Below are 53,956 nucleotides of genomic sequence, written 5' to 3'. Positions count from 1 at the left end.
ACACAATAATATATATATATATATATATATATATATATATATATATAGCAACATTTATTCACAATAGTTATCTGTCAATCAAGCAAAACACATCCAAACGACTTTAGTAATCCTTTGGTTTAGTAAATTGTTTTTAAGGCATCATGATCTATGTGCCCCATTCCTGCAGAAGGTGGAAATTCTTCATGACTGCCTGGGGGTGTGATATGTTTATGACAATGCACTACTGTATATGCCGAATATTTTGCGAGGTTCTTGTTTTCGCGAATTTTGCAAGGTTTTTATCTTCACAAATTTCGTGAGTCGGGTGCTATTCGCGAAATTAAAGACACGCGAAAATAATGGCTGATCCCGATATGAATGTGACGCACGCGTATACATTTCTCCATTCAATACGGTACTGAGTCCACGGTTGCGAATTTATCCACTCGCGAAATCGTCAGGAAGTCCCAATTTGTGAAAATTTAGACTCGCTGAATATATGGCGTATACAGTATTTAACTTTCTGTCCTTTTTGCCAGACAAAACCAATATCTTAAGAAGTTTAAATCAAGCATAGTGTTGATCTGTTTGATGCCTGTATAATATGTGTATGCAGTTGTAGGCCTAATTATGTATGTAATATATGTGTGTATACAATCTATCAGCTTATATCAGCTTAACGAGAATTCTATTATGTCACAGTGATGCACTCATCTAGCGCAGTGGCGCCGTCAGATAGCTGTAAAGGTGCTTGACGTAGAGGTCGCTTCTTTCAAGAGCATTCTCAGAATTCTCAGAGTTCCTTTATACATGTACTTTACTGCGACTCTAGACTAGTATTCAGTCGCCGTTTACCTCCAAAGATCGTACACTCTACGATCTTTGTTACCACTGATCTCTGTAGAGACCAGTGAGTTTGACGCGAATGCACTTGAGATGTTATACAATAACAGTAATACACGTCTACACTTTGTGCGGTGCAGAATAACAATCTCGCCACAGTCGGTTCTACGGATGCCGGGCTTGGTTGAGAAAAGGTTGATGTCCTTATACATTGCAGTAGATTTTTGTATTCTGACGGTGATTAAAACCTTGTCGCATTGCAAGTAAGTGATAGACCTGCTTAACGCTCCTACCCCGTGCCATCGTTATCGTAACTTAGAAGTCACCGACTAAAAATTGGATAACGACAGACATGACACTCTTTTTATTCAAGGGAAACACTGTGGCTGTTTTATTTACACGTGAATTGACGTGTTTTTATGTCATGGGTGAATGTACTCGCACATGTTCCTGAACGTGTGTCTGCAATGTTGCTATGTGAACATATCTCGGGAGTCGGGACAAGCTTTCTGGCTATCCAGGAACCTTTTACACATGTGTGTGTAAAATTTGAACAAGTTTTATTACCATCCAATCTAATGCAGATGGCGACGTTAGCGGTACAAGCTGTACAGCTGTGACAACTTAGTTGTTGTAGATATTGTATCATCAGTATGGAACAATTTTCATGGTCTCTATTTGAAGTGGGGGGGGGGGGGTGGTTATTACATTACCCAAGCGGAAAATGTAACACTTATTTGATACATTATTTACGCGAGTACTGGGGTCATGTGGAGTTCATTCATTTTGTTACATGCCACTCTCAGAATCAACAGCCGTCCTTCAGAACGAACAAGATGAAGAGAAACGAAACGAAAAGAACATTTTCAATGCATTTCATACTCAGGGGTTGATGAGCTCCACACTATACCTGTTTTCATGTATAAAATCTTAAGTGTCCTTTTGATACGGGACGTTTGGGGTTACGAACAGGGTCTGAAGTTGTCGGGACTGCTTTCAAGAGTCAGGTTGACGTCCAATATTGCCACAAAATCTAACGTGAGGGATCGGAATCGTTTTACCCGTTGGCCGGATATGTTTATCGAGTTTTAATTTATAGTGTTATCATTTCCACGTGGTATACAGTTTCCGTTTCAGGCCCTGTAAAAAAAAGAAGAATAATAATAAAGTGGAAATGCGCCCTTTTCATGCAAAAGTGAAGTTTTTAAGACGATTCGATATCGAAACCAAGATGACTCCACATCTATTGAAGACAGTGCTGTGTTTTCGCACTGGTTGTTTCATCGTGACCTATATACTGACATCATTTTCACTAAATTCTACAACTGTGGTGATGTAAGGCAGGGGCGAATCCAGGAATTCCGGAAAGGGGCGCAAAATGAAAAAATAAATAAATAAAGGGCAGGGCGGTCCATTCAAGTTTCTTTTTATTTCTTTTATTTTAACAAAAATAAGGGGGCGAACCCAGTGCACCCCCCTCCCCCGGATCCGCCACTATAGTAAGGTACTACTCAGTACACACCATAGAATGGGTAATGTTACACTCCAATTTTGCAACCAAGACAAAAAAGAAGAAGAAGAATCAATTTGCTCATTGAGACGAGATGAGATTTGTCAATATTGATTCTTTCTGTACTTTTTCTTGATAATGACACGTAGATTCCATCTGCGTCACTTTGATTTCAAAATAAATGTTCAACACACTAACACAAAGAGGGCGCAATCGAGCATGTCACAAGAAAAGTATCCTAAGTGACAAAGAGAGAAGATTTATATTCCAGCAAACACATAACGTTTTCAGAACGTTTTCTAAACGTTTTTTTGAGGTTCCGTACGTCTTCGTATAAAATGGACGTTTTTAAAACGTATATACGTCAAAGTTAGCATTTACCGCAAAGCACAGGTTTTTTGGAAAACGTTTTAAAAACGTCAATGGACATTACAAAACGTTTTCATTATGTCTGCTCTTTCGACTTCGTCTTTAATGAACGTTTAAAAAACGTTTTTATTTGGTCCGCTACGTGTTCGTCATTGGTTTCTTTATCATTAATATTCATGACTATTTATGAATATTCAAATAAGAAAATATAAGATTTGAAAACTAGTGGAAATAGATAAAAGACATTGAAATCTAAAGATTTATGCTGGGTTCAAACTTTCTGTGTTAAAAACAGACTTACCTACGTTATTGTTCAGTTATTCACAATTTCAAATTGTGTTATGAAGAGGTATTTCAATATGTTAATAGGCCTAATTAAGATGTGTGATTTAATTCTAGTAACCATGTCTTCATGCATTACAACATTTTGCTGGTATATAAAAGAATGTGATATAGATTCATCAATTGGGAATAGGATGTAGTATAGGTATAGGTGGTGGGACATTAGGAACAGGTTAGGATAGGATTACATAGGATTAGGGTATTAATCCCAGATTATATGCCCGTATAATCTCATAACTATAATGTTTTAAAATACCCAATAAAAAATAAACATTAGACGTTCTAAAAAGGTTTTCTGGACGTTCTAGACGGATGTGAAAGGTTCCCTAAACGTTCTGGAACGGGTCGTAAGACTTTTTTTAGACGTTCTTAAAACATTTTTTGAACGGTCAAACCGGTTTTCAAAGGTTTTCTGAACGTCCGCAGAACGTCCACAGAACGTTTTGAATATTCTTAAAAGGTTTTACGGACGTCTATAAAGTCTAAAAGGTTTTCTGTCCTTAAAAATGCCGAAAGTTTTCTATTGGTTTTTAAACATTTAAAAAAAAAACACGTTTTTATAACGTCCATTTGAAACGTTTTAAGTACGTCGAAAACCTTCCACAAAAAGACGTTCTGAGAATGTTTTGACAAAACGTCCAAATAACGAACTTGGAACGTTTCAAGAACGTTCAGAAAACGTCCAAATGTTAGCTGGGATATATAGGAGAAAACATTAGAGAAGATGGAGAGAAGAAAAATGGAAAAATACAAAGAGTCTATAGAGTCTTTATAAGGTCCATTAAGATAAAGGGCCTAATTACATTTGTTTTGAAAAATATGGGGAGGCTGGATTTTCCAAAGAGCTTGCAATAGTCCAAACATTCACATACAGTATTACAGTCGTGCACAAGATCGATACGTTACTGCAACAAGCATGCAAGAAAGGTTACAGTTCGTTATTCCGAAGGTTCTTTAGTCCGAAGGTTCGTTATTCCGAAGGTTCGTTAATCCGAAAAGGTGATAAGGTTTGTTATTCCGAAGGTTCATTGATCCGAAAATGAAATAAGGTTTGTTATTCCGAAGGTTCGTTAATTCGAAAATAGAACAAAGCTCGTTATTCCGAAGGTTCGTTACTGACCCTATTTCATTGTCGGATCAACGAACCTTCGGAATAGCGAACCCTATTTCCTTTTCGGATTAACGAGCCTTCGGAATAACGAACCCTATTTCATTTTCGGATAAACGAGCCTTCGGAATAGCGAACCCTATTTCATTTTCAGATTAACGAACCTTCGGAATAACGAACCTTCGGAATAACGAACAGCACCCGCAAGGAATATGGGTGATGTTCGTTATTTCGAAGGTTCGTTAATTCGAAAATGAAATAAGTTTCGTTATTCCGAAGGTTTGTCATTTTCAAGCACACACCTATTCCCTGTACCTATAATAGATATTATAGTTTAACCGAAGGGGGGGGGGGGTCGTTAATCCGAACATTAACTTTCTGTCGTTATTCCGAAGGTTCGTTATTACGAAAATGGGGAAAACAAGTTTGTCATTCCAAAGATTCCTGAATCCGAAAAGGAAAGAAGATACGTACTAACAAACCCTCTGAATTACGAACTTTATTTTGTTATAGAATTAACGAACCCTTGTAATAACGACCCCCCCCCCCTTGTTTGTTTGTTTTTTTCTTTTCTTTTCTTTTCGGATCAACGGACCTTCGGAACAACGAACCTTGTTTCATTTTTGGACTAACGAACCTTTGGAATAACGAACCTTATTACATTTTCGTATTTACGAACCCTCGAAATAACGAACCTTCGGAATAACGATCTGTAGCCAGAAATATTGGTTTTCAGAAGACCCAATAGGAAACCATGAATAGGAGGTAGGCATATCCCAGAACTTCTCCAACCAAAGAAGATTATACAAAAGTTGGGAACAACGAATGCCATAATTCCGTTGAACTTCCAATGTTGTGCCACAAGTCAGACAGAAGCATTGCCACCAACATATACTCCAACCATGGCCGATGCGTTACAGCTGTAACGATTGGCCGACCAGAGTGAACATCATTCTTTGCAGTGCCCTATACATGACCTTCTATATCACGTATTAATCTACTCTAACCATTTCCGCCCCATCTCACATCTCTCCATCATACCTGTATTCGGGGTCAGTCATTTATTTTGTTTGGTTGTTCGGTTTTTTGTGTTGTTGTTTTTTTTTCTGGCCCTTATTTTATACTCTTTTGTAAAGAGAGTCACTGGATCGGATGAACTACTATAGAACCTCGTAAAGCTGTCATTTCTTCTTCCTCTTCTTCTTCTTCTTCTGCCTCATAGGATCTCCTCCTTCTCGTCCTTCTTCTCTCACTAGGCCTTGGAAGAGAAATATCAACATCAATGACTGCAGAGCTCCTTTCCTTTATTCTTGTCAGCTGAATTTTGGCGGCCAGACTTCCCCTGTAACAGTCTCTCTTTGGACGTAAGAATATACACTCGTGAATGATTGAAGATCCCACCTAACGTCAATTTTGTTTTTCGTGTCGGTCGTTTCCTTTACATAATTATCTGAAATTGTACATCAACGCTTCGTGTTGTCAAAGCTTGCGTAACTTCAATACAGCTTCACGAGAGATCATGCACCCAAATGGATGATTGGAAAATACATGATTCAACTTTATCAGAGTCGTACAACTATCTCTTACGTCACTGGCGCCATCTTAATTGAAACCTGTCGCCATCTTCTTTCCATTTTATATAACTTGCCTTCTTTGTCTTCTCCTACTTTTTCTTCTTCTTCTTCTTTTTCTTCTTCTTCATCTCGGTCACCCACCTTTACCATCAGATGGGTCCACCCATAAAGAGGTTTTAAAACCTAAAACTTTTATAGAATGAGATGATGGATGAATTTCATTAGTATTGCAGTGCTTTCATTTTTTTTCGAATAGTCCTGTCCTACAATAGTTGTATCTAAGTTCTTTAATCATTCTTCAATAGTTCTTAATCGTCGGGTGCTTCTTTACACAGATAACTTCTTTCCAAGGGACTGTTTTCCTGAAGAAAAAAAAAACTTTTGTGAAGACATAGATTTTTCTTAAACCTCTTCACCTTTTCCTCCTCTTCTTTCCTCTTTCCCCTCCTTTTCTGTTTCTTCACGAATTTTCTATTTTCATTGTCACTTTACTGTTACGATTATCATGAGTCCGTCAGACCCCAGCACAAACTCCACCCGTTTTTTAAAACAATTTGAGTCTATTTTTTTTTAACTTAAATAAGATATTCCGAATATGCTTTCGTTCTTCATGTATTATACACTTTCTACATTTTCCGAAGTTTAGAAGAATTGTACGTTTGGTTGAGATAGGAGATTAAGATTTGAACTTTTTGCAAGATAGCAAACTTTAGAAACAACTTATGAAATGTTAAAGGGCGTACAATTTTAAAAGGCATACAAATTTTATTTGATGAAAATTGGTTTTGAAATAGCCGAGATATCCAAAACCAACGTAAAACAAAGTGGTCCTATAACATGATTAAGGTGGGACCCACTTTGTGGGACCTCTTTGTGTATGGATGTCTCGGCCATTTCAAAACCAATTTTTATTAAAATAATAAACTTTGAATTCCTCTTAGAATTGTATCGTCAAAAAAAGAGTACAAAAGACGACATGACAAAATGGTACATTCAGTGGGAGCTTTACATGAAACATGAAATGCCATATGAGAGCAATATTAATGGTAGAGCAGGCCCGAACAACAGAAAGTTTCTGAAATTGACCAAGCTAAAATTCTGTGGGATTCCGATATGCAAACTGACAATATCATCCAGCATAATCAACGTCCGGATACCATCGTCGTAGAAAGGGCTCGACAAAATGTGCACGATCGTCGATGCTGCGGTACCGGGAGACAACAGAGTAGCAGAGATGAAGGAAAAGATAGAAAAGTACTAGGACCTGGCCAGAAAACTTCGTCGCCTGTGGAATATGAAAACGATAAGGTGATCCCTATTGTCACTGGAGCACTCGGAACAACGTCAAGGCAGCTACGACGTTACTTGGACGATGTGTGTGTGCCTGACAGAATGTAAACGTTCCAAAAAGAAGCACGGACGACGAGAATCCTGAGAAAAGTACTAGAAGTCTAAGGTTCCAGGATGAAACAAGAGATATATTGTGATGATAGAGATAATAATAATAATGATGATAATAATGATAATAATAATAATAATAATAATAATAATGAAAATGATAATGATGAGCATAGGCGCCGGAAGGGGGGGGGGGCAAAACGCATTTTTGCCCCCCAAAAAAGCCCCTCCCCCCCAAAAAAAAAATAAAAAAATAAAAAAATAAGAAAATAAATAAAAATAGGTAAAATAAGATAGATATGTATATAAATGAATAAACGCGAAAAAAACATAGCTACAAACGGCAGTTTTTGGACTGTAAAATGTCAACATTTCCAAGCTCGCTCGCTCCGCTCGCTCGCATTCAATCGCTATGCTATTCTCCTGATGTTGCTGCCAGTAATTGCCAGCAGTTGCGCCTGGGCCGCCAACCCCCCCCCCCCCTTAATTTCCAAAGCGAAAAAAATATATATTAGCTACAAACGGCAGTTTGGGGACTGTAAAATGTCAAAATCAATCGTCAAATTTATTCGTTATGCCATTTTCCTAACGTTGGAGCCAGTAATTGCCAGCAGTTGAGCCCGGTGCGCCTCCCCTTAATTTCCAAAGCGAAAAACATAGCTACAACGACAGTTTTTGGACTGTAGAATGTCAAAATTTTCAAGCTCGCTCACTTCGCTTGCTCGCATTGAATCATTGTGCCATTCTCCTAATGTTGCTGCCAGTAATTGCCAGCAGTTGCGCTCGATGCGCCCCCATTAATTTCTAAAGCGAAAGATATAGCTACAAACGCCAGTTTTGGGACTGTAGAATGTCAAAATTTTCAAGCTCGCTCGCATTGAATGGTTATGCCATTCTCCTAATGTTGCCGCCAGTAATTGCCAGCAGTTGCGCCCGATGCCCCCCCCCCTTAATTTCCAAAGCGAAAGATATAGCTACAAACGGCAGTTTTTGGACTGTAAAATGTCAAAATTTTCAAGCTCTCTCGCTCCGCTCGCTCGCATTTTATTGTTATGCAATTCTCCTGATGTTGCTGACAGTATATAATTTGCCGTTTCACACCGTCATTCCATAAGGATGTAAGGAAAACTTACAATGTTGCTCAATGACTGCGTTGTTGAATGTATCACATTCCGTAATGTATTGTAGTCCCATTATTGCGCACGCACACACGCACAAGCATACACACCGTCAAAATTACTTTTCCACAAGGTGCCCACCCGCAATGTTTCGACCCACCGTACGCCACTTTACATATATATATATATATATATATATATATATATATATATACAGTCAAACCTGTCTATAGCGGCCACCCAAGGGATGCGGAAAAAGTGGCCGTTATAGACAGGTGGCCGCTATAGACAGGTAATCCAACTTTGTGTGCATTGCCTACATGTACGTGTACATGCATCGTCGTTGTATACGTCTATAAATACTTACATGTACATGTATGTGTGTATATGACTGTATATATATATATATATATACACACACACACACACACACACATATACATATATACATATATATATATATGTATATATATATATATATATATATATATATATATATAGATGTGTGTGTGTGTGCGTGTGTGTGTGTGTGTATGTGTATATTGTGTAACATATGTATGGTCTATCGTGAGCCCCCTGCAATATTTGCCCCCCCCCCCCCCCAATCCAAAACTGCTTCCGGCGCGCCTGATGATGAGAATAATAATGACAATATTATTTGAAATAATCTTGCATTCGCAAAGGGAAAATGTCGTAACAGTTCCGGATTTGCTCATTTACTATTATGATCTCTGTATTAGTCACTAGTTTCATGCGAAAAACTAAAAAGACAAAAGGAGGGGAATTTCTCGAATCAAACTGAGGGCCACGCCATGTGGTTTAGGATCCCAAAAGACGTTTTCCATGTCATTCACCTACCTTTTTCGAGTGTCGATAAAATCCGGCACTATTCCATTCAGAGCACTGTAATATTTTGTCACCGGCATGATTTACTACTCTCTGAATTGTATCGGAAATTTAGATTGGGCAAATTGGTTTGGAGCTTCATCAGACATTTACAGCGAATTGTCGTGGTCTCCGTTCCCTTCAAGATGGATCGAGTGAAATCATGTACTTAACATCAAAAAACCACAAATTTGTCAAAACACCCTTGGTCCATAAATCAACGAAGGCTCTCTATTGTTGGACATCCATTGTACTTTATAGGTTAGGCGTATTTTGTGGGGATTCCTGCTCTTCCCTATATAAAGGAAGTACCGGAAAACATCAGGTGTGATATGAAAAATGATAAACTGACTCATCATTAATTTTATCAACGCTTACAACAACATCTGTATAGAGTGACGCCTGGAACGAAGATCTTTGGGTCATTGTATTCAAGAATGGGTGTCTGACAACTCGATCGAGGAATAAGCGGGTGGAAACATTCTCTTCACATCCACTGATTTATAAGACGAATGACGAAATCATTACATTTGCGTTTCCTACCTCACGTACCCCCGTGTCTAAAAAACAAAGTTTTTCAAATCGTTCTTCGGAATCTCGGAGCCTGGTGATATTGTAGTGGTTGGAAGGAGTGGAAGAGATCACACTTTAGCTAGAAATATGCGGGATGACATCAGATTCGGATGTATCTTCTGATTGAAGTGAATCACCTACGCGTTTTTGTTGACAGCGGTATAAAGGTGTGTCCTTGCATGGTTTTAAGCTGTGATATCAAAACGTGAGAGTACGTGCCTGATGTGTAAAACAACTCATCAGAAAAAATTAGTTTTAAATGAACTTCAGTGACACAATTGAATCAGAATCAGAATCAGTGATTCTAAATAAATTAATCAGGGTAACTTTTCAGAGTGTTTTAATCTAATATCTTTGTATGTTGTACAAAATAAACATACTAAAATACCGCGTTAAGTAGAATAATGTCTTTATAGCATCCCTACTTCTTAAACACCTGTAACTTCATCTCATTGAATTGTCTTATGAAAGTTCTCTTTTAAGGCTCATTTTCACGGAATTGTATGAGGCTAAAAGTAGCTCCATGGCTAAGTCGTAGCATTCGCAAAAGTGTAATCGTCTCAAAAGCTTTAAAGTGAAACTCCAGGGTTCACTTGCAAATAAGTTCATAGGGTAAAGTCATACAATGTATAGGAGAGTCAAAGGTTCTAGAGATTGGACGAAGAGTAAAAAAGAGAATAGAATATCAAGATTTCATCTTATCTATATATATTAATGATGTCAGTTACAATCGCAATTGTGCAAATTAGATGATTTGATCTCCTCGCGATTATCTCATCTAACATGCGTTTGTGAATGTGACTGCTATCTCATGAAAACGTGAGAAGCTCTGAAGTTTCATAAACATTTTTTTCTTATACTTGTCCAAATGTATTCTACTTTTCTTCCTTCCCTTGCTTGTTTAACATAACTACCGGAAGTCCATATAAAGATTTATGGGTCAGGGTGTACTCCTATATTAGATAAACATCAGGACTGAAACAAAAAATGGTCCTCGCGGTATTTGGAGATACAATCGAAGATAGATGACTGGAGTTACCACATACATCTTTATGTGCCAAACCATACTTGCTAATTTACGCCGTATATTTCAGAGCTCCTTTCTCCTCATTGTAAATTCAGGACAACAGCAATTATCATTGACTTCAGTTTGTTAGTAAAGAAAAAACAGAGCTACGGGAAGGGGAAGGAGTATAATTGCCGGATGTGGCAAGGGTAATATTTTAAAAACATCGAGACAAAAGGACATTAAGCGGGACCTAAATACTCTCTTCTTTCCCCCCTCTGAACCTTCTATTGTATTATTGCTTCCTTAGAAGCCACAAAATGTTTGTTATTATCACCGAACTAGTTGAAAGACGGCATTGGAAATCTTTTTTCCCGCCAGCATTGTAGTTCCATATGCATCACCTTATGCTATAGGCAGTACGGGTAAATGGTGGAGTAACAAAAGATGGCACAATATGGTACATAGGTGGAATCTATACAAAATGTGCGTGTGTTGGAAAGAATTTGAATAACTATAGAATTCCGGCCTCTTCTCTGTTACATTATCTATACCAGCGAGACATGATTAAGAAGGAGATAATGTAGCCAGGAGGATTAGGGCAGTTTACTTTGATACCATAGGGTACATATTTACACACACACATACACGCACACACACGGACACACACACACACACACATATATATATATATATATACAAATATATATACACAGCAAAAAAAAAAAGAATGTAAACACTTTTTCAGAGTTAAAGGGGCATTCCGGACGATTTTCATAATTTCACATCATGTAGTTCATAAATCAACCGCTCCATGTATAGATCCATGGAATTTATTGTGGTCCTTGAGCAGAGAAACCAATAAATTGAAAATCTTAAACAAATTACACTGAACAGTAATGATGACATCAGAGCCTCATATATTTCAGAAATGTAGCAGTGTAATCCATTACAATACCGCTTGCTCAACAAGTCCACCTGTGAAAAATCCATGCATACCTTTTTCTTTTGTTCTGCTTCCTTGAGCCCCAACTCATGCATTCTTATGGTGAGGCTGTCATGTCATCATCCTTGTTCATTGCAATTCATAATAAATTTTGAAAACATTCTCAATACTTATCCCAATCACTATAAATTCTGAAACTCTGTACTCGGTTTGACTAATTTATAGTTGTTCAAATGTAAAAGTATGAAAATCATCCGGAGGTCCCCTTTAATATTTCTCATTGAATATTTGGCTAAAAGTTAATGTATCATATAACATATGAAAGGTAATTTAATTGGCCGTCAACCTGGTAGGTCAATAAAAAGTAAACATTACGCATGAGTGAACACCTTTGTTTTTCTCTCCAAAAGCACAAAAGTAAAAATTGCAAAAATGAACAAGATGTCATTCATGCGGAGGTCCTCTTCCATGTAACAACAAGAACAAAAGACAAAATTAACACAATAAAAAAAATGACTTAAGTTGCAGCAATAAATCTATGATCTCTATAATATCTTTGAAGCCCAAAAGATCAATAAAGGCTAAAATAATTGAGGAAAATGAAGAATCTTCTGTTAAATCGAAATTCAAATGAAATGAGAAAAGAAGCAATATAAAAAAAATGGTAGGAATTTCAAATGATTTCTCAAATTAGGAAAATATTGTAAATGGTATATAGGTCTTAAATCTGTCTCATGAATTCTTAAATTACTAACTTAAAAGAATGAAATACATATTCTCTTCATTTAATCATCTTTATGCTCTTACTCCCTATGTCATTTGAAGTTTGAGTTGACAGAAATTCATATTTCCCCCCTTTAGTTTCCCACGTTGATTTTGCTTGAGGTTAAAAAGAGATAAAGAGAACGAAAACTTAATTTTTTTTTCTACTTCATTACTGTCTCATTGTGTTAAACTGGTCTTTTGTTATCATTTATATCTTGAAGGGCATTTCCAATTGAAAGGCAACATGTCAATTTTTGCAACTTTTACTTTTGTGCCTTGGGGGACAAAAACGAATGTGTTCACTCACGCGTAAAATTTTCGTTTGTTTTGACCCACTTGGTTGATAGCGAATTAAATTACCTTCAATATGGTGTATAATACATTGATTTTCATCAAAATCTTCTATGAAAAATATGAACTCGAAAAAGTGTTTACTTTCTTTTTTTGCTGAGTGTATTCTATACAGTATATACATAAATAGGCATACAAATCACAGATTTTAAGTTATTCGATTTTTCACATTCATTTAATAGATTTTAGGTGACGATGTTATTTCATACCTCTCGAGCATCCAATATTCTATTGTACACTGTAAAAAATGCGACATGCGACATGTTTATGAACTAAACACAGTGTTAAAAATCTAAACACTTTGTTTAACATCTAAACACCCGGTGTGTATAGCACGTGTAAAGTATTGAGAGTTAAAGTGTTTAGCTTGGAGTGTTTAGTTGGAGTGTTTATTCTGGCTATGTCCATATATATGAAGAAGTGTTGGAAATGGTGTGTAAATTGCAATTTCTAGTTTCCTTTTATCACGAGAAAGTGGAAACTGTTACGACATCAAGATGCACTATGAAATAATTCATGTTTTAGGCCTTTCATGGAAATGCCTAATCAATAAGGAAAAAGGATAACCTAAAAATATGTAATACAACTGTAATAAATTTATATTTTGGTTTCGCATATACAGTTCTATATTCTAACTGCTAGAAAAAAATGGGAGTTGCCTTTGTTAATAATTTCGTTCATGGTTTAGGGCATTACCCAAATGTTTGTTGGTTAGGCCTAAACACTTCTACTGTCAGGGTAAACAGACGCGTTTACATTTAGAACGCCTCGTAAACACGTTCTAAACACCGCACGTGTTTAACATAAACACTGTGCTACTCAGTACTCTACAAGTCAGCAGCGCATGTGACATGACGGCCGCGGCCACAACGCACGCAGTGGTGCCCTGTGCGTGCGCTTCTAGCGCACACTCGTGCTATGCATAATTATGACCATAATCAATGCACAATTGGCGGGAAAGGAGATGTGCGCGTACGTCCTGTACGGATGGATCTATCTGATTGGCTGGCTGACGCTGCCCTAGCAGCGTGATGTGCGTAGGCCTACAGTACGTGCGCATTCGTTCGAGGCTGGCTTGGTATCGTCCACTACACTGTCCTTACGACTCGATCGACTGCGCTGCTGCAGTGCACTGACTGACTGTACTGTCGTACGTACTAATACTGCACTCACTAGAGCGGATCCAGCTAAGATGGCGTCGAAGCGATAAAGTTCTAGCCTGGCCGGCCTGCATGAAATCGGTAAGTCTACTAAGTCTGCTAAGTCGGTGAATAACAAGATTTATTGCAAAATTGCCCTCATTTAATGTAAAACTGTAGTAGGCGTAGAAATAGGCTACGCCCTGAAAGATTTTGCTCGTTTGTCTTAGTTTTCTATTTCTAAATCTAACGTTAGAACGGGGAACGCTCTAACTGTAACGTGTTAGTGTTGTTAACGTTACAATATTCCTACACTCTACAGATTACCGGTACCGTAGTTATGGGTAAACTCGGCCTAGCGGGTAAACTCACTGTATCTTTAATTTTACGAAGTTATGAAGTATCTTTCATGTGAATGACGATGGGTTAGTGACTATATTTTGAGTGAAATTCAGTTTTATTCCCTGTAAATTCTTCATAACTCAACAGGTGGTGAAAATTGAATGTAAAGCCCATTAGGATGTCTTGGAAAGGGATGCAGATGGCACCAAAGTGGGTGACGATGATGTCCTGATGACTGTTTAAATTCTGCAAGACATTACCTCTGCTGGCAGAGAACGAGGAATGGTGCAGTCAGCAGAGTAAATCAACTGGGGATAGTACATCACTGTATACTACCCATGTGGAAAGTGGAAATCAAGTAAGTACATGTACGCAAAATTGCAGAGCCAAATCAATGAATAATATATACATGTACTTAAAGGGCATGTAAATGAGTTTCTACAAAATGCAGATTTCAGATGCTTTAAGTTCTTCTGTTTGTTTGTTTATTTGTTTTGCTTTTGTTTTTTTTTTTTGTTTTTTTTTTTTTTTTGGGGGGGGGGGGGGGGGAGGGGGGGATTACCTACTCCAGACTCCCGAATCCAATCCATTAGCTAAAATGAATATGAAAAATTGATTTATTGCAAATATTGTTGAAAGTGTAAATTACAGATGTGAAAATCTTCACCCAAGAGACAAATGATACAGTAATGGTCGTAACTCTGCTTGATAATTCAACAAAGACTTGAATTATTTCCAGAAAATTCATCAAAGTAAGTAAACACTGACGCGAGACACTATTAAAGTGCTAATGTGATGAAGGGATTCTGTCATTCCTTTTAACTTGAACTTGCTTATGGATTCAGTCAACTTCTTTGCTATCCATTCATTTTCAGAATCTATGGGAGCAGTTAAGTCCATTATATTGGAAAGCCAACTGATTTGTTTTCCTTGTGTAATCATTTCTTTTTACCAGCACCAGTACGTCATGGAAGAATTGATCAGGGATCACGCCAAACCTGTCTGGATTAGAATGAAAGATGCATGCGCTTACTTCTATACAACCCATCTAAAAGTGCAAACATCTGAGGATTACAAGGACATCGCAAGATATACTGATATACAGTATATCTATAGGCCTACATGCCATATGAAGGAAATGAACCATGGATAATAATTTTGAATGTTACTAATTTTTTTCCCGCTAGCCATGTGATGTCTCACATCGTCATGATGCACTACAGACCTATTAGGAGGCATCCCACCTGTTAGAGCAACCTTTCTATGGTTTTTTTTTTTTTTTTGTCTTCAATGACAGTGTGCATCTAAACCTGTATACTAGAATAAAGTAAATCATATGGGGGATGATAGGGTTTTGTATGCGATGGGGCTTCAGTTCTCCGTGTGTGTATTACATAATGACGAACCTCTAAAGAAATATGAAGGTAGGGGGCCTGGATATAATTCGAAGAGGAATTCAATGCTTATTTGATGAAAATTGGTTTTGAAATGGCAGGGATATCCAAAACAAAGCGATTCTATTGTCCTCTGTGCTTACGATAATGGTCACCTGCATTCTTATTGCTCATAGATATGTGTAATTGTCTTTTTTAACAGCTGGTACGTAAAATTGTAATTTTATCTAACATGTAAAGACACTTGCTCGAAATCGTTTTGCACTATTAAGAAAAACAATTTTATTCACTTCATTTTATTCATCAACCAATGTCCTTGTAATTCACTGTTAAGGTATTACTCAAGAACTTTGTTCGATTGGCTTTCTGTTATATTCTAGTGCAAAAAGGAATAGAAATCAAAACAAATCGAATCAAAATATCAGCCATTTCATTTTTTCCCCTCAAGTGCTTCCAATCAATCAGCAGATATTTGACGCAAATAAGAGGCCAGTAGTTACATTTGTTTGGAATTCTTTGCAATTTTCTTGTAGACCTGATAGGAAATGCAGTATTCGGTAGTTAATATTTTCTTTCTGAGATATTCTTGAAATCGGTCACATTGAGAGAGGTATTAGAAATGTATTACAACATGTATGGAGAATAGGGAGGAGTCTTGCAACTGACTGACAAATTGACAAGGGAGGAGTCTTGCTGATCACATCGCGTGTTCATGACAGCCTTGCATACCCTCCCGCCTCCAGTTGCAATGCATTATTTTTTCTTTGTTCATATCCTCTTGTCTTTACCAAAAACTCTGCTGTGTCGAGATTGAAAGTAGCCCTCCATACCATGATTATGTGGAGTATGATGAGACTGATTAGATTCTAAGAGACTATTCATGTATACCCATTGAGTTTGACTTCTTTCTCCAAGGTTCTAGCAAGGTAGAAGTTTTTTCTCACTCACCCCTTGAAATCCACTAACATTCTGATATTTCTCTCAAAATAGCAAAAGTGAAAAATCCATACAGTACTGTTAGCCTACATGTACTTTCAGTGATCGTCGCAGTGAAAAGAACAATATCATGTATGTATTTAAGTTCCATTATTGGTACTGATCAGGGATTGCAGATGTTCACCACAGGCTAAATACAGTGAAAACATTTATTTATTTATTTATTTATTTATTTTTGGTCTCCTTATGATGGAGTGCATCATCTACACTCCCTGATCAGTACCAATACGACCATAGTGTTGTGCATGGTATAATTTGCCGTGAGTTAATCTGGTTCGGGTACACCCCAAAGCACTTTGCCAATAATTGATGCAATCTTCAAGGTCGGCATGGATTTGTTCACAGACTGCAGTTATGTTCCTGGAGGTGTTACATACATGTCAAGCTTCCGAAGTGTTGAGTTGCAATTCACAATCAACAAGTTTATTAGTTTGTTTTACAATACTATTAAGAATTAGTTCTGAATATAGTAGAAAGACGGCAATTCTTGAAAGTAGGCCAAGAATTACATGTGACTGAAAATCAATTGTTAAATGCAATATTTTTTTTCCCTCCAAAATGAGTTGTGTGCCATTTCCTGCATATACAAACTTTGCTGTGTGTATCGGAGAGAATTTCATTTCCGTCTTCGTGTACAGGCCAGTGACTCCCAGGTATCTTGCATTTAACTCAGTATTGTGTCGTATAGCAAAACATGGCAATATTTAAAGGGGAAATCCAGTCCAAATACAAGTTAGTCTGATAAGAAAGAGTAAAATATTAAGAGTTCATTGGTAAAATTTTGATTGAAATCGGATGTAAAATAAGGAAGTTATGACATTTTGAAGTTTCGCTAATTTTTGAAGAAACAGTTCTTGAATGGTTGATATGAATATGCAAATGGCAACGTGGGCATGTCATTCCCTCACAACTTACTTAAATTCAAGTTTTTCATTCAAACGCAATTATTCCCGAGGCTCAAGTCCTGATATATCTAACTGATTACTTTTCTGAAGTTATTCAACCAGCAATACCATAATATTTCACATTTCATTAACATAAACATTGCATTTCATCATTTTTGTACACGATCAACGGAAAATTGTGAGGTTATGGCATGGTCAACTCACTCATTTGCATATTCATATCCACTTTTAAATGCTTTGAAGAAATTAGCAAAACTTCAAAATTTTATAACTTCCTTATTTTTCGTCCAATTTCATTAAAATTTTTACTGTTAAACTTGTAAGATTTTGCTCTTTTTTATCAGACTATCTTATTTATTGGACTCGATTTCCCCTTTAAAGGATTTCAACTTATTATTCATCAGATATTGCCCAAGCTTTGACTGATGTTTTGATAACTTGCATTCAGAGGTAAATTCTGGGTAAATTTAATTCTATATAATGTTATGCGTTTATCTCATTCCATGCAAAAAAAAGTGGAAACAATCCACTTTACATTAATAAATACATGGGAATTAACATACATGATGATATGTCTCATTTAAACACGTAGAAATTAGCATGTATGAGTGTATGATGTGTAAACATGTCTCATATAAACACGTGGAAATTACCATGTATGATGCGTAAACATGTCTCATATAAACACTCAGCATGTATAAGGTGTAAACATGTCTCATATAAACACTGAGAAATTGCGATGTTTAATATGTAAACATGTCACATGTTTAGTGTATGCAATTTTGTGATCGATCTAAAAATCAGACATGTGTTCTGAGAATAAACACTAAAATGGCAAATAAACATGTCGCAGTGTTTTTAATCTGTCACAGCGAATAAACATGTCGCAGTGTTTACATTGTAAACAGTGCGTCATGTTTATTTTTTGTTTCAGTGTTTAGATCTTAAACATTGTGGGTGATTATGTGACTGTGCGGTGTTTAGTATTTAAACACTGTGAGTGATTATGGTGTAAACGTTTGGTGTTTAGGCTATAAACAGAGCAGGTGTTTAGTTTTTAAACATCAGAACCGTTTAAAACATAAACATGTGTGTGTGATAAACACCTCGGGTGTGCTGAAAATAAACACAGCATGTGTTTAGTTCCTAAACATGTTTAATAAATAAACGCGTCGCAGTGTTTTTAAACTGTCACAGAAAAGTGTTTAGTTAGGTGTTTAGAAACTAAACAAATTTTTTTACAGTGTACGCAAACTCTTATTAAAATTATTCAAAATCAAATGTTAATGAAACACATTTGAGTAACTATTGCACCAAATGATTTCAGTTTTGATAGAAGATCATTAATCATCCGTCTAAAACTTGCCTGTTTGTTTGCTGTTTTTCTTTTCTCGAAGATTAATATGCTACGAGTAAAGTATTGCCTTTGGAAAATATTTCATGGTACAGTGTATAAAGGGTTTAAGATACATTTTAAGGATACATATGCAATCATAATGGTAAAGTAAAATAATTAATTACAATGCACACACAAAATTTTGTCGTAAGTGATTATATGAATAATTATAATGACATTTATATTGTAATATCGGATGTATACGTAGAACTATCAACGTGGAGGGGGGGGGGGTGTGCAGACATTTGGCTTTTTGGCCGCTATGACTTTTATTATATACAATAAGCCTTTTTATATCATAATATGAAATCAAGATTATAACGTGTAGATCGAGTTCCTCTGTTGAAATTAGATGGGAATAGTCCATGATGACCCATTGTTTTGTTTTAAAGCGTTATCAATGCTGTCAGTGTTCTAAAATTGTAATGATGATGTTGATGGTTGTGATGAAAAGTTATGTCCAAGTGGGCATCCTAACAAAACTCTCCATGTCATTAATTAAGCCGTCTTACCTTCCTTTTTTTTAAAGAAACCTTTTTGAAATTATATCGTTTGATCGCTCTGCAAACATTCGCATGCAGTGTAGCAAGATCAGTTCCAATGCTGTTCTATCTGCAAATGATACGGGTGCACGTCACGAGACCAACACCCACGAGTCATACAGCCCACGAGTCATACAGCTCACGAGTAATACAGCCCATGAGTTATACAGCTCACGAGTCATACAGCCCATGAGTTCGACACTAAGCTAACAAGGCCCACGAGACCGACACATTAAGCCCCGTGTTGTGTCTGTCGAACTTGTGGGCTGTTTTTACCTATATACTGTCGAACTCATGGGCTGTATGACTCATGGACCTGTTTTCAATTTCAAACTCGTGGGCTGTATGACTCGTGGGTGTCGGTCATGTGGGATGACCCTAATGATACGACCTGCATAAATTATCTATCAATCAATATTGACATCGGGTTTTTTGACCAGCATTTTACATGCATTTTCATTTGAACTTAGAATGAAAAAAGGTATTCAACGTCAATGTGTTATAATCTTATTATGTCATGTTAACTTTGGAAAAAATCATTCATGCGCTGTAATGTTAATATCTTGAGCATAACCTCAGTCTATAATTGTTGACCAGATTATTTTTATTGATGCATAAATAAAATTGTTGCATTCTATGCATGAGATCGGCAATCAAGAAGTTACCACGTTTCCATTATAATGAATGACTGCGTAATTCTGTGCTTTATTGTTGATGAATTTTCTTTCCTGTTTTCTGCTTTGTTTTATTCTATTTCCCACCAGGGGAAAACCAGGTCAACTTGTTTTGTAATCAAAATCTGTCTGCTACCGAACTGACTGAACTGACTATGATAATGAATCTTGATCAGTTCCGATTTCCAGCCAATCGTGTTTATTTTGTATCAGTTTGATGTTTGCCCAGCGATATCCATTCACGTGAATTCTTGTGAAATTACCAACCGCTTAGCCACTTTTTTTCTCGCTGCCCTTATTTTTCAATCTAAAAACCTACTTCATTTTTATTCCTGTTCCTGTGTGTGTGTCTCTCTCTCTTTCTCTCTTTATTTATCTCTCTCTTTTTTGTCAGTATAGTTTCGCCTGTTTACATTTTTGATTAGGATGACAAGTTAAACCATCTATTGTTGATATACTTGTACATTAAAAATAACCAAGGTTGGGTATTTTGAGGTTTCATTGTTTGCGGGACTTTATTCTTTCCTCCGCCCAGTAACCCAATGCTAAGGGGAATATGTCGGCAAATATACATTAATCGCAAAGAATAGAGACCTTGAAAATGGAGTGAGGGGGGGGGGGGGTGGGGGGGGAGTGGCAAACGAGAAAAGCAACGAACTCTCAAAAAACGAGGCAACAAGAGAAAAAAAAGTTTTAATCCGAGATACAGGTTCGTGACGCACGTTTTGTTGTTCATCGTTATTTTCTCCTCCTCTCTTTCTATATACCTCTTATACAAAGAGGTATGGGTTATTCGAGTCAATATAAGGGCCTCCTTGGCCTTTGGATAAAATGGCACAACTTGGCTAGGGATGCACATTCTTGCCTTCTCCCTCTCACTCTTTCTCATGTCATTTTTGGTCACTAGGTATTTTGTCGTTCCTTTCCGTAAATTGGATGAAAATGTGTTGTCTATAACAAATATTCATTCCTATAGATATTAAACTCTTGAGTCTTGGTGCTTTGCGTTCTGCTGAAAAGACCTCCATTACAAAAACTATAACCTATACTCTGGTATAATTGTTTTGTATGCATGACTGTAATTATGTGTCATGACTCCTATAACATGTTTCATCAAAAGTAGTCTTGAGTTCTCATTTTTTTACAACAACAAAGGTAAATTTAAAAAATGAAAAAAAAATGATGTTGTTCTTCTCATGAAATTCAAGTGGGGAGAGGGTAGGTGGATTGAGGAAGTATTGACCACACGAGTACCACCCTTGACTCCCGCCCCACCCCCACCCCCCCCCACACACACACGCACACTAAAAATCATAATGTTTAACAATTTATATCAGTTTATATATATATATATGTAATAGATTTACAGCTTTTTGTCTATCATAATAACATTGTATAAACAAAAATATTACAACATAAAACACTCTAGCATTTCAGTGTGTAAAGACATTCTAAATATGACTTTGACTTCGGATGGTCCCTCGCTTCATGTGTTTCTCCAGAGTTTATGTAAAGATTTATTGTGATAAATCGATTCATGATCTTGAAAGGTCTTATTTGAAGAGACTCTACACAGCTTGGCCCCCAGTTCAAAATCTTGCTTGTTAACTCATATTAACAAGCCCAGACTTTCTTCCAATAATTTATAAAGAGCCATGATGTTTAAATCTGTCTAACAATATAGTTTGCAACTTACTTTCTGGCATCACGTGATTTTCTCATAAATTTATGATGACCAAAGAAATACTCTATAGATAGTCCTCAAGTCATATTAAAGTGTTATAATGATCAAGGATTTATACATATCAATATATATATATATATATATATATATATATATATATATATATATAACCGTCTGGTTGAGGTAAGTGTATGACTATAATATCAATGACATAAGTGTAATTTGTATATGATTACACGTCTATGTTTTATCATAACGATGTGCTACAAACCAGGTGATCAAAGTGAAACAAGTGAACAAGTGAGCAAGAACAAAAATTAGAGCAAAGCAAAGGCCACCATTTCTCTGTCACACTTTGTATATAAACTATGCTTTATTTCCACGATAATGTCGCAGCAGATATATGCTTTTTACATTATATAATCATAACGTGTGAGTGCTTGCCAGCGCTGAACACCACATTCGCGTGACCTGAGCCACAAACACAAAACATTCCGACTTCAATACCCTTGTTTACTCTACAGTCATTTTACTCGAGTATTACAACGAGCAAATTTTCTCAACATTTGATCTACTCGTTTATATACTTTATTTCCTTTAATCAAGATCACCTTTATAGTTTCGTTTATCCGAATTTGGCATGCATGGGTCCAGATGAAGCACCGGAAGTCCATCATCATCTGCTATCATCTCGGTGGAGAAATTCGGTGAAGTTGCATAATAAGAAAACATGTTTTCAAGAGCAAATTAAAAGTTTACAACACTTAAAAACGATGTTATGCATCTGAAAAAGGAACACGCAGACTGAGAGCAATCATGTTTCATGCTGATCAAATCAAGATTAAAGGGGTGGTATTGTAACTGGTTGAGACGGTGATTCAGCTTTTAGATTTTTGCCAGATAATTACAAAAATACTCATAATGAAAGAGGAAAGAGCATACAAATCTCAGGGGAATTCAGAGTTCATTTGATAAGATATGGTTTTGAAATGGCTGAGATATCCAAAAACACAGTAAAGCAAAGCGATCCGTAAGTTGGGTCCTACCTTTTATTATAACTGTTTTGTTTTGGATATCTCAGCCATTTCAAAACCAATTTTCATCAAATAAACTTTGAATTCCTCTTAGAATTACAGCATGCTCTTTCATATTTCATTAGTGGTTTCTCATTATCTCACAAAAAAGTTGGAAACCTGACGTCTGCCATCTCAATTAAAACTATGTCATCCCTTTAATGTGGTATATACTCGGGGAAAAAAATATCATACACATTTTGGCCTATCGTATACCATTGATTCACATCATTCCGCTCTCACCCCCCCCCCCCCCTCCAAAAAAAAAAAAATCCCCATTTACATTCGAGTTCCGCCTGTAACAATATTCTGATGGCTGTGTGTATGTGGCGTATTACGGCGTAGGCCCCTATCCGCCTAAACACCGGCGAGAATCAGCGCCTGCTGTAACTTCGACGGTATAAGGCCGATGTTCGGTCAACCGATCACTCCAGAAAAAAAAAAATGAGCGGTTTTCCACCATCATCTTATCTGAATACGAAAGATCTGTGAATACGCTTTGTTGCGGGAGGTTTACCTTTATGACACGCTTGGCGAGAATTCAACCTAATCCGACAACTAGCCGGGATGAAGAGAAAGAGAGAGAGAGAGAGAGAGAGGGGGGGGGGGGGAGGGAGGGAGAGATGGAGAGAGAGAGAGGGGGGGGGGGAACAAAGAAAGGGAATTAGAAGTATCTTTTACAGCATTCTTGTACGGAAAAAAAGACATGAGTTTGCAAGTTATGCATCGCAACATGTTGTGGACTAATACTAACATACGTGATTGTCAGACAATCCCATTACAACATGCATATCATGACTTTCTGTGTCTATTCATCCACTTTCCTCCAACAAGATTTACGTTTTACACCATCAGTAAATCTTGCGTTTACAATAATTATGATTTATCTCTCCGTTCACCAAAATCATCAGCGAAGAATGGAGATACATTATAAAAAGGGATTAAATAGGGGGGGGGGGTGATAAGTAACAGCAGCTGAAAGTCACCTTAAGGTTGCAGGGGGCATTGTTGAATACGAAGACAGGTGCACAAAACTGGTTCATAATTATTAGCAACGTATTTACATATTACATAATATGATATTTCAAACATAATATGATATGATTGGAATAAATAATATCATATAACACAATAAGATATGAAGTATATAAATTTCTATATAGTCCACATAAACAATCATTGACGAGTTTGGAGCTAACCTGTAGTTTTCTGATTTTTGTATATTTTTTGTTCTGGTTTTTTTTTTCATGTCAGGAGTAAAACTTTTGTCGAACTGTTCATTTTCTGTGGTCTAAACTTATATTCTGTGCATACAATAATGTAAACTAGTATACATAATATTCATACATAGTATACACATATAACAGTATGTTATGTATTCAAGTACATATTATTGTATATAGAAATCGATTATGTGTTTGTGTGTGTGTGTGTGTGTGTGTGCGGGTTTTTTTTTTTGAGAGAGAGAGCAATCATGAATCATGAATCAATCATGAAGTGAAGTCTTCAAAACAAAAACTGTAATAAAAGACACATCACATTATATCAGAACATATCCCACAAACCCACATCATCGTGTGCAATAATGATGATATAAAGCGAGGAGAGAACAGGAAAGTGAGTAGGAGTTGTGCGCAAGCGTAATGAGTTGTTCATCAGCCAATCGGAAACTTCTCACCGATACTCAGAAAAAAGCAGCATGCTACTACACTCAGTTTGTACACAATGCCAAATTGTGATGTAGACGTATTGTCTATCCAATGCGCCAGATCGAAGTTCATTCACGTTGTAGATCGCATTTCCACTGAGAAGCTCTCTGAGCTGCATACTCGTACCCGAAGCATTATTTTCAAAAGGAAAAAAAAATCCACACAGTAATAACGATGTGTATATCATGCGTTGCGTATTGATCATATACGTCATAATCAGTATAATGTTGCAAAGTCAACTTCGCAAGCCAAACGCACGCAACTAACCGCGCATAAAGATTCTGTATTTACTACTGAGAAATTGCTTTCTATTTCTACACGAAGTTCCAGATTAGGTTGTGGGCACTACAACTACTCCCTGTGTTAAAACATTCTGTAAATTTGCTCCAATCAGTGTAACGTGAACGCGCATCTTCTACTACAGTGTAAGTAGCCTATTTACGACTTCATCAGTGCCTGCACGCAACGCCATGGAACAGCCAACCCGTATTCTAAGCATGTTGAAGACGCCACCGGTAGCCGTAGCACCCCCGTTGGCTGCAGCTCAGCTCCCCGGCGGCAAGCCGATGTCAATAAACAGCAACGTGCCGGAGCCCATGCCCCGAGACTTACCGCCAGGAATGGCGGCTGGCCCACCGGTCGGGGCCGACGGAGAGACGATCATGGATTTTGGACGTCGAATGGCAGAGACTATCAATGCTGGGTTTCTGACTTTGTCGATAGCAGTAGGACGGCAAACTGGATTATTTGATGCTCTGGGGAGCTTTCGGGGACAGCCAAAAACTTCACAAGAAATTGCAGACAGAGCCGGTTTAAAAGAAAGGTGAGTTAGGTTTGGCAGTCCAGCTTACGGATTGGGTCTAGTAATCATCAACGATTGATGCGTAAACTCGTTTTGTACTGTTGGTTAGAACTGCCTAAGGAATTACAACAAGCTGACTATTAAGCTAGTAATGATTTGCAGGCGGGCTCTTTAGAATGAAGTCAGACGGACATATTGCATTTTTAGGGATAGAAATAACAAACGTCGGCAGGGAATCAATAGGTCTTGATGATATTTTTAAAAAGAACTTATACTGCTTGACATCAGTAAAACTATTCGTAACATTAATGTTGTAAACATCAACACATCGAAAGTCTGCAACGTGTGACTGCAACCTGGCGCTATAATGTGATGGCTACATTACGTCGCATTTTCTTTGTTTAAGTAGTTAGTCTTCTGCGATCAAAACAAAGCACAATAAAACAATATACAACGAACTTCTAGTCATTGTTCGGTAATGCAGAAATGGCAGACTTGCCACAACGAGCGGAACTAGACCTTGCAAATCTAACCAGTTAGATCAGTATTGTAAGAATGAGCTCCATTTTCCAAAATGTTGCACGCAAACTAAACCAACGACGTGCTTTTACCAGTGAGGAGGACGCTTCTTTCACATTGCTTGCTGACACAGAGACAATTACACTGTGTATTGTGATACTACTACTACTAGTAAGTGTAGTTTACATCAAGCAGTCCAAAATAATCTCATTTTGGTTTTAACAGTCCATCTTTCGACGTCGTTTTTTTTTTTTGAAAACGGACAGGAAATGTATAGGATTATATTCAAAGTATTAGAATTCGAATACAATGATACAAAACCACTTGTAGGCCTATACTTACAATTCGGGTTTGTCACGTCAGAATCTAAATGTATCTGGCCGCTTTTTCCAGAAGTGTTCGACCCTCACATTAAGTATTTGAAACGTTTCCCCATCGGCATGATAGCTCAAGTGATACAGGTTAATTTGCATTAAATATTTATCCAACAGGAAGAATGTATAGTCTTGCCTAATATTCACAGACCTTTGTGCAACTTTTTTTTTTCAACGATAAATCTACTGTCAAGCATTCCTGATTCATAACTTGTGTGCCAAATGGTGATCTTAAATGATGCGGATAATCTTAATCAATGTGAGCTGAACTGCTAACCATGCTACGTCAACTTCAATTTCAGTTCAATTCAATGCAAAATAATTCTTATTTCCAATAGCACGTTTTTGTTGTCGATACAACTACAAGTTCACGAAAAACAAAGCGTACAATGTATTACAACTCGGTTGAGCAAGATGAGGGCGTTAAAATTCCCATAACCTATGGCATGTAATAGTCCCACCTCAACGCCCTTATCTTTCTCACCCGACTTACTACAAATATAATTATGAAACTTTTTTTTTCTTCAAAATAATTGCTTTATTGGCAAAGAGGGGCCCACGTAAACGACAGGCTTGTAGAAATGTGGACCACTCATGATATGTTAAGCTTTCCTTAATATTTCATATCACTGATGGATACACTCGTTGACAGAAATTGTGTGTGTGTGTGTGTGTGTGTGTGTGTTTGTTTGTTTTTGTATAATTTGCCACGGTAATTTGGTTTCACTACCTAGCAAAATGACATTTTTCAACCGATCTCTTGTACAAGACCTCTTTCAAATCTCGGCCCTGACAACAACCAATCAAATCTTGCTATTGAGATCCGAAATATCTCAAAATGAGTTAACTTTGATGTATTAATATGAATGGTTTTTTGCTTTAAGTCACATAAATAGGTGTTACTGACTGCTCCAAAATCATTAATGCTGATAATCTATAATGTGGTGAATTGACTAGACATTTTACATTAGGGTGACTCCTGACGATCGACTTTACCAGGAGAGGAACATAATAAACTTTTGTTATGTGCATGCATTATCATAATGACGTGATGACATCTAAATTTGAATTGGTATAAGGATGTCTGCCCTATTCAGTCACCTGAATTGATATTCTTACTAGTGTAAAAAAAAAATCTCTGAAATGTAGTCCATACAGCATTACCCTTAAATCTCACTTATTATGTGCAATTTCCCTGCGGTATACTGTAAACTAAACGGAGCTTCTGCGCCGACTGCCGGGCTGCCGCTCCAGCTTTCGAATTCACTCTAAATTCCTTAGATTGAAATAGATTGTAGTCAGGGACCAATCCAAAAGTTGGATTGAAGTTTTCAATCTAATAGAGTTAGAACTCAATCTTATTCGATTGAAACTTTCAATCCAATTTTGGATTGGTCCCTGACTGCAATCTATTAGATTGACTTTCAATCTACGGAATTTAGAGAGTTCGTATGCAGCATTTATGGCAGTATATGGTGTACATTTACTTCCAGTTTAGGAATACAAACACCACATTGCATTTGTATATTGATAACAATATATAGTAGGCAATGAACTCTATCAAGAGGTCGATCTTCTCAGGAAAGTCAGCTTTGTTTATAGAAATTCGTCGTTCTATCTCAAACCAACCGTGTCTCGCGATACTCGTGACTTTATGGTTGACGAGTATTGAATTTTGGATACAGCTGCGTCTCAACTTGTTGAGTTGTTGGCATTCATGCAGGCTGCCGTCATCAAATAGCGCGTTGAAACGAATCATCTTTACCATGTTTCCATACTATCACACGCATTTGTATGTATGATTCGACAATTTTCGTCATCATACATGGCTGTATAGTCCTGATTAGGTTTTGCTCGGAAAGTTTCCTTGCATGATTGTCGAACAACAGCGGCAATAAATGCACAAAAGCCGACAAGCTATGCCAAATTCTATTCATTGACGAGAACTCGCGTCTTTTGTAGCCTTGACAAAGACCCTTGAGTTACAGCGATTGAGACGTGGTGGGCTCGGAATACTTTTGATACCAGATAAACACATAATTTGACAGCACAATACGCGAAACTCTTGACCTAATGTTTAGTTGATGGCGGGAAAAAAAAATCTGCACAGGTGACGAAAAAGATCTCGTGGTTTATTATCTTGCAGGTGTGTCGAAACGATTTGTGAAAAGCTCGTGCGAATGAAAACATCACAACAGCGACGGAGAAGTCACTGTATTCAGAGCCTCTGCCAATTTTCCCCTAACACCTTTCATGCATTTTTGACTGATGAAACAGCCATTTCATCTTGATAACGACAACAAAATGATTAGTTTTCCTCACTTGATCCTGGTTCTAAACTATTGACAACATCATTCAAGACTAAATCATCTTATGAAAAATATTCTGTTGTTTAGTTATTGAATAAGCAGCAGTGGTTGTGTAATGCGTGTCCATGATCTTTCGTGATAACGAACGTGACAACTCACAAAGATGGCAATTCGCAAAAAAAGAAAACAAACAAACACCTATACAACTGTAGGCTCTAAGCGATTGGTGATAATGAAGCATCGTTGTAGATGCACACTTATTTAATAGAATTTCATTGACAGCTTTTATGCCTTTTAAGGTGATGGTTTCACCTCCTGCACTTTGTATAAAGTTCTCGATTGATGCAAATTAATTATCAACAGGTTAAACAGAATTCGATGCCCTTTTACGCCCAAACATTAGGGCCGTCCTCCGATAGACACCACAAATCCTTATCGTGCTCTTTTCTGCACCGATCCCGCTGCACTATATATAGGTGTCGTTTTGTACCACGTATACAAATCACTAATAGTGAAAAGGTATATATGAACTGAACACCATATAGCTCTTGCTGATACTGTTTATTTTCTTTTTACAATATGAGAGGTATAGGGCTAAATGGCAGCCCTTTAAGCGACACGTATAGTAACCACGTGTTTTCTGTAATCCATCATTGCGTGCACGTCATTGGGAATAGTGTTTGATTGGTGCAATTCCGTGTGATTGAATCATTACACAAAGTATACTATTGTCTTTCGTATATTACAAACCTGTATAATATAATTTATGTCTCTTTTCTTGTGGCTTGATGTCACTGTGAAAATATGTTCGTTGTGATCATTATGATGAAACGTTTTTATGACGGAAGTACACATTCATGCTGGTATACATAACTGACATGATATTATTTTACGCATCGAGAAGAAGCATAAAATAATGCGCATATAAATACCTGTGATGCATGATGTAAATGTATGTATGTATGTTTATATGTATGAGATGTGTTACGTACTCCGAGTATGTGTGTATGTGCGTGCGTTCATATGTGCATGAAGTATAGATTGACGTAATTATCCTTGAAGGAATATCGAGACTAACCATGATTAGATTTGACGATTTAAAACATATCCCTATATTACTGTAAATAAACACGACTGGATTCGACCGTCAATGAACGCTGGAAAGGTATACCGATACATAACAAGTTATGCAATCCTTGATTTTCACATGGTATTGCGTGTTAGATGAAAACATTTTATATAATCTGTCGCATTGTGAATGTCATTCATCCCGGATCACATTCTTAGTGGATGTTATTACATTTATCGTTTTGTGTGTGTGTCTATTTGTCTTCGTGAATCAGGTGTTTAAGAGAAATTGATTTTTGATACTCGTCGGGTCGATGCATAACAGTGTCGAATCACACGTTTTTCTATTATCATTTCAAATCACCACGATTGTTGTTCTTTTGAACCATTTGAAGAATATTTGCTTTCATACAGACAAGTCGATGTAGAAGGTATGGCGCGCATGCTATTTCTTTATGCCACAAACAGAAGTTGAGAGTTCACAAAAGGACCATAATAAAAAACTATAACAACAACACCCACAACATTAAAACATTAGTTATTGATGGTTATAATATGGCTTCGTTCAATATCATACCAAGACTTGAAATAGATTTCTCGTAGAACAAAAGGATAATATCTGATCACTGATGTATCAGAATGTTAGAGGTTAAACTTGAGGTACATCAGCAAACCAATAATGATCATGACTATAAACTATCTGCTAGATCGCTAGAGGCCTCAGTTCGACATGCATGTCTCTATATTCTGTGCATCTTAGTCATCTTTGCTGCAATCTCAGTAATACAAAAAGTAATATAATATGCAAGAGTTTCAAAGATCATGCGTTTACATTCCTTATGTCACAGCACTGTATTTTCTTCGCTCCAGCCTTAGTCATAAGGAGAGGGTAAATGGAATAATCCTCGGGAAACAAAAACAAAAAAATAAATAAATAAACACTTTCCATACACAATGAATTTAAGTTTTGTTGTCCAGTTAGCAATGTTGTGCGTAGGTAATTTCATGCGTAACCAATGTTTCTCCTGCGTTGATCTATTTGCGAGTATTATTGTAACGAAACTATACAAGGGGAATATCTAACTCAGTTGTCGCTGTTATCATCATGTCTGGCGGACAGTGCGCTTTCTATTGAAAATATGATCTTGAAATTCGTGAAATCTCATAGAAGCGGAGAAAATGCGTTTGTTGGGACGTGTGAAAGTTCATTTTGATCTGTAATATTGCGTGGTTTTTTGTTTAGTATCAGAGTTGGATTACAGTGTTTGTGTTTCACGGTGAGCTCGGCAGGGTGTCACGATTTGGGGACTCTTGTGGACAAGTTTGTCTGTTTCCACGTTGCGACCGTAAAAAATGGCATTTTGTGCTCTATTAACATGGCACTATGCCTCAAAAACGGCAGGACCAAGTGACGCCATTTGACAAAATCACCCGATGAATGAAAGCAACACATACAGAATATGATGTGCCAAATTTAACCTTCCTTGACTTCTGATACAATAATGCAGATCTTTCCCCCCCCCCCCTTTTTTTTTTAAACTGCAGAGAATCTGCAGTGGCAGAAATAATTTGACATCACGTTTCCATTAGTCTTTTAGGACTGTCTTTGTGTGGATTTCGACAAATTAACGTTTGTGAATTTAAATAATGGGTGAAACCGTAGTTTAACCGTGTGTAAAGACCTTGCTCATGGGTTACTTCGATTTACCAACAATACCCATTACATGCCACTAGAGTTCTTGTTCCACTAAACATGCTCTGTCTTTGTCAGTGTTTGTGACGTAAACATTGGGTGTCTATTCGATTATCACCTATAGCCGTGTATCGCATTCTACTCATCGTTGTGACGTTTAAGGCCAACGAGACTGATTGAGGTTACACAGTGAAAGTTGCTTTTCTCATATACACAGACTTCGTCTGGTGTACAATTTGCATATCAATATCATGATAATTATTCTCTTATTGCCGAGGTTATCTCGGCAGTAATTTGCTAACAGGTTTTCGGGTTGGCGAGATGATGCAGTGTATAATTTTCTTTGCGACCAAAAAAAAAGAAAAGAAAAGAAAAGAAAATGAAAGGTTTGTTCGCTTCGCCTTCGTCAGCCTCGCAAATAAAAAATTCAATTCGCTTGATATTTAGAAGTATCTATCATCGAACTTACTATCTTTTGTATTGTCATTACTTGGAATAGATTATGCCTCCTTTAAAGATGACCTCAGCGAATACATCCTTGACAAACATTTTTACTATAACTCGCAGTTTGAAATCTACAGATGAAATTTAATACATCCAGGGCTGCTGCCGCCAACTTTTCCAAAAAGAAAAATTACGCTAAACTTTCACATATATTTCCGGCCTGTGTTTATACACTGTCTTACTCGATGTCCAAGGAATTATTTCCTTTGATTATGGTAGATAGCACTTTATGATGAATGGTATACATGTATTACTTTCTTTGCTCTCTTTCATTGTCTTTAAATACCGGACGAAATTGTGTCACTTCCCTTGCGAAAAGCGTGTTCTCGCTGCCGAGTACTCGCCACTCCTGTAAGCAGCTGAAACCTCACCCAGATTTTCCTACCCTAAGTGCTTTGATTGGGGAGGCTCAAAGGGGCGTTCCATTCTACAACAAGCTGACCACGAGGTGCTCAAGTTTAACTTTCCAACTATCAATGGCTCGATTTTATCGACTTTATGTTAAGCTCATCGATTTAAGTAATTGGGTTAAACCCACGCAACAGATCGGAAGTCGCAGTGGTTTGAAAGTTTCGCTTGCTGGTTTAATTGAATCATCACATGTCGTAAATTAAAGGCATGCTTGACGGCCGCAGCTATCCTGTGTTTAATCTGATCGAGGCCTAAACATTAGTGACAATCTACACCATTTATCCCCTGATCGCCACACAGGTTTTGTTCTCGAGTTAATACACATGCATGAGCCAGGCTTGGAAACTTTCTTGTCTATCAAAACGGTATCTGTGCGTAACGAATCCCTATTGATGGCCGACATTTTTGTCCTGCTTTACGAGGTTACAAGTCAATCGATTCTTTTAGGATTCAACTATAGTATACATTTAAAAGCAAATCCTGAGGGCAGATTTACAAGAGCTTCCCGCTTTCTCCTCAAAACCCCCTTCTCTTTCTCTCTCTCTCCCTCTCGCTCTGTTTCGGTAAATTTCCACTACCCCATGGCTTGCATGAAAATAATGTGGGACACTCGTGTACATTTATGATAGTTTTAGGTAAGACGATCTTACCAAGAATTCTTGACAAAATTTAAGAATGTTGTTAACATGCACGGGCGGTGTCAATTGTCTTTGATATTAAAGACGTCATAGTATTTTTGTCAAACTGATCAAATTGTCTCTAATATTAAAGATGTCATACTATTGTCAAACTGATCTCTTACAAGGTGTCATTTGAAGTCTTCACCTGTAAGCATGTTGACAAACACATTCGTACGGACTATTCAAGCGTTAAACAGCGTCCCTTGGGATGGAAATTTTTGAGAAATAAATGAAAAATGTTTAATGATAGAACCTTATATAGAGTAAGGAGAGCATGATGCGTTAAAGGAGTGAGACACACACAACAAAAATCACTCATACTGGGCGTGAATGAATCAAGGACATTGCGATAAACCTCATTGCTTCTCTCCGTAGTGGAACGCCCTGATATAAGGTGGTAATATCCTTTTCCATTGCATTCGGCTGTATGATAAGGACATTGGTGACACCGTGTCTTTCAAGGCATGTCTTACCTTGCTAGCACCCTTTCATTTACCCTTTCCTCTCTTTTGTGTTCTCACCGTTGAATGGCAAACGTTATCTCGGTACAAAGATGAATAGAAACTTTGTTACATAATCATAAAGTATATTGCTCAGTCTCCTCTGATTTCTTCATTTCTGTACCTCCCTTAAAACACAGGAGCAGAAAACACCTATATTGGGTGGAACTCTTGAAGTTAATATGAAAATAACATATCATTGTAAAGACTAACAAATTCCCCACTTTAAAAAAAAAGTATTATGTAAGACGAAACGCCCTCGCGCATGCGTATATGTTTGCATTGGTACATGGTCGCAATCAGAGGATGGAAGAATGAACACAGCGATTCGGATTATAGCAATACATTCACTGAAAGAATAGTTTATGTTTTGCATAGGTCAAATTTATAGGCATCTCATACTGCTCATTGATTATGTGGGCAGGGATACAGCTTTGACATGCATTGTATAATATTCACTTTGCAAGAGATATATGGCTTCAGTGCAGGTCATTAACATCGAGCCTGTCAGACCATCTAAACGTGATGCTTATATGGGGCAGACACTGTTGTTACTGATATACCGGAACCACAGCTCGTTCAGTGAACTCCTCCCATTTTCTTTGACGACGTGAAAGGATGGACAGAAGTCGCATCTTCTCGCCAATCCACTGGAGATCGGTTATTTAGGAAAGGAAGTGAATTTCCTCCCCATGAAAGCGCGAGCACAATCCGGCGTCCAGCGCTGAAAGAACCAGGCTATTGTCCGGCAGCCAGTTTCGCGGCTTCTCAAGCCGTCTTAGTGTAAGTCAAACCTCAAATACCCCGCTGAGCTCATTAAAACCTACATCGTGAAATGTCTTTGAAGAAGAAGAAGAAGAAGAAGAAGAAGAAGAAGAAAACAACAACAACAACTACAACTAGAGAAACCAGACAGATGAAACCATCCTTCGCATTAACTATTATGATGTTCTTTTAGACCCAAGATAGAAAGGTTAAATTCATATACCTCTATTTGCATCGAATATTGCAGCTTGTTGTCCTCATTACTAACTTTGTCAATTTTCTTTTTGAATCTTATAATAAAGTTTCGTTTTGGAAGGATCAAGAGAGTCATTTATTTTTCTCTGTAGATTGTCATTAGCTTTGTCGAGCCTGACTCTCCAATATCAAGATTGAATGAAGAATGACGGACAGGCTTCAAGTTGAAGGTATATTCAGTCGCGCTTTGTAAAAACACTTTGAAAACATCCCTTGCGACGCCAGCAGAGTGGACCCCAAGGGGATGGATGATACGGGAGGAAAACAGATTAGGTCTAGATTTCAATGGTTCATTGTGTCTGCAAGGATAATGTGCAAATATATATGTCTCCTCAACTAGATTCTAATGATATAGATACAAAGTACAAAGAAATGTAGCAAATTAGCCATTAATAGTTGCAAGTCAACACAATCATAAACATGTTAGGGATCAAATTATCGGCATAATATCTTTACTTTGTCTCGGGTTTTATCGAAATTAACGTCTTTGAGGCATTTTCTTGCAAAAGGAGATGAATTGATAAATTATCTCTTGTTGTTGAGGACGCTGGCTGACTCCAGAAGAGGACACCATGACACTGACAATCGTGCCTGCTTTGGGTTCTTGCTTAGATCACTCCATGGCAATTAGGACTCAATGATTTTCGTCGGACCCCTGGGATACGCCGTGAGGGGAAAAAATATAGTATAAAAAGACACAGAGAGAGAGAGAGAGAGAGAGAGAGAAGGGGGAGATAAGAGGGAGAAAGAGGCAATGTAGATACCCTTGCATTCTTAGCCGTTAAGCAGCCGTGACGGTTGGTACTGACAAAAGGGACATATAGGATGAGCGGATGTAGGAAACGGGCAGGTTACGTCTTTCGTAACCATTATTGTCATTTGCACGTGTTTTTCTTTCCTTTTGGAAAGGTTTAAGGGAGTAAAAGGAAACATAGGAAGAGAGGTGGAGAGCCCATGTGAGAAATACACCGCTAAGAGGAAGATACTGTACACAGATAGAAAAAAAAAGAGAGGGAAAAGCAATGATATGCAGAATAAATTGGTTCCTTTTCATGTCTAAACTATTGAATGTGGGTCGGAAATAAGGACCAGGCTTACGCAAACGGCCCGAGTCGTGCATGGCTAACCACCCGCGTCAGGGTGATCTCCTGCCCGCGCCATTCACAATGTTGGTAATTCTCTATATTTAATATGCAGTCTCGTGGCTCCCCCCCCCCCCCCCCTTTGTGTCTGCAAAATTTGGAAGGCTGTCTGGGCGTAGATTCTGGAAAGTTGCCAGCATAACAGTACTGAGTATATTATGTACCGGTAAGTTACTGAGAATACACATAAACCCTGACGACCCTAGCAACAGGAGAGAACGAAATAAAACAAAACAGGACAAAATGAACTGTTGTCATTGCAAGGCCCAGACTCCCCTCTTCGCGGACGTCAATGAATCGCATGAGATTAGCCAGTGGCGCGGAGAGACATCGTAATCAGATATTTCAATCAAATATCAATTATCTGACAATTTCTTTTCTTCCGATCTCTGAATCGTTCCCGTTGCAGCGCCATCATCACTAACGAACTAGAGGAGGCCTTGACTCGTGCTTGACTTTTCGAAGTTGATATAAAGTATCGAGTCCAATTCAAATGCTCATAGGGTGACCACTATGGACGCTCAGCAACTGTTAATGCGACTACAACTCCAGCTATATGACGAAATCAACTCACCGAACTATAAACAATGAATGTTGCTCATTTAGCATGGGCTTTTTTAGAAACAAGGCACTTCAAATAAAAATGCAGCCAAAGTGAAATCATGGTTGTATCATGTATATTCGATGTCAAAGTTATCATTTGAGTCCGGGGACGGAGCGTGAAAATTATGAGGAGTGGAGGAATAGGCCTATACCTAGTGGATGTCCTAAAAGCTCGTGCTGTAAGTCACGGGCAGAGGAGATTATGGTGTTCCCATAATGTCTGCAGGAATCTATTGACGCCGCTGAAGGTGGGTTTTTGAGAATGTTTAGGCACCTGCTCTGGTAAAATAAGAAGTGACATGCGCATAGCAGCCCTCTAGATCGTATGATTATTATCGCTTCATGAAAATTACAACGTTGCAATAGTGGGGCTGTGGCAAAGCACTTTTCCTTGATGACGCAAGAATTTACTACGTTGTGGGAGTGGTTGGCAGTGAGCCAACCCGATTTAATTCATACCATGCAAATTACTCCATCGCCTGATATAGTTCAATGCCAGTCTCATATATTTTTTCTCTTTCTCTCTCTCTCTCTCTCTCTCTCTCTCTTCTGCTATAGTTCATTCCCACAATTATGTACCCGTCGAAATCAATGGGATCGTCGATTATGACAAAAACAATGTGCGCACAAGACTGATAACATGCCATGGCTTGGGAGGCGAAGTGTTTATTGTTAAATGTACCTACTCATGCTGAAAGCCGCGAGACGGCGTCACACTATACTGGGCAGGATTATAAACCTTGAGCGGCAAAGATGGGCTACATGGCACGATGTGTGTGAGCAGGCGGATGTGAATGCAACCAGCATAAACTAGCCCGCCCCGTCATGCGTGGAACATGGTGAAGAATGACAGAGACAATACCCACTCCCAAAGAGCAATCGAAATGATGATAATGACAATGTATTACTTAGAATGACGCGTGACACAGCAGTATTTCCCATTCATTCACAAAGATTTCACACAAGACAAGTGCTCGTACAGCCATGCGGGCACACACTATTAACCCGGACTATAGATCAACACCACACGCTTTTATCTGCCCGCTGTATTCTCAAAGAAAATGCACAGTTATCCTATCTTTACGTTACTGATATTTCTATATAAGTATAGTTATTAATCAGCATTTGCGTAACTTTTCATGAGCTTTGCTGGTTTGGGCTCATTCTGTTGCCATGAAAAGCAAAATCCGTAGACACATTGCGTAAACACACTCGTCAGCACACGCACAAACGCATGTCACCGTTTGATAATGCTTCCACCTTTTACGAGTATCCAGCGTCTATAGTGCCTTTGAAGCAGCATAATATTTTATGGAAGAAACATACCAACATTTACGCGAAAACACAAACACACACATACACGCAAAAGTTTGACTGATTAGAGGGCAAGCAGCTATCCTCGTATTTTATGGCGCTGTTTGGCGCCGATTGGACGACAGCGCGATCTCACGTAGATGTAAAAGGGTCGTACGTCGGCCGGACAGTGGTCACAATGGAATGTACAACAAGGTGTGAGAACATTTATATTGTATTTGGCATTATAAAGTTAGAAGATATGATGGAAATCTAAAAGAGATCTTGACTGAGTGTTCCTGTATATACCAAATAACTTAAGACGTTCAACCGCCGATCGCTTGTTAGGGTATAATCTGAGGTACCAGCGACACACATTGACGTCGTGATGCTGCAGACAGGGCAACGCCGCCCCACTTACGTCAAAACATGATTATGTATACATACATACAATAATGTATTATTTGACATTGTTTCTAACTGTTTTACATTGATATAGCTGATTCTGGGTGCATGCACTGGTCGGGGAGGAAGGCCTCGAGCTTCGATTATTAAATTTGCCTTTTCATACCCTGGCAACCAGCGGTATGCACCCATAGAATCACCACATTCTTTATCATGTAAATTTTGTATTTGCATTTTACGTTGAAAATGCCAAATAAATTTATTAAGTAAACAAATAGATAAATAGATATATAAATAAACAAATGAATGATTTAATGAATAAATAAATAAATAATAGTACATGCATACATACATACATACATACATACGTACAAATACATACACATAGGACCTCGCACACTTACATAGTTATAGTCGCACTTAGGGTATTACATTTAACTTATACGAAAATACAGGGGCCGCGGAAAGGGGAGGGGAACTACCCCATAATATGCACACACACACACACACACACACACACACACACACACAAATAAAACAATCGGAAAATAATGACAAAGAAAGAAAAATTCATACAAATACAGAAGGTCATCCAGATGTTGCACGGGAAAACAAAACAAAAAAAAACAAAACCCATTACTTTCCGAGGCATCCGGAGATTCTTCCCGTCGGGTGGGGGGGGGGGCATTGACCCGAACCATAGCTCGCAGCACCCCCCCCCCACGCACACACACACATACAAGCGTTCCACCGCCCCTGCATACATCCTACAAACATGTACATTGCACAAACTGACAGCAAACATACAGACACGCCAACATGAAGGAAATTTAGCATATGTTATACTTTGTCACTCAATTAAACACGCGTTTCGCATATCTCTTGCATCATGCATGATACGCACTTCTCTATACGGAGTGCGGAATATAAACGTTTCATGTTCCCTTTGAATTTTGAGATAATAAATCAGTTTTGTGTTTTCATCCGCTCAATTCTTTACCCGCCATGGTTGGGTGCCTATCAGGAATCTTTCAAATTTGCTTCCTATTATCACGATCAGTGGTTGATAGAATTTGGAGTTTCCCACAAAGAAAAAAAAATACCGTCCATAGATGAGATTGTCAATATTCGTTGCATACCGCGCAGGTAATCTAATGGAATCAATTTGTCCTATATACCTCAAAGACGCTCCATCATCTTACAAAAGATTTCACGTAACGACAAATAATATGTTTGTTATCTCTGTAAAATCTGTCTCTAACACCGTCATGTTTACAGTAGAAAGCTGACTGCGCGGAAAAGCTTGCCTTGCAATGTTTCTTCAACGAAATTGGTGAGAAACAGCGTCTCTTTCTGTGAAATATGTGAAATTCACATAATAATTATTGCACCAAATCGACAATCATTTACATCATAATCGCATCATAATCTTCCAGTCTGGTATGTTTCATGTTTATTGGGAAATGCTAAGGTACAACCGGTGAATAAGACACTGCATTCTGAACGCCAATTTTAATGCCATGAGTTCAAATCTTTCTCGGTGCATACATCTTGTGCGATGTCTTTGACCCACGTCGCCCTTCTTTGACCAAGATGTACATAGATGGGTGGAATTCTAGCACTTTTTAACTATATGTAATTGCAGGGGCCTCGCGGAGATCGTTTGACCTGTAAAGACTTCTGAATTATCATGTGTCAGTCTGCGAATCTACACACTGATTGACGATTATTTCATATTGAATGTTTTATACAGCGTACTTGCCATACTATAGTAACTCCGTAATTAATGTATCATAAGAAGTGAATTGCTAACGTTTTGATTTTAACGAGTTTTCTTCAGCCTGCGAGTAGAAATAGAGGGTGATACGAGCTGCTTGATTACACATTAATGACGCCATCTCACTATGGCTATTAGATCGGCCCACTCCATCATATCGTGTGTGGCTCGATCGTCTGCATTTCTGTGACAGGCTGAAATTATTTTGTTTATTCAATCTGATTGTTATGTCATCTCCATTGACCGTGATGTATCTGCTCATGGAAGAGGAAGTATACTTATTGAAAAGATCCGCTTTGGGCATTTGGGTTATTTTTCATATATTAGCAGTCAAATTGGCTTTAAAAAAAAGGCATCTTGCTTCCGGAACAATGATAGTGATCGGAAACGCTTTTTTCTTGAACTAGTTTTTAACCCGTGACTCATTTTGTGTGTGTTTGTGTGTGTGTGTGTTCTAAAAATAAAGTGTGTAGTTTCCCCATTGTCATGATTATTAATTTTGTGGCATGTTTTCTTTGTCTTTTCTTGGAAATGGCTGAATGTGATCCGGTAGCGCAAAACAGACTAAACCAGTATTTTAGTCATATGAATGGAATTCCTCTGCGTGCCAGTGTTATCGTGTCGCCGTGTTTGTAACTGTAATCCAGTTAGTATATAGGCCTCATACTTTGTCAATTCGGAGGCCAATGAGACATTGTACCACCCGGGTGTCCGACGTGGGACTCGGATGATATCACTCATTACGAAGTGTAACTAAAATCCTATTCTTCGTAGGAGCAGAGAGTCGTTTTAGTAGAATAAAGGTGGTGGGCGTTGTTACACATTCCGAGAAATTACCGTGTTGTTGATGCAAAATTGCAGCTTTCCGATAGCGTTTTCCCTTCATGATTTGTCTATTCCAGTTTGATTTGATATCATACCGTGGGGTATGGCTTTACCTCCAAAATAATGGTTAAGCCTCCTGTGATCTGGCTCAAGCGCATCAATCAACGTCCCTGTTGTCGCGCAAAGCAATTAGGCGTATTCTATGATACATGAGTTCTATAGCATATGGCAAAATTCATTGATGACACCACCATCACGTAAGTGAGTGCCGAATGGTTTTCTCCTTCTACGAGCAACTGATTTCAAAGGAAATACGTCACTTCGCCGCCCATGGCTTTTACTGTTGCGGGTAGCGCGACAGACTAGAAGAATTAAACAAAAAACAACCGGCAACTAAAGACAAAACCCAGATGCTTTTGCCTTCGACATCAGCATTGTCTCGAGATGAGATCTGCGAATGAAATTGTATGTCCATGATGATTTAGACAAGTGTAAAGCATAAAAGTTTCTAATGATGAAAGAATAGTGGTGAAATTTCGTCTGCTTTTAATCACGTTTGGGGGTTGTGTTCATTGGACTTGATGAATGATTTATAGATATTCCTATATCCTGATATACCACACAATGTTATTGACAAACCAGTCCTTAATGATTATGCATATACATGTACGATTGTGGCCGATATAAAAATCGTATGGCTTTTTTATCCTCTCGAGAGAGAACAAAACAGAACAGAACAGAAAAAAACAACAAAAAAAAAACAACAACAACAACAACACCACCAGACGAGAAAAAAAAACCCCGATTACGACATTCACACTCTAGGCGCACTCGTCTCTCATCGTCAGTTACCTTCAGTCAACCACGCACCAACAAACTAGCTGGCCATGCAACTTTCTCCTCTACAGCTCCCAGGCTGTGGAATAAGCTCCATCTTGTTCTGAAATCATCGCCAACACTGGATCACTTTAAACAAAATTTGAATACCTACTTATTCTGATATCACTAAATATGCACTGAACTTGAACTGTCGCTGCCTGGTAATTTAAATATATTTCATCTCCTATGGCAACCAGGGATGACATCTCATAGCGCTTTATATCCAGTGGAAAAGGCGCTTTTGTTTGTTTCTTTGTTTCTTTGTTTGTTTGTTCATTTTCCATCTGAGAAGATGGCTGGATAGCCCATATTCAGCTACATTATAGCTGGTGTTCCATAGCACGGGGTCCACTTGGATGTGAGGCGGGACCACTTCACCGGGTTTAACACCCTGCTCTTTGCGATGAATGAATGAAGCGGGACCTTTTACGCGCATGAGTTGTGATTCTCTCACTCACGGGACCTCCATTATGTCCTATCCGATGGGACAGAGTGTTTTGTCTCTTGCTAGAGGGGACGGTATGATTTAACACGACATTGCTAAGTGAGACTCGGGTATCGAACCCGGGTCGCTTGGGTCGAAGGCAGACGCGCTGCATGCCGACTGAGCTTTAAAAAAAATTGCTTTAAAATATCAACTATAATTATTAATGAAAAGCTTTTCAGTGTATCAGGTTTGTCAATTCAAACGCTAGGTCAGATTATCATTCATTGTTAACCAAGATAGAGCCAGCTGTAACACAGAGCGCGACAGAGATTGTCATTCCTTGTCTGCTGCGAGTCCTTCGGTCATCTCTGCCGCTCCTTATCGCAAGATGCCGGATGGTGCTGCCTCGCCTTTCCCCATCTTCTGCGAGTGAAGCCCGCTGCCGCAATGCATCGCCTTTCCCCCTTGCTTCCCGGGTCGTATAGCCGAGCGGGTGCATCCTCATCCGTTGGCTTGGACTGCGCGTTCTATATCAAGTCAGCATAAGGTAAAAGTCGCCGGACGCCAGTCGCCCGACGAAGCCGAGTTTGTGACATTCTCTTTACAGGCAAGAGAAACTGCAAAATAATGTCTGTAGCTCTTGCAATAAACGAACATAGACAAACTCTCGCTTAAAATACATTGACAGGTTCAAGCACTCTGTATAGTATAACAATAAGAAGGAATATAACATCTGACAAGACAAAAGATACCTGAAAGTTTATGATTATAAAGTCTGAACCTGTCGCGCCGTGACATAGTCCTCTCGTTTGATTTTTATGTACATACATTATGATTAGTTATAGTTTATGTCTGCACACACAGATACATTTTGTTCTATGTATTTGTCGTGTGTGTGCGTGATATTACCATTGATCAGACAACAGCGATTACACAAGGCAATGACGATGGTGACGCGGACACGCCCTTCGTGCTTACCACATCACTCGCAACATGACAAATGCCTCTGTTGTCATATTCTCATCCATTGTCAGAGATGTACACATGATGGTATAGATAATGACACAGTCGGCGTTCTGTGCGTGAATTCTGATGAGGAGCAATTTTGATCAGGTACTTCCAGGTAGGCCCATACATCATGACATGAACAATGAATCAGACAGCGTATCATTATTAGACCAAAACAAAAGGTAGAGGCGACAAACTCTGGGGAATATTTCCCGAATACTTTGCTTTTGTCAAATGTAGACAAAAGGAACCATCGTTGTATTGTTTGAAAAGGCTTAAGTCAACTATGTTTATTCGTGTATGTTAGTACACACACACACACACACACACACACACACACATATATATATATATATATATATATATATATATACATACATACATACATACATACATACATACATACATATACATTCATATATTATACAAATCTACTGTGTCTTGAGAGTTTCTGGTCAACACTGTCGGTAGAGGTGACTCCAAAATAGTACTATTCTTTGAGGGACACATAATGCGCCGAAGTGTATAGTATTATTGGAGGCACTATATAGTTTTAACCAGAAACTCGAAATGAGACAGAGCATATATATATTACACTTTGGATGTAATAAAAAAAGGAAACAAAAGAAGGGAAAAATACGAGGTGAGAAGTCGTGTGGGGGATGCGATGTTGTGGAGGGATCCTACAGTGACCCGAGGAGCAGCGCGCGATGTCGAAATTGCTTTGTGACGTCACAAATGCTTTATTGCATTTCCACCGAGTGACCCTACGAAGCAGCGCGCGATGTCATAATTGCTTTGTGATGTCATAAAGGTTAATGCTTTATTACATACATTCACAAAGTGACCTTACGAAGCAGCGCGCGATGAAAAATTTGCTTTGTGATATCATGGGGAAATGTAAAAAGTGACGCCATTTTCCAAATTGTATACTGCAGTACCATGGAGAGTCAAACAGGCATCATAATGCTAGTATATACTGTATGTACACATGCATATACAAGATATCTATGTGTACATGATTGTGTTGTTTGTTTGTTTGTTTGTTTGTCTTTGTTTGTTTGTTTGTTTGTGTGTTTTTGGTTTTTTTTTTTGGGGGGGGGGGGTCCACTGTAAGTGTGTCCAATAATCATGTGCATATTTTTAGCCAGTTCTTTCTAAAACGCTGAAAAATGATTTGTCATCTTTGTCTTTTACCGGTGAATTTGATGTGATCCAACTTGTCAAGATTTGAGTTGCCTGGTAATCATCGAAGAATAGTTATTTCAGAGCAAGCGCTGGTAACAAGCACAATATCATAGCTTGAATGTTGTCCGTTGATATTCATATCACAAGCGATGCGATACGAGCATAGAAAAGAGCTTGTCGTTTTCTTGATAGGTGTCCGTCTTATCGGCATTGAATAGTCAAGCCATCAAAAGGCAACAGGTATGAAAAGGGTGGGCCGATAGGAAGAAAGATTATTACCATTCCATTAGTGTCAACTTTTGATTGAGCGAGCTGGTGTAAGGGGGAACACACAAACCCACTTCGAGCACGGCTTTTTTTCCCCAACAAGATTTCCAGATAAAGGAGCCCCATCAAACTGCAATTTGTATCAATATTTTACTTGCAAAGTGCGTTTTGTGAGTTAGGAACGACATTATTGATCAAGAGCCCTAATCGCTGTCGACGAACACAGCGGCCATTTGGGCTACAAACGGGCATTCACTTGTATTTTTGTGGTGTTTTCTAGCGTCTTCTGGCTTCGCCCAAGGCGGACAGCAATGAGCGAGAAATGAATAGGACGGTAATTTCCATTCGAAATACTCGGCCCGTGACGACGGTAATGATTCTATACTGAACAAACAATCTTCTCCCTGGCTGTCATTCTAATACGTCGCGATTATGTCGTCAAAGAAGAAAAAAAAATCTGCAAAAATATATCTTTATCGTCTGCAAGAGTTTATGGTTGTTATTCTTCCTGTTTGTCTGAAGTCGTCTTTCAAAGACGCGGTCCCTAACCAAGATCGTTAGCAAAAACCTCGCAATAAACCAATCCCATAACCGTAATCACCACGACAGATCTCAAAGAAGTGGCCCCCAAAATACATACGCAGGCATAATGAAATACAATATAACGAATTTTCCAACTACTTTTCTCCTCTTTCGCGCGCTCTCTCTCTCTCTCCTTGATGATATATTGTGCATAGTTTATATCGTATGCTTCTTTGTCGGCGCGCGGAGAATACTCGAGACCTGTCACACATAAAAACAGGGGACGTTAAAGAAGTGCCGGTGGTGAATTTCGCTGTGGCTTGGCAAACAAGCCGGTACAGTACCTGGTATATAATGACTAGAAATAAAAAAAAAATCAACAACAAAAAACTGTGATATATTGATGTGAGTATATAGCATTGAATCTTGTGCGGTTTGTCGTTCTGAATGCCCTTATTCGTTTCACCCTCAGGCTGTTCCGGTGCGAGATCGACTCAATAAAAAATATTATAACTCGTGATTGATTCTCTCGTGCTCCTCAAGGACATGTTTTTAGGGGGAAAGAAACTTAAGGCAATGAATTTTTCGTTTTCAGACATAGTTTTATTGTGTAAGCTCTGCCTGTAGAGGCAACGTAAGCTTCACTTCTATCTTCAGATTTATCGTTCCGTATGTATGGGAGATGATCTTGCGACGCGTGATCAGTTTAACATTGCAAAATTGAAATTTAACATTTTAGGGAACACCGTCGAGCTTTCTTATTTCTAAATTCTTAAAAGATAAGTAAATTCTTCCTAACTGATAAGAATCAACTATAAACTACATCATTATTGTACTAGCATGGAGACTTACTGATAACGACATCATCTTACTGTGGAAACTATTTCATTACGATAAAGAAAACTTTAAATATGTCACTTTCATATCTTAATGCAGTAAATGAAAACTTTCAATCATATCAGAACTGTGCCTTCTAATCATATCAGAGAGGGAGCGCAGAAAAACAGTCCACTGTTTGTTTTTTCCACAAGAAAGTGAACTTTTATAAACTTGTCGAACAATATTCATGACACATAAACAATTGTGTTACATAAACTTTCTTCATATACACACACACATCAAACTTCTGCCCATACAGGATTATCAAAGAAACAACAGAATCAATCCTTTTGAAGGGGTAAAATTTTGACGGTGACTCAGGGAAATTTTGTCTGCCCTCGTACCGGCGTGACTGGCAGCTTGAAGCAGCTAGCTCCTCAACTTATTATTTGCTTCCAGAATATTTGGCAAATAAAAATAATTATATACTTTAAGAAACGATACAATTCGAATAAACGCCCCAGCTTTGCGATGTATATAAGTCATAGCAAACATGAGTATTCGATCAGTCGTGCCAGTATTGAATCAAAATATTTGTCAAGAAATTTGCGGTCATCTGACTTTCCTTAACGTCAATGAAGTCATAGTTTTGCTAACACAAACGCGCAGGCAGATGCAGATATAGTTATTACACCCATGTTAAACACACTAGCGATGGGCGTGACCCTATTTTTTTTTCCTGGCAGCGCAAAATGTGACTATAGTGCAATAAATATTTATTCTTATAGTAATAGCTTTCTTCAATTCAAGCGGTAGGCAGTTGGCCAGTGAAATGGACCTCCAATGCGTAAAGAGGATTATTGTCAAGGAAATATGATGTCTTTTCATGGAAATGCAAGTCAATCGATATTTCTAAAATATTCTCTGACTTCCGTTCATTTATTACATTCAGGAAGAAACAGGCGGCAGATTAACCTTGGCGGTTTTTTGCTTAATGTAATTCACTTTATTGTCGATGTTCCACTGGGACGCCTGTACTTTCCTACATTATTCTTTGATTCTGCTGTCTATACTCTGCAATCTACTCCCCTCTATCATAAGATCATGTGGGAGTTACAAAAGGGAAGAATTACCCCCCTCCCCCACACACACACACATAAACAGACCCAAATTTAACAAACCAAATTTATCTGCACGTTGCATCAAGACACATCAAACATTAAGAAAAAAATGAAAAATGACCACTCTTGTGTTTTTGTTTTTGTTTTGACAGAAATCCAACGAATTTTGCGATATTTTCACTGACAAACCAGTAAGTATGGTTTGCATACATTAAATATGACTAATCGCCGCAATGAGAGAAATATTGATATTGGGAAGTTTGGCATTGTAGAGAGGGCTCCGACCTGTTAATAGGAAAGCAGTTCGAAAGATAAACCATGGTATAACTGATAGTGCATGCACATGGCGTAGATTAATTGTTAGGAGCGAAGGGATATGACCTGATCTTATTGGTGGTTTGACTGGAAAAAGATGGATTTGTGTGTGTGTGTGTGTGGGGGGGGGGTTGCATGTGCGTGCGTGTGCGTATTGTTTGCATGTGAACTTTTTTCTGTCTCTCTGCACAGAAACTTTATATTCATAGAAAAATATACATCAAACGAAATTCATAACAATTTGAATCGCTTGTGCACTCTTATGAGTATGTATATGAATACATATATACATATATGTAAAATTCATTCAGGTGTAAGACTTGCATCCAGAAAATCCGCCCCCTCCCACAAAAAAAAAAATAAAAAATACAACAACTTAACTTTGTTATTGCGAGTTTCGTTGAAGGTTAGACACCAAAAGGGGTAGGGGCACGATAATAACTCGATGATAATTAATAGAACTTCCGGATCAACAAAGTGAGAGAGAGAGAGCATAACGCGATCTCGCTATTAATTAAAGCGAAAAATACAGCATTCACACTTCTGCTAGAAGCTTTTGTCGACATTTTCATCGCTTATACTTGCATCACTATAATGAGTCCTCTCGCAGCTGCATCAGTTTTACAATTGTTAAAAAAAGGAAAATACAGAAAAAAAAAGAATGAATGTACAGGCAATGAAAACACTGACGGACAGGCCGTAACACGGGACCACAAAAGCACCGCTACAAATCCGCCAAGAATAGGGAAGATTTAACCCCATTCAGTCCGTGTGCCGTGAATAAAAAGGAAAAAAAAAGAAATAATAAAAAAAATTACAAACGAGCTTCGGCTTTCTGCAAACCTCTCTTGTGTAAAGTCCAGTATTTTCTACCCTTATTTATACGAATTTCCTCTCGATGCGAACGATTTGTTCTCTCTGTTTTGCAAAGGTCTGTATATAATACATGACTATACAAGAGAGTTGAAGCATTTTTCTCTCCCCCCTCCCTTGTGTGTGTCTCTCACTCCCTCTCTTTGTCAACATCATAAATTTGTGGAAAGTAATGCTGGGCATCCTCCCTCGGGGTAGGATTAAAGACGTGTATTGAAACCAGAGAGATCTAATTACCATGTCCTTGAACTTGAATCAATGGAAGAGGGCGGCCTTTATAGTTTACACATTTCATAGACCAGGATTTGGTTCCCGCCTCTCCATGATTTCCAGCTAGCTGCATGGTGGTGCAGGCATCTTTCGTGACTCGTTTCAGATTTTGAACTTACTGCTCTGTTGAGACTTGGGTTGTTGGTTTTTTCTTTCCTTTTTTGTTTAGCATTATTATCTTTCTGTACTAGTAGAATATCCACGAGCATGCACTGCATTATTCCAAGGACTTCTAGTTCTGCAGACTTTCCTTAACAGATTGTAGACTGTATATGCGGCGCACGGACTGTTATTATGACATGAAGGCTCAAAAAGACAAGGAAGACACGAAAGACAATGACGAAATATATTGCACTCTCCCATGCGGCAAGATGTTATCAAATCTGTTGTTATGGGAAACGTTTCTGGAAACAAATTTGCGACATCTATGCAACGGATTTCAAACTATTAAGAACATCAAAGTGCGATGCAGGGGGCGAAAAGAAGAAGAAGAAGAAGAAGAATATGATGATGATGAGAAATAATCTCTCTAGCAAAGATGCGCATAAAACGATGAGACGTGCATTGAAATAGTCGTGGAAATTTATTATTGGTCAATGTCCGTGAGATATTACTTAGTCTTTATATGCTAAACGGAGTATAATAAAGGTCGGACAAAATAATTATACCGAAAACTAAAATAACGTGACTCCAAATGTCATTGCATACTTCTTCTGTTGTTTTTGTTTCAATTTTCCATCTTCATCTTTGATGCGTACAATGAATTATACCAGCTTTAGCTTGATGCTGTGTTATTTCTTGTGATTATTTCTGACATTCTTTTCCTAATGATGCAAACAGAGTTATGCATCAGTGGCGCAAATCAATTTTGATATCTTAATATTTGTGTGGGTGGAAGTGTATGGTGCTTGTGTGTACCAGGTACTACTTGTACAGTTGTATACTAAGGTTTGCTTTCGTTTACTTTAATGAGAAAATATGTTTTTTTTTAAAGTCGAATGATATGGATTACGTCATAACTGTTATGAGGACATTAGCACAAAACACGCATTGGGCCAAATCTGTGTCTTGTTCAACGGAAGGCACTCGCCACTTTCGTTCTTAATACTGTAATCTGATTGGTCAAACGCTTTATGACGTCAGTGTGGTTTCTTTGATACGATGTGCAAAGTTTTACCGCACGTAACGATCACGTCCGGCCTTATAAACAATCTTTGATAGGTACATACGTACCATGAGTTTTAAAGGAAATGGGGTGGAGGGTGGGTGCGGTGGGGTGATATGGGGTTGGACGGCAGGATGGGGTAAGTCGTTCAGCTGAAAGTAAAGTTCGTACATCAGCCAGAATCTGGGGTCTGCTCAAGAAATTTTCATTGAATTGAGTTAAAGTTTTTCCCCCTTCATTTTTTGAATTTTTTTATTGAAAAATTAGTATTCGCGATTTAAAAGTAAGCGATCAAATAAGCAAACAAATATCTAGAGTATACACTGTATGTCACGTTTTTTAGGAGGAGCAACAGGGATTGAAGAACATGACCTTCAGAAGCATTGTCATTTCTGGACATTGCTAAAGGAACGCTTATTTGGTAAGAAACGTGATATGCAAGACTCTAGGGGAAATGTCTGAAAAAAGTAAAAAGATATCTTCAGAAGGGAAATACAGCTTGAACGTGGAGAAGTACGCAGCAGTAGATGGGTTGTGCTCTCCCCACTAACCCTGTTGTGCAAGAGGAGTAAATGCAATCTTTAGTGCTCCAGCCTACAGTCACGTGGGCTCCTTGACCCTTATTTTCCTCGACATCACATGCACATCAGTTATGAATATAGGGTTCTTTCATCTGTGTATTAAGAGAATAGATGCATGAATAAAGAGCAGTGCACTGAAAAGTGATTCGTCACCATACCAGTGGGTGTATAGTGATCAGCACATGAATATCGTGGATGTTCTACGTTGTAATCGATGTGACTCATTAACTTGTTCATTACTTCTTCTTCTTCTTCTTCTTTCTTTCCAATTTTCCCTCTTCCCTCAGGTACGTGCGTGAGTGGTTGGGAGCGATGGTCACATCTCGCATCGTAGAAGCCGAGGGAAAGGACCGCTTCTTCCTGCCGCCGCACCGAGCCTTCTTCCTCGGCCGAGAGGGCCCCGGTGAGGAACTCACCATCCTCGCTTGCGCTCTTCCTGTTCAGAGCCAGGTCTTCGAGAACGTCACCGAATGCTTTCGGAGAGACGGCCCGAGAGGTAAGCTGCGGACGTATAGGGTCACACCACGATATACGTTGATATAACATACTAGTACTGGCTTGTCAATCATGTGTAATGTTGCTATAAGGATAGTTATCATGGACTACTTACATGCATTCTCATTCACAATCCGACGTCAAAAATTCTGCGTATATCTTTATTGTAAATGAGATGAATAATCGTCCTCTGTTTGAAAATATCATTCATAACGTTATACCTCTAGTGTCCATTATTTCAGTGTATTTTCTCAGGTCGTTCCTCATGATTTCCCGTGATATATGAATTCTTACCCCTCCCCCATTTTGTTTACACCGGGGCTTGGAATCTGACGCCGTGTTTCACAATAGAACCCATCATTGGCATGGGTCAATAATCTGAAATGAAGAAATTTCGGCCATAGGACTTTACAATTTAACATTCATTTATTACATATATCGCAATTCGCTTTCTGCATTGTGGTCTTTCCAGGTGTAGATTGTTCAAATAAAGAAGAACGATATTATGACTTTTTCATTTTTTGTCATGACAGTCGTTGATATAAAGAGCGATTTACATTGTATCATCATGAGTGCATTTCTTAAGAATCAATGAATAATATAGAATAGAATACATTCCTTGTTAAACGGAATGTGTTTGAACACATCGCCCAGCGTCGTTCGTAGTTGATTACTAAGTATGTTAGTAATGTCCAGTTGTAGGTTCGATTATCCCTATTAATGAGACAAAGCGAAGCGTGCAGGTAAGGTTTGAAGAAGTGAACTCTCGAATGCAATAGTGTATGGAACTCTGCATGATGGTCTCTTGAAGGTAAAAATCCAATACAGCCCATGACGTGTTATCAGTACTGGGCACGATTCTGATGAATACCTTTCTTGTCCCTCATAAATAAACATTTTGATGACTTTGTTCTTGTGCCACTTTTAAGGAAAAGAAAACAAAATGATAGAAGGCAGTTCGCTAACACTACATGATAGTGTGTCAATAAATATTTCTCACTATTATTGTCTGGTCGCCCGCACAGTATTATAGTGAGCAACCCACGCGCACAACTGGATTTCTGACAGCTTTTAATCCATAGTGAAGGTCATCTTCTTCAGTTTTCCTTGACATTCTTCTGTTGTTAATATTGTCCCTTTGTATCTACTTCTTCGTCAGGCGTACCATACGATCATTTCGACAAATTCCACGGATTCATGAGCCAGTGTTCGAATATATGGTGGGGAAAAAACCTCGTCGAGAGCTTCATACCATCAGTGCCAGGATTACGGGAGAAGCTAGGTGAGAATGACCTTAAATAGCTCGCAATATTATAACATAATAATGATAATAATAATAATTACATATCATAAACATAGATTTTCCATCTGAGTATTGTTAAAAGTTGGTAAAATGTGTGATTTCTGACCTTATGTTTCTTTCCAACAGGGCTCAAAGATACATTAAAACAAATATTGGAGGTAACGGTATAATCTTATAAATAAAAAATATTTTGCTCTGACATTGCTGCTAAAAGATACGTGGATTTTATGGCGAGGTTCTTATCTTGTCCGTACTTATTTGATCACAGTTCCATGTTTTTGAACCAGTTACTATCGCCAGCTGTCTTATGTCGACAAGTCTGTTGCATCGTCATCTTACACCACCTCCTCCCTTCCCTTTCCCCTTCAACTCAGACTCCGGCATATCTGTACTTGATGTTGGTTGCGGTGAGGGCGGAGCATCCATCTTGCTGGCCAAGCAGTTCTGCAACTCCCGCTTCGTAGGCGTAGACATCTGCCATTACGCCATCAGCCAGGCTAAAGCCATGGCGGTGGAGCAAGACGTGCAGAACGTCGACTTCCAGGTGATGGACGCGCACATGATGCCGGACGAGTGGGCCAGAAAGTTCGACTACGTGCTGGCCAGCGACTCGCTGCACGACATGGCCCACGTCAGTGTCGCGCTCGAGATGGTCCAAAAGGTGCTGACTCCGGACGGCTACCTGTCCGTCCTCGAGGTCAACGCCCATTCAGACATCGTGGACAACATGGCTATGCCTTTCGCATCCACGTTCTACACCAACAGCCTGTTCCACTGCATGACGGTGTCGCTGGCAGCCGAGGGCGGCGAAGGACACGGCAACATGTGGGGGCGGGAGAAGACGACGGCAGCTCTTCGAGCGGGAGGGTTCACCGTCATCGACGAGTCGGTACCCGAGGGCTGGTTCAATATACACTACGTGTGCAAAAAGACGGACAAGACAGGCAAGGAAGTGACGACAACCCACTGAAGGGGTCACAGGTTGAACTGCACTTACATGTTGGTTTGGCAGCTTTATACCACTCAGCGGCACCTTCCTGAATGGTGATGGGAGACAGTGTTTGTGAGCGGAAGCGTCATATCACAATCGATTTTTGGTTTTTAAGCAGAATAAAGAAAACATGTAAAGTACATTTCATTTTTTTCTTTTTACAGCAGCATATTTTTATTTTAGTGATTGTTTACTGAACTCTGTATTTGACATGGATTTCTTTTGTCCTGTCGCATGGATAATACACATTTGTCAAGCGACTGTGTTGAAGCTGACTTCAATCAGTATGTTTTAGCACGCCTGGACGACTGTACACCAGCCTGTAACAGAGACATTATGTAAATAACCATGGCAACACTAGCTTGTACTGATTCGACGGGGAGAATGTAAGTTACGTCACTGTATAGTCTGCACCTATCAATCCCATAATTATTTATTTTAATGGATAAAGTGTACAGTGTCTTGTACAGACTTTTTTTCCACAAAGTGTTTCTATTATAGATATACATATACTTCTATATATTATATATATATATTTCGAACCGAGTATATATATATTTCTGAGACCGGAAGAAATAGAAAAGCCGAATAAACAATCGCTATTGTATACATAATGCGATGTAGTGTAAACACAATGTGAACTTTGTAGGTAGCTTGGACCAAACGTTCTGTCATTCCTGCAAAATAATAGAAATAACACACAAAATCATCCTTAGAATGTAATAAACCATCGTAATGTTGCAGTGTTCTCAAATGCAGGCGTGTGCCATTTAATCTGTATTATAATGCGCATCTGGTTTTGCAGCATATCGTGAGCTTGAGGAAAGTGTTTTTGTGAAAATGAATCAATCGCCTAACCATGTTCTAATAATCGTTGATGAAGAAAAACTTCACTATGCAGCATGGATCATTCTATGAGCATAGTAAAAATGCAAAAATAAGTGGCATTCCAGACGTCATATCTTGTGAAGATTCACAACATTATGCATGGAAAGATGAAGTAACATGCAATCCCAACGTGTAGTATTCCTTCGCATCGCCTATTTCATTTTGCGGTAATACAGCTGGAAAAAAAAACATACCGCAAACAATTTTCAGATAATTTCACTGCAGATGAAAAGAACGTTGAAGGGTGTGTACAGTTCTGGTTGAGGTGAGGATTTAGCTTTTAACATTTTGCGAG

General features: G+C 38.4%; 1 protein-coding gene across 1 annotated transcript; it reads left to right on the top strand.

Moving 5' to 3' along the window:
* Positions 1–25,094: 25,094 nt before the first annotated feature.
* On the top strand, positions 25,095–52,752 carry LOC139737199 (S-adenosylmethionine-dependent methyltransferase Rv2258c-like). Its single transcript, XM_071647875.1, has 4 exons — positions 25,095–25,447; positions 50,272–50,480; positions 51,639–51,761; positions 52,157–52,752. The coding sequence occupies exons 1-4, from the start codon at positions 25,095–25,097 to the stop codon at positions 52,750–52,752; spliced, it is 1,281 nt and encodes a 426-aa protein (XP_071503976.1).
* Positions 52,753–53,956: the final 1,204 nt, after the last annotated feature.

The sequence above is a fragment of the Diadema antillarum genome, unplaced genomic scaffold (assembly GCF_040938485.1).
Source record: "Diadema antillarum isolate AM-2024a unplaced genomic scaffold, OU_Dant_1.0 seq00000685_RagTag, whole genome shotgun sequence".
In the NCBI taxonomy this organism is placed as follows: Eukaryota; Metazoa; Echinodermata; class Echinoidea; order Diadematoida; family Diadematidae; genus Diadema; species Diadema antillarum.
The sequence above is the reverse complement of the archived record's forward strand: the minus strand, read 5'-3'. Positions and strand labels throughout refer to the sequence as shown.

Excerpts from the sequence above, each read along its gene's own strand:
- LOC139737199 (XM_071647875.1), top strand. The coding sequence starts at position 25,095 with ATGGAACAGCCAACCCGTATTCTAAGCATGTTGAAGACGCCACCGGTA. Across the intron at positions 50,481-51,638 it reads TCGGAGAGACGGCCCGAGAG|GCGTACCATACGATCATTTC; the intron begins GTAAGCTGCGGA and ends CTTCTTCGTCAG. Across the intron at positions 51,762-52,156 it reads AGGATTACGGGAGAAGCTAG|ACTCCGGCATATCTGTACTT; the intron begins GTGAGAATGACC and ends CCTTCAACTCAG.